The 72,089-nt window shown below is 38.0% G+C and overlaps 5 protein-coding genes across 7 annotated transcripts in view; all 5 read right to left on the reverse strand.

Moving 5' to 3' along the window:
* Positions 1-3,061, reverse strand: part of LOC109851500 (protein transport protein SEC23) — a 6,779-nt gene extending 3,718 nt beyond the window's left edge. The window contains exons 1-3 of one of the 2 annotated variants that reach the window (XM_020421664.1): positions 2,923-3,061; positions 1,941-2,407; positions 1-1,570 (exon numbers count right to left, since the gene is read on the reverse strand). The exon at positions 1-1,570 is cut by the window's left edge and continues 251 nt beyond it. In XM_020421664.1, the coding sequence (XP_020277253.1) occupies positions 1-1,570; positions 1,941-2,393 (2,023 nt within the window). In that variant the 5' untranslated portion in view covers positions 2,394-2,407; positions 2,923-3,061. Of the gene's footprint in view, positions 1,571-1,940; positions 2,452-2,922 lie in introns of both variants that reach the window. The other variant, XM_020421665.1, reaches the window with a different exon arrangement.
* On the reverse strand, positions 10,821-12,851 carry LOC109821766 (pentatricopeptide repeat-containing protein At3g22470, mitochondrial-like). The gene has a single exon (XM_020387926.1). It carries the CDS (start codon positions 12,849-12,851, stop codon positions 10,821-10,823), a length of 2,031 nt encoding a protein of 676 aa, XP_020243515.1.
* LOC109820569 lies at positions 13,471-15,805 on the reverse strand. Its single transcript, XM_020386726.1, has 2 exons — positions 15,449-15,805; positions 13,471-14,286 (listed from the first exon to the last, which is right to left on the reverse strand). Exons 1-2 carry the CDS (start codon positions 15,620-15,622, stop codon positions 13,666-13,668), a joined length of 795 nt encoding a protein of 264 aa, XP_020242315.1. The 5' UTR covers positions 15,623-15,805; the 3' UTR covers positions 13,471-13,665.
* LOC109821767 lies at positions 16,056-16,984 on the reverse strand. Its single transcript, XM_020387927.1, has 3 exons — positions 16,889-16,984; positions 16,582-16,807; positions 16,056-16,501 (listed from the first exon to the last, which is right to left on the reverse strand). The coding sequence occupies exons 1-3, from the start codon at positions 16,982-16,984 to the stop codon at positions 16,326-16,328; spliced, it is 498 nt and encodes a 165-aa protein (XP_020243516.1). The 3' UTR covers positions 16,056-16,325.
* LOC109822524 (glucan endo-1,3-beta-glucosidase 12-like) lies at positions 37,737-41,466 on the reverse strand. Of its 2 annotated transcripts, XM_020388743.1 has the most exons (5): positions 41,053-41,466; positions 39,088-40,530; positions 38,360-38,393; positions 38,105-38,262; positions 37,737-38,005 (listed from the first exon to the last, which is right to left on the reverse strand). In XM_020388743.1, the coding sequence occupies exons 1-5, from the start codon at positions 41,129-41,131 to the stop codon at positions 37,896-37,898; spliced, it is 1,824 nt and encodes a 607-aa protein (XP_020244332.1). In that variant the 5' UTR covers positions 41,132-41,466; the 3' UTR covers positions 37,737-37,895. The 2 variants fall into 2 exon arrangements, with proteins under 2 accessions (XP_020244332.1, XP_020244331.1); XM_020388742.1 differs by having other exon boundaries at positions 37,737-38,262; positions 41,053-41,465.

Below are 72,089 nucleotides of genomic sequence, written 5' to 3' on the forward strand. Positions count from 1 at the left end.
GCAAAGAAAGTTCCTTTGGGAACCGGAAAAGCTTTGACTTCGGCATCTGAGATCCAAATTTAGAAGCAATGTCCTTGACTCTCTCATCTACTGTAAGTCTCATGTCAATTGCATCAGTAGGGTTTTGGGCATAAAGTAGACTCCTTTTAGCAATAAGAACAGAAGAGACGTCTTCTTGAATGCTCCCAAGATATGCAGAAACACTGTCTACAGTAGGTAGCCTCACGGTGATAACTCTAGATATGTCAGCCCGGTACACATCTGAATATTGAACTGCAAATTGGAAATAAACATGGTCGTTCTTAATATCGCGTTTTGTTTCCATGGACAGGGCAAAGCTCTGTGTTTCTTCCACACTATGCATCTGAATAGGAAACGAATAGTCATTCTTGAACGTTTCATGAGCATCTGTAGGTGCCTCTTCACCTGGGCCAATGACTTGAGTCACAAGAATATCATCAGAACAACGTATCTCAAATAGACCATGAGAACCTGCTGCTCTCATCGACGCCCTTTGCAAGTTAACACCAAAAGCTTCCCCAAAATCATCATGAAGAACAAGCACACCACCAGAACTTTTTGCTAGCGGCAATAAGATAGGAACTCTCACTGGACAAGTTCCAGCACAAAGAATATCAACTACAGTGGCATGCCGATGTGCCTCTTGACCTAAATGCTCCATCCACTTTATAGCAGTTTTCTCCATGTACGGGTAATTAGGATGACTAAATGAGTGAGGAACTAATCCCGGGCCATAAGTATTTGGACCACCGGCACAAACCAAGATTCTGGAATTGCCTCCGGATCTTTTGATAATTCCATGAGACATCTCAACTGAGGGTCCTTGTATTATGGCTAAGGCTACCTCCACTGCAGCACCAAGGCATCGATCTCTAGATGCTTCTGGCAAGTTAAGTTTGTATGGCCGCAGAGACGAAAAAATAGTGTGTGCTACAGGAAGCGAAGCATGAACCGGTGATAAGTAAACACCAGTCCCGTAGATCAAGGCTTTCAAAGATTCTTGATCAGGTGATTTTTCGCCAGGAAGAACATCAGCAGATGCCATTGAACCCTCTGAAAAATCGTAAACTGAGACAGTCCGCCCATATGAAATTACCCCGATTCTTGTGGTCGGGGGAAGAGAATCAACGAAAGCATGCAAAGAACCCTGTAAATGCTGGAGATGAGCTTCATCTAAGCACTCATCAATGACAAGAAATATTGGGGCTGACATTCTTGAATCAGAAACAGGCATAAATCCTGGTCTTTTATTCCCAATCTGGACATAATCAATAGCTGAGCATGAGAGTTCAGGCCAGTTAAAGAGGACTTCCTTGCTGGGAGCAATATATTCACCATCACTACTGTTTAATTTCTTGCAAATCACACACTGCCATTGTCCAGAACCTAGTAAAATCTCACAATAAAGGTTAACATAAGCTCCACAGTTTTGGCATCGGTGAGGATCACGCTGTACTACTTGAGTACCGGATGCTATTTCTTTCCCAGGAGAGACTAATGCTCCAAATCCCAAGCTCGAGACATTTGCTAGTTTTTTATGTTTCAATACCTACGAAACAAAATAATTTGAGAGTTGAAATCGGATAAATATAAGGGTTACTTGCACTTAAATACCCCCAAGTTTGCACCATTTTTAACTCTAATACACCAGACTTTTCTGTTAACCAAAAAAATACCCCAAGTTAAAAATAGTTCAACTCTAATACCCTTAGATAAGTCATTTTAGGGTATAAAAATTAAATGAACTTTGGGGTATTTTTTGGGCAAAACCAACCATGGGGTATCAAAGTTAACAATTATGTAAACTTTGGGGTAATTTAAGTGCAACTAATCCTAATTACATAGTAATAAAGACAATTACAACTCTTAATTATAAGTTGAAAAAGGAACAAAAGCAAACTACAATTTTACCAATGTACCTTGTGTGAAGAAAAGAGCACATACGGAGATTCAAAAGACGACTCATCGATACCCCCTGAATGATGGAGTGGTAGGTCTGTAGATCCATTTGAATAAAGGGGAGGAGATGATGCGGGCAAAGAGGAGCCCGGTGAGAATGGAACTGGCTGGGGGGTTGCAGGGGACGTCCGAAAAGGAACAGGTGAAGGCCGAAGGGGCGAAGAGAAGACAGGTGGGCGAGGTGGAGTACTGAATTGAGGGGTCGGACTACCCAAGAGAACTCCATTGCCCGATGCTGAGGAGTCTGGTATTTGATTTTGGTCTTGTGGGGGTCTCTGGGGAGAAAATCTCGATGTCAAAGGAGAGGAGAACTGAGGAGGGTTTGGTCGCCTTTCAGGGCGAGGTGTGGGTGTTCCCGGTGAAGAAGCAGGAGGGTTGTATGCGAGCTGAGGTTGCTGCGGCGGAGTTTCCATTTATAACAAAATAGCTGCGAAGAAATTTTAAAGTCAAAACTCAACCAACAAGAATTCACTGCATTGCAAAGGAAAATGCAATTTTGCACAATAATCAGTGTAAACATTCTACATTCATAGTCGAATAAGTCAACCAAATGCATAATATTCTGCAAAATCTGTACAGCTAAAGTTACTATCTCATTAAAAAAACATAGCAATACATTAAATTTAAATCCCTACGTCTACTGAAACTTACTGATCAACATGATAGCATCAAATATGTACAGAATCCAATGAAACCAGGACGATGATGAGCTAAGTTGGACTAAAATCAAGCTGAATAAATCCTTACAAATCAAATAGCCAACTAAATTGGATCTAAAACTAATTGGATCGCGCAATCAAAAGGGTTTATAAATCGCCACTCGAATAGCAGATTTATCTAATGAAATCAAATTTTGATTAGAACCCAGATAAGAGAATCAAATTTAGGGTTCTGGGCAAGCTAGGGTTTTTAATTCACCACAAATGTAAGGAGATCGCGTACCTGACAGAAAATTTCGGAGGTCAGAGGAGGGGATTTTTACCAAATCCAGATCCCCCCTCTTTCTCTCTCTCTCTGGATTTGGACTTGGAAGCAAATTTCTTTCTGCTTTTTCAATAAATTTATTTATTTTTGTTTACTTTCTAAAATAAAAAAGATACTGTTATAAGGGCCAGAAAAAGATGGGGTTTGTCTCGGTGCAATCAATTCGCTTACGGTTTATGGGTTTAATTAAGAACAATTTTTCACTTCAGCCCCATTTTAATTTTTTTATTTAAATCGATCCTTTTTTTTTACCAAAACCGACGCGATTTTTTGATTAGCAGCTTAATCATCTTCCTAAACAATCGGGGTTGGCAACCCCGACTATTTAGGACATTAATTTTTAGGGTTTAAGAATTCTAATTAGGGTTTAACACCCTCCTAAATAGTCAGGGTTGGCAACCCTGACTGTTTAGGAAGGTGATTAAGCTGCTAATCAAAAAATCGGGTCGGTTTTGATAAATAAAAAAATAGGTCGATTTAATTTAATTTTTTTTGAAATGAGACTGTTTTGAAAATTTGTTCTTTAATTAACTAGGCTGGACGTTACTGGGCTGGGTTGGGTTCAGCCAATCCATATTAGTCCCTCACGTATTTGAAATTGCTCAGAAGTCCCTCAAATCTCAAGGGGTCATGCAAATTAATTTGGTTGTCAGTTTTCTCTGTTGGATAGCAGGTTCCTAATATGTTTCCTAATTTATTTTGGTAACAGGTTATTGGGATTCCTAATCTGTTTTGGTAGCATGATTCCAAATCTGTTTTGGTAACAAGTTATTAGGATTCCTAATATGTTTTGTTTTTTGTTTTAGAATTCCTAGTATGTTTATGATTTTAGGATTTATATATATATATAGAACAATTGGAAGAGAGAATTGAGAAGAAAATTGAAGATATCTGGAGCACAGAAAAGAGGTATTTTCTGAGTTATTGGTTAGGTTTTGTTTGGAGAGAATTAGAGATTTGTTGGCGAGATTAATTGGTGAGTTTGAGTGATTTGTAATATCAGTTTGTACTCTTCTTCTCTATTAGTGAAAAACTCTATCTCCTTCTTGTCCCGTAGACGTAGGCAACTTGCCGAACCACGTTAAAATTGGTTGTTTGTGTTTGTGGCATTGATTTGGTTCGTTTGTAGGCAACTTGCCGAACCACGTTAAAATTGGTTGTTTGTGTTTGTGGCATTGATTTGGTTCGTTTGGCTTTCTCTCAACGTTCGTTTGATTTGATTTCTCGAAATTCATCGGTTTGGTTTTGTGGCTTCCGTGCACACAACAAGTTGTATCAGAGCTCGAGTTACGCTTGGACTATTTGGAGGAGTAGGTCGTTTTGGAGGCTCGCCTAGGGCTTCGTTTGGTGATAAAGGTGAGATCTTTTTGGTAAAGACTCTATCTTTTTTAATTTTTGATCTATTCTTCATTTGTTCCGCATTTGTTTTGGTGTTTTGAGAAAGATGGTTAGGAAAGAAGGAGTTGTGGAGGATACTTTCGGCATGAAGACCGTCCAAAGTGTGAATATCCACTCTACGAAGATAGATGTGGAGAAGTTTAATGACACAAACAATTTTGGTCTTTGGAGATGTGAAGTCTTGGATGCGCTCAATTCGCAAAATTTGAAAGATACATTAGAGTTGGACGGGAAACTGGACGACATTGAGGAGAATGTTTGGAAAAAGATGAATAGAACGGCGTGTGGTGTGATTTGATCTTGTTTGACTCAAGATTTAAAATATGATGTGATCAATGAGACTTCGGCTAAGAAGATTTGGGAGAACCTAGAGGGCAAATATTTGACCAAGAGTGTAGAGAACTGCTTGCATTTAAAGAGGAGATTTTATCGCTTCCAATTGAAGAAGGGGACCTCCATTGGTGATCACATGAACCACTACATGAAGCTTCTTACGGATTTGACTGTAGATGAGGACAAGGCGTTGTTGTTGTTGAGTTTCTTGCCTGATGAGGAATATGAGACATTCGTTCTTACTCTTATTAATGAGAATGCATCTCTTTCTTATAGTGAGGTCACCGCTGTACTTGTGAATTATCAGCTTCGAAAGAAAGATAAGGAGACTTCAGTTGAGCCGGTAGCGAGGGTATTGGTCGAAAGAGCAAAGAGTTCAAATCATGGTAGGAGGTCGTAGTCTAGAGGGAAACATCTTGGAGTTCGTAGGAATCAGTGTTCCTTTTGTAAAGAGGATGGACATTGGAAAACCGAATGCCCAAAGGTTGATTGAGCCGGGAAGAATAAGGGGAAAGCTATTCAAACTTCAGAGGTGAATGTTGTCAAGGCTAGTGGCAATAATTTAGATTCGGATTCTTCGGGCTACTCATTATCTGCACTACCGTCAGTTTGTGTTACCGACTCTATAGAGTGGATGTTGGATTCGGGTGCTTCTTACCATATTTGCCCTAGGAGGGATTGGTTCTCCAGCTTTCAAGAGTTGGAAAGAGGGGAGGTCGTGCTCATAGGTAATGATCATGAATATCCTATTGGTGGTATCGGTACCGTTCGGATTAGGATGAGTGACAGAGTTATTCGGGAGTTGGTTAGAGTGAGGTTCGTTCCTCAGTTGAAGAAGAACATCATTTCACTTGGAGTTTTGGAGGTAGCAGGCTATATGGTGACCTTGGTCGATTCACATGTGAAGGTCGCATTGGGGTCCATGATTATGATGAAGAGTGTCAGGAGGAATAATTTGTATTATTTGATTGGGAGCACGGTGTTTGATAGAGAGCTGACGACTTCTTTAGGAATAATTTGTATTATTTGATTGGGAGCACGGTGTTTGATAGAGAGCTGACGACTTCTTTGGATTTGACTAGACTGTGGCATTTGTTGAGGCTGAGTTATTTGATTGGTTATGCCGTGCATGATTTGTTGAGGAGTGCTTTGACCTGCAGATTGAAGTCCTTTGAGCACATTGGTATGAGCAAGAAGATCGAGGTAGAGTTTGATACTTTTATCCATCGATTAAGGGGTCTTTTAGGTGGTGTTCAGTTAGGCATTTGGGGGCCTTCCAAGGAGGCATCATTAGGAGGTAATCAATATTTGGTTTTCGCGGTTAGGGATTGTTCTAGGCATTGATGGGTTGCAACCAGGTCCTGTTGGTGTGAAGTCCTAGAAGTCAACAACGATTGGAAGAAGTGTATTGGCAGAAAGGTAACCCGTCATTCTAGCTTTGGTAGGGGTTCTTTCTTGTATTTGTACCGAGCTCATGGCAATTTGAGACACTTCATTGATGTGGAGACATTGGAGCGACGAGATAAGATGACAGTTTTGATGGGTTGTTCCTTACTGGAGGGGGATTATTGTTGGTTGTCGAGCATTGGTTTTGATTTTGGAGCTTCAACATATTTGGGTCATATTGGTCATAGGTTGCCGACTGTTGTGTGTGGAGATTTTGGATCTGGTGGAGCTGCTTCAGATTTTGGGTTACGTTGGATATTTGGTTGCCTAGTATTTGGTCACATCGAGGATGTGAGATTTGATCCGATTGCACATTTGGGATTCAGAGGTTCGTTTGATTATCAGTTTGGAGCTTCTGATTTTGTTCTGAGCAGGTATGTTACATTTGACTCTCGGTTGGTGGAGAGTGTTGATCAGATCATTAGGATATCGCGACGGGTGAAGGGTGATGATACTTCATATTGGGTGGAGATTACTTCACATCCTCCAGATCATACTGCATCATTTGAGATTCTAGTTTAGGTGGCACAGTTTGGAGATCATTTGGATTTGGATGCAGATGATAAGTTGGTTTTGGATTCGAGTGCAGCTGGTGGACATGTTTTGGATATGAACATTGGTTCACCTCAGGTGGAGGTGTTTGATTTGTTTCAGTTTGGGGCCATTGGGAGCGCTATTAGTTGCAGATCTGTTGGTGGTATTGGTGCAGAGTTGCAGCTGGTGGACATGCCTTTGGAGGTCGTTTGGGTGAACTACATGAATGCTTGATTCCTTGGACAAGAGGATACGTATGCAGTCATTTATGATGCAGCCGGTTTGATGAGTTGATACCGACATTTGGAGTTTGTTCGCATTCTCATTTGGGTTCTCAACTTGTTGTGGATTGAGTCTGTTGTCTTGGATTTGTTCCACTTCGTACTGGACGCAACAAGTGAGACGTTTGGTTGGTATTGGTGTCGGCTCAGTTTTGGGAAAACTTCGCCGAGATGAAGAATTGTTGGATAGCAGGTTCCTAATATGTTTCCTAATTTATTTTGGTAACAGTTTATTGGGATTCCTAATCTGTTTTGGTAACATGATTGCAAATCTGTTTGGGTAACAGGTTATTAAGATTCCTAATATGTTTTGTTTTTTGTTTTAGAATTCCTAGTATGTTTATGATTTTAGGATTTCTATATATATGGAACAATTGGAGAGAGAATTGAGAAGAAAATTAAGGATATTTGGAGCACAGAAAAGAGGTATTTTCTGAGCTATTGGTTAGGGTTTTGTTTGGAGAGAATTAGAGATTTGTTGGTGAGATTAATTGATGAGTTTGAGTGATTTATAATCTCAGTTTGTACTCTTCTTCTCTATTAGTAAAAAACCCTATCTTCTTCTTGCCCTGTGGACGTAGGCAACTTGCCGAACCACGTTAAAAATTGGTTGTTTGTGTTTGTGGCATTGATTTGGTTCGTTTGGCCTTCTCTCGAGGTTCGTTTGATTTGATTTCTCGAAACACATCGGTTTGGTTTTGTGGCTTCCGTGCACACAACATTCTAGTTGCATCTTGAAACCATTATTGGGTTGACTTTTAACCCAAATCCTCAATTACCGAAACATCTCTCAGCAAGAGTTTAGAATGTTGGAGGCGGCGATGAGAAATAGGTTAGGCTTCTCCACAGCTTAAAATGTTAGAGGGGAAGATCGGAGATCAGTTGGTTGGAAATTTAGAGGATTATATAGATTTTAGAGGGGATATGATCATTGATAAATTCAAATATGAATTAGAGGGAATTTTGACCCTCTGAGAAGATGATATTTGTGGGTTTTTAGTTAGTGGGTTTTGGACATAAAGCTGTTATGAAACAGTTAGGTTAAGAAATATTATCCTTAAGCCTTGTTTGGCAAAGGCCTCGTTTAGCAAATGGTTAAAAAAGAGGGATTAAGGAGAAGAATTAACATGATTAACTCATTCAATAATTCAAAGGACTAAATTATTAACCCGTTATATAAGTTTTATTTTAGCCATTGTGATCATTCTTAATGTGAGAATAATAATGGTTTTGACTATTTTTTATAATTAGAGGGTTAACTCTCAATCATTCTAAATACAAGTATCAGTAAACCCCTCATTTTGAGGGGTTAACTCATTTTAATCCATCTAGAAATGTTAATTTAACCCTTCTGCATTTTTTTGCGTTTCACAAATTATGGAGGGTTACTCACTTTAAATCTTCTTAACCCCTCAGTTAATCCTTTTCCAAACGGCACCTTAGGATTTAGGGATGAATAAGCAATGTCATTGAGGGACTAATATCCACATATCCCAAAATTAAAATAGTTCATTTGGATCAAAGAAGATTTTCGAGGGGGAATATCTTCAAGAGAGGAAGGAAAAAGTATGCAAAGATTAATGATAAAAAAATGCAGGATCATTGCAATTTAGTTAACTTGATTTAATTTTGCAGTTTTCTGAATACAGATATACACACATTCCCCATGATACAGTTGTAAACAAACATGAAGAACCAGCAACTTAAAGAGCACAATGGATACAACAGTCCACATAACAGAGGTACATAAAAGAACACCGTTTCCATATTACACATTCTGCGTCAAAATTGAAACCAATAACCGAACAAACATACAGAGATTCCACATTCCAACAATTAAAAACGTTAAATTGCTAACAAGTTTTATTCGCTATTATAAGGGGTGGAAAACTCAGAAAACCCCTCCACGTCAGATTTTTAGCCCTCCACGTCAGCTTTTTTGTTTCCGTTCATTTCTTTGTGCCGCTTTGGTTCGATCGAATGGAAGAGGGAAAACTCTGCTGAAATCGCCGCCAACTAAGATTTTTTTTCCCTCTCCGGTTTCCTTCCCCAACCAAGTGAAATTGATGAAAACTCTACCACGTCAGATTTTTTTCCTTCTCTGCTTTGTTTACAAAAGTTTTCCTTTTTTTTCTATGCGAACCAAACACAAGAAAAATAAATACATTGGTTTCCCACCATTTTTTATGTGCGAACCAAAGCAAAACAATCCATTTCTTGGAAAAGTTTGGAAAACTCAAAACTTGTGTTTCTTTACATGGAATTGCATTTCTCTATATCAAGGAAACGAACCAAACAACCCGTGGAAAATGGAAGGAAAAAATAGGAAACCCCCTCCTAACCCTGTCCAGTTTTCAATACTAAAACCAGCATTCCACATTCCACAAGTTAATCCCACATATGGATACAAAAACCATGACAAGTTTTCTACACATTACTTTCAGAAACAAGAAAAAAAAATTCTTTTTCTCCTCGTTATGCGGTTCTTCTCTCTTCCAGATGCGGTTCCCTACCCACATGAACATTCAAATAGGGTTCCTCCATTGGAAGTTTCCCTCCTTGGAAACCCTTGATCATATTCTTTTTCTATTTTTCTTGTTTATTTATGTTCCTTAAAACCATATTTCTTTTCGTGATAATTATCTTCGAGGGACTTCAACCTCTTTAATAAAACTGTTAAAAAATAAGTGATGTGATAATAAGATTACAATACTGATCAAAGGAGATGATATAGCGTTTCACTGTCTTGAACTAATGGACTTTCTTCTCTTTCCTTCCCTTCTCTTCTCCTCACTCATATTCTAATTTGCAAGACAAGGCCAAAATTTTTATACGTGAGACACTAACCTTTCCACTAATAATGGTATTGCATAGGGTTAGTTGCGGATGGACAAACTGTACTGTGGCCAAATTGCACATAGACCCCAGTAGTTCTATCTGTTCGGATAGACCACCTGAGTATTCTTTGACTCTTAAAAGAGTTTAAAAAAAAACTCAGGGGTCTATCCGCACTTGAGCAAATACTGCACCTGTTCAGGGGGTCTACCCGCACCAATAGAACTATAAAGGGTCTATCTGCAGTTGGGCTTTAGTACAGAAGGTCTATCCACAATTACCTCTATTAAAATACATCACATATAATACATGCTTCAGACTTAAGATCCTACACACATGATTAATTAACTATAAAAATATACTATCACATATGCTTAATGGGTGGGATATTACATGTACAGTAAGAATATTCATTAAACAAGCAGATAAGGTTATTCAAAACGATAATTCTTTTTTAATTACAGTTAACCAATCAGTTCTGTTCATTCCTATTTAGGAAAATAGTTTTTAAAAACAAACAACCTCAAAAGAAAAGTTGGATCGTCAAGAGGCAGTAAAGATTTAGACAACCATCAACGAACACAAGTAAACTGCTGGACAGTAAGTTATACCTGAAGCTGTGATTCAGTAAACAAGAAGCTCCCCGACTTGTGCTATCAGAAGTCAGGCAGTTACTCTTGAAACAACAACCTCTGCAATCAAAGGACCCTGTCACTACACCAAAATTCCGAAGTTTGGTTGAAGGTTACATTTTTACACTCTAACATGGTCCCGCAAATTGAGCGCCCTTTTTGCTGCAGACCGAGTCTTGGACTCACGCAGTGCATCAACTTTTTTAGAATCTGCTTTAAATTTGTGCAGTGGGATTTGAACCGGGGTTACTCTGTATCATGTCAAAAGACCTTGCCACTTTATTTGTGGTGAGGGTTGAGGGTTAATATTTTTATACTCTAACAACTCCGTTGCAGATGAAACGGTTTTTGAAACAACAACATATCCACTTTCACATAACAGTTTATCAACAGTGAGTCAGCTAGAGTTACCTAGTCCCTCAGACAATATACTGCTTACTCCATCACCATCTTCATATGCTTCATTTTCCCCATCATTTCCATCTACATCAACATTTCCAACCAGCAATCCATGTGTATTAGAATCAGGGACCCAGCCCTTTTCTAACATCCAGTCCAAAAACCTACGAGCTTCATGCTTATTACCTTCTTTCAAGAGGCCATAGATGATTGCATTACACAGTGCAGGACTTGTCAATGCATCACTTTCAATAACTTTATTTAAGCTATGAACCACCAAATGCAACTGACGACATTTGGATGTAATGTTAACTAGCTTTTCAAGTGTTTCTGTGTCAGGAACTAAGCCGCTCTCTTGAACCATCTGATTGAATAAGATAGCAGCATTGTAGCTCGTGCTTTCAACACACAGACTACATATCAGAATTCGGTAGGTTCTGAAATTCAAATTACAGCCTCCCATCAGCATTTGTGAAAGGAGAGGCAAGGTATCCTTTCGTTTGTTTAAATCCAACAATCCTAGAATAATTATTTCATATGTAGATGCTGTGCAAGCAGTACCATAACATGATGCAACGGAGCGAAGGTTGATGGCTTCTTTCACCTTTCCATCAAGGCAAAGACCTTGAATTAGTACTTCAAGTGCATTTGTAGTCAGAGTGCAGCCTTTAGTACTAGCGCAGTAAAAGACGCCAACGGCCTCTTGAACCCTCTCCATAAGACAAAGACCATTAACTAGGTCGGAACAAGACTCAGAACCAAATGACATGTTCTTCACAATACCCTGCCTAAACCAATCCAAAGCACTATCATATGAGCATGTCTTACAAAATCCAGTTATGATAGAAGAATAAGTAGCTACGTCCGGTGAATTAGAGAATACGATCATTTTCCCGAAAACTTCAAATGCTTTTCTAACGAAACCCTTTTTGCATAAACAGTTGATGAGGATATTCCAAGAATGAACATCAGTTATGCCCATCTCTTGAATCATTTGCAGGTATTTTGCCGCCTCTTGAATCCTGGCCACATCGCAAAACCCTTCAAGCAATGCATTGTAAGGCTCCACATCAGATATATCATTTTCTTTTACAAAGCTCATTGCTTCATCAAACTCCCGTAGTTTGCAATATGCATTCACAATATCCACGAGAATACAAGTCATGGGAGTAACGCCCGATTCAGTCATTTCTTCAAACACTTCCAGTGCATCTTTCATCCTCAGATCTTCACATAAATGTTGAATCAAAACACTATACAAGAATAAATCGGGTGAAAAGCCATCAGCTTTCATCAAGTTAAACAGCTTAATAGCTTCGTCCAATCTATGAACCCTACAAAACAAGGGCACCAGACTCATATAAAAGTCTCGATCGCGATTACATCCAATCTCCAACATCTGGTCCCAAACCCTAACAGCTTCATCAACTCTTCCTTTAGAACAAAGCCCACAGATCAAAATCTCATATGTTCGACAATTCGGTTTGCAATTCTTCTTCTCCATCCTCCCAAACTGATCCAATGCCAACTCCATTCGACCACCCTCAATCAAAACACTAATCAAGCAATTTAGAGTGTCCACATTGGGCAAGATCCCAGCTTTCACCATCTCCTTATAAACAAATACAACCTCGTCAAGGTTCAATCTTTCTTCAACAACAGAGCTCAAAAGTGCATTACAGGTCGAAATCGGGAGCCGAAACTTGGCTGAGCTGGCGATCTCGAACACTTTGAGAGCCTCTCTTGGTCTCTGATTCCTGCAGAAGGACTCGACCAAGGACTGAAACGAGAATTCAACATCTGGGTAATGAAAATTTACCATTTCTTTCAAGGATTCTTCCATCTCCTGGGATTTTCCCGCCAAGCCGAGATTGAAGATGGAAATTTTGTTGCTTTTGTTGAAAGGGCGGGCGGCAGAGCTGTGAATTTGAGGAGCTGAGGTGGAGGACTGGAGGAGGGAGAGAGAGATGGGGGCTCGTTTGGAGAGGAGAAAAGATGAGAGCTTTGTTGCTGCTGCTGCAATCGCCATTGGAGATGACAGCAGCAGGCATGCTGATAATGAACAGAGTCCCCCTAATCACTGTGAAGTCAAGCTAAGAAAGAACCTGATTACTTTCATAATATAAGGTTTGAGGGGCCGTTTGGTTCATTATAAATGTAAATGTTGCATGCAGTAATGGTGTGTTTGGGAGTTTACTGGGGAATGGGAAGGGAAGGTAAACAAAGGGAGGGGAAGGGAAGGTAAACAAAGGGAGGGGAAGGGAATTGTAATATGTTGTTTGGAAGTTGATTAAGGTGAATAAAGGTGAAATTAATATAACTTGTTTGGGAGTAATAATGGATGGAAGGGAAGGGAAGGAAATATATGTAAATTTACACAAATGACCTTATACTAATAACACACAATCTTATCAAATCTTTATACACAACTCAAATTGACAAAACAAAAACAACAATTCTTCAAACCAATTTTACCACATGCAATTCTCCATAAATCGGCAACAAGTTTGTAATCGTCATACAATAACTTTATACACAAATCAAATTGACACGATGCATCTTATCAAAACAAAAACAACAATTCTTCAACCAATTTTACCACATGCAATTCTCCATAAATCGGCAACAAATTTATAATCGTCATACAATAACCAAAAAGTGACAAGAAATTACAATCGCCATCTACTATTCCAAGTTTGCCATAAGCATCCATAATTCGGCAACAAGTTTGTAATTGCCATATAATAACAAAAAAGTGACAAGAAGCCATAATTGCCACCAAATACCCAAAAGCATCTATCAAAAGTAGAAAACCAAAATATTAAAGCTGAGTAAGTAGAAAGCTAATAATGAGGCAGGGGTGGCATAGATGCCTTATGCATCATCCTCACGAGTATTTGCTTCGGCCTCTCTCTTGGACATCCAAGTACTCCCCTTAGATTCTCTGGAGAATTAAGTAAGAATATGTATGCATCATCAATGTGTTCGTCGTCGACTCCAATCTCAACCAAAAGACTCCAAAGATCATCCGCTTTAATTATAGTCTTTTCCTGAGCCTTGTTGAATATCTCAGCACTTGCAAGCATTGCTTCAGCCACTTTTTCTATGCCATTATAAATTTTTTCAGCACCAGCATCCTCCTTTGACTTTCTGCTCTTCTTCAGTGAATTTGCTGTTGACCTAGTCTCCATTGTAGCCCCACGAAAATCTTCTTTGTCAATTGCTTCTTGGTTACCATCAAAACTCTCCAAGATGATTTCCTCCCTGGAAACCATGTCATCAATGCCATCAATTGTAAGATCAACATCAACCTCGTTAGTATCAGTACAAGACCGCCTCCTCTCTCGTATCTCAGCCGCAGTTTCGACATGCTCTCCTGTTGCTCTATCAGCTGCAAAAAGCTTTAGTAGTTTATCGTAATTTTGAATAGGTTTGGTCCTCCATTTAGTAGCTTCTGGATGAGCCTGTAATTTTGTAAAAAATACTAATAAGGCAAACAATTTATACATTGTGCCAAGTATATGATTATAGCCAATCAGTCGCAACAATGTATACATTGTGCTTAAGTAATTTATACATTGTGCCTAGTATATGCTCTCCTGTAATTTTTTTTTTCACAAATTCCTACTATTAGGGAGTATATGATTATAGCCAATCAGTCGCAACAATCAGCACATAAAAAACACAACTGAATTCAACCAAATCTAACAATATTTCAGATTTATGCCTAACTATAATGAAAACTAATTTTATTTTTGGTGTTTAGAATGGAGAAGCTGGACATAAAGAAGGTGAGATGCCAAGCCAAGGTGATAGGGAGCATAGTGACAGTAATAGGAGCCATGTTGATGACTCTATACAAAGGACCCATCATCGAATTGTTTTGGGTAGCTTTGTTGCATACAGCATCAGAAACAGTGGCAGCTGAAGATATTGAATTAAAGCTAAGGAGCGAATGGGAACTCCCTGTGGGATTCATTTAGCTAAGGAGTTTTCTTAATAACAAGAAGAAAAAGATAGATTGTCAAGTTTTCATAAAAAAAATGGTTATCTATTGGTACAATTCAGTGAGTAATTTGTACCCATTTCACTTTCAAGTGTGTTTTGTATGACAAATGAAATGTATGCACCAGTACTATGTTTAACAGGGTTTTTGCTTTTTTCTTTCAAGTTAACAAAACTCATATTTATGCCTAACCATGCTCAAATGAGAATTCAATATTTATGCCTAACCATGTCTCAAACTACTGTTAGGCCAGCTAGTTCTGGAAGAGCCTGTCTCAATTTTTTTTCTCCATGCAATTACCCCCCCTGCACTTTTTTCTTTCCAGTTTACACATTTGGTATAATTTCCACTTTTAAGTTTCTTTTTTCTTGTCCATTTTAACATACAATAGATCATAATGACTCTAATAACTGTAATGCATAAGAATGAAACATTTGTTAGATTATGAAATAGAAGAGTGACACTAATAATTACCAAAAATTAGCTGAAGTGATGGAGCCATAGATATTCTGACAATATCCAACAAAATCCAACAAAATCCAAGTATGTAATTCAAATTTGGAACTGTAAACCGACAAATAATTCTTTCGTACAAAGAAAAGATAGTTATTTTTCATTACCTGAATTAGTTGATCCCACACTTCAGGTTCTGCACTCCACATGTTAGTGTTGCGATTCCAAGCAAAGCCGCTGCCCGCATTCTTAAACAAGTCATAGCAAGCTGCCCATTTTGACTTCATATACTTCATACGATTTTTCACCTTATCCTTATCAATTGGCTTATCGGGAAACATTTCTTGGAGTTCAGCCACTATTTGATTGTAAGCCGTTGGTGAAAAGACGGAATTGTGCCGGTTTCCAATCACATCTTAATGCAAAAGAGCTTCAATTAACTTCTCATCCATAGCACAATTCCACACCAAAGAGATGTGATTTCTTCCCTTAGAAGAATCACCATCCGTATACCTTCTTTTTGACATTACTAATTTACACAATAATGTTAGAAAATATAAAATTACATTCCTATTTTACATAATAATCTTAGCAAATACACAAGAAAATTAATTACAAGTCTATATATGAAGGACAATAGAAATAGAAAACATAAGTCTAGTCACCAAGTACAATAGAAATAGAAAACATAAGTCTTACAATCATCAAACACAACAAAAAATTAATGAAGGACAATAGAAATAGAAAACATAAGTCTAGTCTTACAAAAAAATTATTGCAACAATCATGCATTATAATCTTGCCACATAGAAGCTGCAATGAAATCTCTTAAACATTCCCCTCTTTGTTCATCTTCATCCTCGTTCACATTATCTTCGACCGATGGGTTTTCATTATCACCTTCTACCCCTTCAGGGAAATCATCTTCTGGGTCGGTACCTCTTAAAAAATTATGCAAAATACAACAAGCAAGGATGATTTGAATTTGTACTTTAACACCATAATTCGGTTCAGTTGAGCTCGCTATGATGAGAAATCTTTTTTTTAAACGCCAAATGCTCTTTCAATGGCATTGCGAAGTGACACATGTCTTAGGTTAAATAGCTCACGAGTCCTTGGTGGATTTCTTGAATACTCATTCAAATGGTAGCGTTCCCCTCTATAGGGTGGAATTATTCTACTTTTTAACATGTACCCACCATCAGCGAGATAATATTTTCCTAAAAAAATTCATTGTGATTAATAACTGATAAAAAAGGGTTTCATTGTCATTAGTAAATTATTCAGGATTAATGATTACCTTGAGGGATTTTAAGTGGAAATCGTCGTTGCAAAGCATTTTTTAAAATTCTGGAATCAGATGCAGTACCTTCCCACCCAGGTAACACATAAGTGAATTTTAAGTCAAATGTGCAGGCAGCCAACACATTTTGTGTTGGATGATCTTTCCTACCACGATATTTAGGAGCGTCAGTAGGAGAAACCTTTACTCGGATGTGTGTTCCATCTATTGCTCCAACACAATCCTGATAATATAAGGAGTAATTAGTTAAATTCTAATTTTAACAATCTATACAAAGATAAGAATTTGTGTAATTTATCATCACCTTGAAATATGGATCAAACTTTGGATTATTGCGTATCTCTGAAGGAATTTGTGATCCATTGGGTTGCACTAAAAATATCTCTTCCAATTCTATCATAGCTCTTAAAACATTATGAAAATGACGACTCACACTCTCTCCAGATCGTCCAAATATCTTACTAACCTCACGAGTAGTTACGTTGTGTCCCAACATATATAAAAATTTTGCAACTTGTTCCTCAATAGTAACTCTTTGAGTTCTTTTAAGCCCGCCATCTCTCTCCAATATTCCACATAATTGATGAAAAGCCGGTGGATTCATTCGGATCATTTCTCTACATACAACCCTTTGTGATAATATTTTTCGCACCATATTAGTTACTTATCTACGCTCGTAGGGTTCACTATTTAATCTCCTTCTATTTTCTCTTTGTTGAATGAACCAATAAGCAATCACACAAAGAACATATCCAATTGCACAATGGCATTCATGTTGAAATTTGACCCATGCTTCATCCATTATCTATATGTGAGGATATGGAAATAACACAATTAGAATAGAAAATTAAAAATCGTTAATTATACACAAACTAATGATAAATTTAGAAGCTCTTATTACTATACACAAATTAGTTTATTATGTAATTTCAATACTCTTTTATAACACTACTTGATCTAGAATAAAAATTTCAATACTCTTTTATAACATATGTAGTCATTTGCTCTTTATGGCAATGTTGCACTGAAGTCAATTGATATAAATTCAAAGTAAAATAACCAAAAACCCCTAAAAAATCCACAGAGCAAGAAGAAATCAGAGGGAAATTGAGCTCATCAATGGCGAATTCCTCTTCCATCTCTCTCCTAAAAAATCCACAAATTTTGACCAATTTTATTATATGCACAGAGAACACACTATAAATGCCAGGCAATCCCACATGGGGCTGTTAGCCCCATAGCTAGCCATTCACCTCCCCTTTCCCCTTCATCACACCAGCATCAATTACATATGGGAGATTTTGTTTAAAAAATCCACAGATAAAAAATACGTAGATAAAAAATGGGGAGAAAAAGAAACCCACTTGCTGTCCATGGCTTTGCCATTAGAATCCATGACCTCAAACCTTCAAATCATAAAAAAATTCACAGAGCAAGAAGAAATCAGAAACTGAGAAGAAAGAGAGAGACATGGCTGCTTACTTGAAGGAGGATGTCGGCGATAGGAATCGAGTAGAGAACTCCGACGAGGTGAAGAAGACAACGGCGCGGGGGTGAGACCGCCGGGGGCGCGTGGGGGAGAGCGCGGGAGGGAGAGCGTGTGACGGTGGCTGCAGAAATTGGAAAATAGATGGGAGAGTAGGGTTTACATCACAACCCTTGATTTATTTGTTGATGAAGGGCAATATAGACATTCCAGTATTGCTGTGAGTTTTCCCAGTTCTGTTCCCCTTCTCTACCGCCCAAATCGGGGGGGGGGGGGGGGGGGGGGGGGGGGGGGAACAATTTCCCCTCCATTTTTCCTTCCTCCCCCTTTCATTTCCCCTTCCTCACCCCTCTCTACCCCCTTAAGAAAACTCCCAAACAAGGTGAACAATAATTTTCTCTTCCCCTCCCCCTCTCTACCCTACAAAAGTGAACTCTCAAACAGGCTGTAAACGTCGCAAGCAGAATTTGTTGTAAGAAATCTCTTGGATAGCCGTATTTCTAATCTATTTTGATAACATGAGGTTATTAGGATTCCTAATTTATTTTGGTAATATGAGATTATTAGTATTCCTAATCTATTTTGGTAACATGAGGTTATTAGGATTCCTAATTTGTTTTGTTTTTGGTTTTACTAATCTATTTTGGTAACATGAGGTTATTAGGATTCCTAATTTGTTTTGTTTTTGGTTTTAGGATTCCTAATCTGTTTTGGTTTTAGTTTTAGGTTATTAGGATTCCTAATTTGTTTTGTTTTTGGTTTTAGGATTCCTAATCTGTTTTGGTTTTAGTTTCTCTATATATATGGAGATTATAATCAATCATCAAAATAGAGGAGAGTTGTAATCAGAGATTAGAGAGACTTTTGAGCATTGTGAGGGGGAGATATTGTGAGCAAGTTGAGAGCTTTGGTTAAGGGTTAGTTTATGAGTTTTGTGAGATTGTAACCATTTGTACTCTCCTTGATTTAGTGGAATCTCCCAATCCTCTCCCCGTGGACGTAGGTAATTTACCGAACCACGTAAAATTAGTTTGTCTCGCTTTTGAGATTTGTAATAGCTTATTTAGGTTCTCTCGACAAGTCAGCTAGAACTGATGAGAGGAAGAGCTGATATCCCACTTTGTTGAGATATTTTGCTTAAGGTTCTTGTTTCCTTTGTGAAACAGGAATTCCTATTGCAATCTGACTCTCTTGTTGTGCTGCCGAAGTGCTGCTAAAATTTCCGCTGCGCGCAACAAGTGGTATCAGAGCCCAGGTTTCATATCTAGGGTTTTGAAATTAGATGGAGGAAGATTCTTGTGTGAAGCTTGGTTCTTGGAGTTCTAGGCTTCGGTGGAGATAGCATTAGGAGTTGTCGTTGGAGATTTTGCTTTCCTCGTATGGACATGAGATCTATTTGGAATCCAATCTATGGTTCAGTTGGATAATTCTTAATTTCTATCGAAGTTTGTTTTTCTCTACAAATTGGAGTTAGTTTGCAATGGGAGGAGAAGGTGAAAGCAGCAAGTCGATGGCGAGTACGGTCAAGTTGGTTTTCAGAACACCAAAATTAGTATAGTGAAATATGATGGTAAAATCAACCTTGGTTTGTGGATGAGCGACATACAAGATGCGCTTAATGCTCAGAACTTAGAGGAGACTATTATGATCCACGAGAGACCACCAAAATATGAAGAGGCGATATGGGAAAAGATGAATAGGAATGCTTGTGGGGTGATCAGGTCCTGTTTGAAGCATGAGCTAAAGTATGATGTGATTGGGGTAACGTCTGCGATGAAGATATGAGAAATTCTCAACAATAAGTACCTTACGAAGAGTGTTGAGAACATGTTACATTTGCTGCATAGGTTATTCAAATTCCAGATGTCCAGAGGCACCTCGCTTGCGGCTCATGTGAACAACTATACGAAGTTATTGTCGGACTTGGAGAATGTTGATGAGAAGATATCGGATGAGTACAAGGCGATTATCTTATTGGGCTCCTTACCGGATGAGGAGTATGACACATTTGTGCTCACTTTGTTGAACGAAAAATCTTCTATCAGCTATAGTGAAGTTCCTAATGCATTGATGAATTATGATTTGAGAAGGAAGGACAAGGAGACTTCCTGTGCTAGTACTTCAGGAGAGGTCTTATCGACAAGAGGAAGAAGCCCATGTCCAAAAGGTGGTAATAGAGGAAGGTCAAAGTCAAGAGGTCGTCACCAGGTAAGAAAGAACCAATGTGCATTATGCAAGGAGCAGAGACATTGGAAAAGAGATTGTCCAAAGATCAAAGAGAAGGAGAATAGCAAGAAAAAGAGCCCGAAGGCCAATGAGGTGAATATTGCAACAGACGATGATTCCGATGATTCGAGCTTTTCTCTACTGATTACTCCGGAGGTGAACCACTTGGATGCATCAGATTGGATGCTTGATTCCGGTGCTACCTATCATGTGACCCCTAGACGAGATTGTTTGCATCTTTTGAGAAGCTCGATGGGAGAGTTGTAGTCATGGAAAATAATCAGTCCTGTGGCATTTGCGGGATAGGTACTGTGCGGATCCGGATGCACAATGGGGTAGTTCATAAATTGAAGGAGGTGAGATTTGTTCCTCAGCTGAAGAAGAATCTTATCTCAGTTGGAGCTTTGGAGGCGAAGGGATTCAAGGTGACCTTTGAGGATGTTGTAGCAAAGGTTACTAAGAGATCTTTACTGGTGATGAAGGAAGTCCGCAGTCAGAACTAGTATTATCTGAAGGGGAGCACCAAAATTGGCCAGGTTGCTTCAGCTATTTCAGAGGCGGACATGAGCAGGCTTTAGCATTACAGGTTAGGACACACAGGAGAAAAGTCACTGCAGGCTTTGTGCAAGCAGGGGCTATTGATGGGAGCCAAGAGTGGTAAGGTATAATTCTGTAAGCAATGTGTTCTTAGCAAGAAGAAGAAGATGAAATTTGGGATGACCATTCATAGGACGAGGGGTATCCTGGACTACGTGCACACAGACGGGTCCTACCAAGGCTGCATCACTTGGTGGTCGACATTGGTTCATCACGTTCGTTGATGACTATTCTAGGTGATGTTGGGTGTACACCATGGCAAAGAAGAGTGAAGTCCTAGATATATTCGTGGAGTGGAAGAAGAGGTTGGAACTGCAGACTGGGAGAAAGATCAAGACGTTGCGATCCGACAACGGTGGTGAATACACATCAGACCCCTTTCTGCAGCTATGTCGAGACGAGGGCATAGAGAGACACTTTATGATTAGTCATATACCGCAGCAGAATGGGATGGTAGAGAGGCTAAATCGATCTTTGCTGGAAAAAGTCCGATGTTTATTATCGCAAAATGGTTTGGAGAAGATCTTTTGGGCTGAGGCATTTACATTTGCGCCACCTCATTAATAGGCTGCCTTCATCTGTGATTGAGGGGAAAACCCCTATGAAGAAGTGGTCGGGAGAGCCAGCACACAATTATGACCAGCTCAAGGTATTTGGGTGCCCTGTATTTTATCATGTGAGAACAGATAAATTAGAACTTTGAGCTAGGAAGGCCATATTATAGGATTCAAGCGCGGTGTCAAGGGATACAAGCTTTGGGATTCGGTTGATAGGAAGATTGTGCTGAGTAGAGACGTCACGTTTGATGAGGCTTCTATCTTGAAGCTTCCCAGCTCTCATCAGGTGGAGAGCTACCCGACGGAGGAGATATCGCAGGTGGTGGAGATCGATGCAGCTCCACATTGTCCAGATAATACAGTATCCATTAGAGTGCTGACTGAGGTGACGCCAGACGAGCATGACGGTGACACGGAGGATACGAGTACTGATGTGCAGGATCAGGGACCGACGGCTCAGGTTCAGAATTCTATTACAATTTGGAGACAGAGGAGAGACATACAGATGCCAACACGGTATGCCGACACAGTTGTGTATGCACTTCTAGTGGAGAGTATCGATGAGATGGTACCTACTATATTCAGAGAGGCCGAGCAGAGTTCGGAGGCTGATTCGTAGCAGGTGGCTATGCAGGAGGAGATGAACTCTCTTCACAAGAACGATACGTGGGAGCTTGTTGAGCTTTCAAAGGGACGGAAGGCAATTGGTTGTAAGTGGGTATACACGAAGAAGGAGGGCATTGAGAGCACTCCAGTGAGGTTCAAAGCTAGGTTGGTGGTGAAGAGCTATGTACAGGAGGAATGTATTAACTATAATAAGGTTTTTTCTCTGGTGGTGAAACACTCTTCGATTCAGATTTTGCTAGCTTTGATGGCACAATATGGTTTGGAGTTAGATCAGTTGGATGTGAAGATGACATTTTTTCATGGTGATCTTAATGAAGAAATATATATGACTCAACCATTGGGATTCCGAACTGCAGGGAAAGAAAAATTAGTTTGCATATTGAAGAAATCGCTATACGGTTTGAAGCAGTCTCCTCGACAGTGGTATAGGCGATTCGATGGTTTTATGATTGGTCATTCGTACACTCGGAGCCAGTTTGATCCTTGCGTATATTTTGGTCATTCGTACACTCGGAGCCAGTTTGATCCTTGCGTATATTTTCGCAAGTTAAAAGGAGGTGTGTACATCTATTTGTTACTTTATGTTGATGACATGTTGGTTGCCTCTATTTCCAGATCTGCTATAGATGAGTTGAATGCACAATTTTCAAAGGAGTTTGAGATAAAGAATTTGGGTGAGGCGAAGCGCATTTTAAGGATGGAGATCGGCAGAGACAAGAAGAAGGGCAGAATTTATTTGACACAGGTGGCTTTTTTGAAGAAGGTACTACAACGATTTCATTAGCATTGATACAAAGCCAGTTAGTGTACCATTGGGAGCCCATTTGAAGCTTTCAGCTGATCTTTCACCGAAGATAGTTAAAGATCGAGAGTTGATGTTGAAGACTCCATATGCGAGCACCGTTGGGAGCTTAATGTATGCGATGGTATGTACGAGGCCGGATTTATCACAGGCGGTGAGCATGGTTTCGAGATACATGCACGATCCAGGAGTGGGTCATTGGGATACCGTGAGATGGATTTTGAGGTACATTTTAGGTACGCTCAATGTTGGTTTAGTTTATGAGCGGGACACTACAGGTGGGCAGTTATGCATTGGCTATGTTGATTTTGGATTATGCTGGAGTTTTGGATAAGCACCGGTTTACGACGGGGTATGTGTTCACTTTGACCCGTGCGTCGGTGTATTGGAGATGCACCTTACAGTCGACGGTGGATTTGTCTACGACGGAGGCAGAGTATATGGCGATTACAGAGGCTATGAAGGAGGCTATTTGGCTTAGAGGACTTTTGGAGGAACTTGGTATATCACAGCGGTCCGTCACTATTCATCGTGATAGCATGAGTGCTATCTATTTGGCGAAGAATCAGGTTTTTTATGCGAGGACGAAGCATATCGACGTTCGTTATCACTTCGTTCGAAATGTTCTTGAAGATGGCGATGTGGAGATTGTGAAAGTCCACACGAAGGATAATCCGACGGATATGCTCACTAAGATGGTTCCGAGCAACAAGATTAATCATTGTCAAAACTTATTGCACATTTGTGATTGTTAAGGCCGTTGATGGTCATTTGGATAAACTACGTGCAACTTGATCCCTTGGAAGAGGGGGTACGTAGGCAATCACATTGGTGCAGCCGAATTTGGTGACACGACGCATTTGTACTCATGTTGGTGTTGGCTCAGTTTTGGGAATACTTCGCCGAGGTGGAGAATTATTGGATAGCAATATTCCTAATCTATTTTGGTAACATGAGGTTATTAGGATTCCTAATCTATTTTGGTAACATAATGTTATTAGGATTCCTAATTTGTTTTTTTTGGTTTTAGGATTCTTAGTCTGTTTTTATTTTAGTTTCTCTATATATATGGAGATTAGAATAAATCATCAAAATAGAGGAGAGTTGTAATCAGAGATTAGTGAGACTTTTGAGCATTGTGAGAGGGAGATATTGTGAGCAAGTTGAGAGCTTTGGTTGATGGTTAGTTTGTGAGTTTTGTGAGAGTGTAACCCTTTGTACTCTCCTTGATTTAGTGGAATCTCCCCATCCTCTCCCCGTGGATGTAGACAATTTGCCGAACCATGTAAAATTAGTTTGTCTCGTTTTTATGATTTGTAATAGCTTATTTAGGTTCCCTCGACAAGTCAGTTCTAGAACTGATGATAGGAAGAGCTGATATCCTACTATATTGAGATATTTTGCTTAGGGTTCTTATTTTCTTTGTGAAACATGAATTCCTATTGCAACCTGACTCTCTTGTTGTGCTGCCCAAGTGCTGTCTAAATTTTCGCTGCGCGTAACAAAATCAACCTCGTATTAAATGGAAATGTGTTTTCAAATCCAAAGCTAGTGTTTGGTTAGTTACATTAGTTGTAAGACTTGAATATTTTGTTGCTTAAGTGCAATTCCGTTGCAAAGCAAGGGTTTGTTTTGCTTAAAATGCAAAATGATCTACACTTTTTAGTAAAAATCAACTAGTTTAATGACGTGACACTAATTTTTAGTTATTTTAGTTAATGCAATGATTTGCAACATCTGTTGCAATCAAATTGGCTGTAACAAATGTAGCAACTTTTTCTTTAAGACAACATGTAATTATATTTACATTTCTCAACTAACTTTTTTCTTAACAAACAATGGAAATTGCTGCATTATTTGCTAATATAGCTCTCCTATCAACTAAACAATCCATAAATTACACTTAAATACTGTGAACTCGTGGGATTAGTGGGGCCACGCCCACGTGAGTAGCTGCAAGCAGCACGGAGGAAAGTTGCGTGAAGAGACATCGTGGGGTCCACTTACCCACCGCATCCGCAAACAAGAGAGAAAAATTGTACGTGGGTAAGTGGACCCCACGATGTCTCTTCACGCAACTTTCCTCCGTGCTGCTTGCAGCTACTCACGTGGGCGTGGCCCCACTAATCCCACGAGTTCACAAATACTATATTGTTTACCCAAAGTTGGACATAAATTCTCTTAGTTGTAAATGATTTAATTTAAATATTCTAAACTTTCTAAAAATTACACTTTAATACATGTGGTTATGTAGAAGTGAGAATTTGTCCACCAAAATTCTCCTGCGACACTCATATTCTATTTTTAGAACATTTTAAAGCTTATTATTATTATTTATATGGGAAAACTTTGAGAAGGCATGATGATCTCAAAGGCCAAAGCCCAAGTTCGATCGTCGATCCCTACCAAGTAAACCTCATGTGTGGGTCTTACCTCTAATTTCTGTTGCGCACAGTGGAAATTTCGACAACACTTCGACAGCACAACAAGAGAGTCAGGTCGTAATAGGAAATTCTCGTCTCACCAAGGAAACAAGAATCTGAAGCAAAATATCTCAACCAAGTGAGATATCAGCTCTTCCTCTCATCAGTTCTAGGACTGACCTGTCGAGGGAACCTAAAAGCTATTACAAATCACACAAATAGCGAGACAACTAATTTTACGTGGTTCGGTAAATTGCTTACGTCCACGGGGTAAGGAGGGGGAGATCTACTATTAGAGGGAGAGATTACAACTAGGGTTTACAATCACTCATAACCTAAACCCTCAAACAAACTCTCAGATCCCTCACACAAACTCTCTAACAAAAGGATGCACAAACCCTCTCAAATCGGCTCCTGCACGTCACCCAAAGAGAGAACTAAAGCTGACTGCACAATTTTCTCCCGCAGCCAAAAGAAAACCCTTTGCACCTTCGTACTTGCACGCAGCCAGCCGCAAAAACCAAATCACAAACCTCCTTTGCACACAACCCTAGGGAAAACACGTTAGGTTTTATATGTTGTTGCGGTTCGTGGGCCGTATCGCATCCCCAAACAAGAGAGAAAAATTGTACGTGGGTAAGTGGACCCCACGATGTCTCTTCACACAACTTTCCTCCATGCTGCTTGCAGCTACTCACGTGGGCGTGGCCCCACTAATCACACGAGTTCACAATTCTCCACCTCGGTGAAGTTTTTCCAAAACTGAGCCGACACCAAAGCAACCAAATATCCCACTTGTTGTGTATAGTATGAACTCAACCCACAACAAGTCGAGAACCCGAACGAGAGTCCAAACAATCTCACCTCCCATCAAAATTAACTAATCCAAACCGGCTGAATCAAACATGACTACGTACGTATCCTCTTGCCCAAGGAATCAAGCCGAACGTAGTTCACCTAAATGGCCGCCAACGGCCTCAACAATCACGAATGTGCAGTAAGTTTCGACAATGATCAAATTTATTGCTCGGAACCACCTTAGTGAGCATATCTGCCGGATTATCCTTTGTGTGAACCTTCACAAGTTCCACATCACCATCTTCAAGAACATCCCGAACAAAGTGATAACGAACGTCAATGTGCTTCGTCCGTGCATAAAAAACCTGATTCTTTACCAAATAGATACACTCATGCTATCATAATGAATAGTGACGGACCTCTGCGATATACCAAGTTCCTCTAAAAGTCCTCGAAGCCAAATAGCATCCTTCACAGCCTCCGTAACTGCCATATACTCTGCCTCCATCGTAGACAAAGCCACCATCGACTGTAAGGTGCATCTCTAACACACCGACGCACGGGTCAAAGTAAACACATACCCTGTAGTAGACCGGCACTTATCCAAATCCCCGGCATAATCCGAATTAACATAGCCAATGCACAACTGCCCACCTATAGTGTCCCGCTCATAAACCAAACAAACATTGAGCGTACCTCGAATGTAATTCAAAATCCATCTCACGGCATTCCCATGGCCACTCCTGGATCATGCATGTATCTCGAAACCATGCTCACCGCCTATGACAAATCCGGCCTCGTACATACCATCACGTACATCAAGCTCCCAACCGCGCTCGCATATGGAGTCTTTGATATTAACCTTCGATCTTCAACCGACTTCGGTGAGAGGTCAGCTGAAAGTTTCAAATGGGCTCCCAAAGATACACCAACTGGCTTTGTATCCATGCTAATATGGAATCGCTATAGAACCTTCTTCAAATAAACCACTTGTGTCAAATAAATTCTGCCCTTCTTCTTGTCTCTACCAATCTTCATTCCCAAAATACGTTTGGCCTCACCCAAGTCCTTCATCTCAAACTCATTTAAAAGCCGAACTTTCAACTCATCTATAGCCGACCTGGAAGTAGAGGCAACCAACATGTCATCGACATAGAGCAACAAATAAATGTACGCACCTCCTTTTAATTTGTGAAAATATACACAAGGATCAAACTGGCTCCGAGTGTACGAATGACCAATCATAAAACCATCGAATCGCCTATACCACTGTCGAGGAGACTGCTTCAAACCGTATAGCGATTTCTTCAATCTACAAACCAATTTTTCCTTTCCTGCAGCTCGGAATCCCAATGGTTGAGTCATATATATTTCTTCATCAAGATCACCATGAAGAAATACTGTCTTCACATCCAACTAATCTAGCTCCAAGCCATACTATGCCACCAAAGCTAGCAAAATTCGAATCGAAGAGTGCTTCACCACCGGAGAGAAAACCTCATTATAGTCAATACCTTCCTCCTGTGCATAGCCATTCGCAACCAACCTAGCTTTGAACCTCAATGGAGTGCCCTCAATGCCCTCCTTTTTCGTGTATACCCACTTGCAACCAATTGCCTTCAGCCCCTTTGGAAGCTCAACAAGCTCCCACGTATCGTTCTTATGAAGAGATTCCATCTCCTCCTGCATATCCACCTACCACGAATCAGCCTCCGAACTCTGCTCGACCTCTCTGAATGTAATAGGCACCAACTCATCGATACACTCCACCGGAAGTGCATACGTAACTGTGTCGGCATACCGTGCTGGCATCTGTATGCTTCTCCCCTGTCTCCGAACTGCAATCGAATCCTGAACCTGAACCGTTGGTCCCTGATCCTGCACATCAGTACTCGTTTTCCCCTGTGTTATCGTCGTGCTTGCCTGGCTTCACCTTAGTCGGCACTCTAATGGATACTGTACCATCTGAACAATGTGGACCTGTATTAATCTCTACTACCCGTGATATCTCCTCCGTCGGGTCGTTCTCCACCTAATGAGAGCTGGGAAGCTTCAAGATAGAAGCCTCATCAAATGTGACGTCCCTACTCAGCACAATCTTCTTATCAACTGGATTCTAAAGCTTGTATCCCTTGACACCATGCTTGAATCCTACAAATATTGCCTTCCTAGCTCGAGGTTCCAACTTATCAGTTCTCACATGATAAAATGCAGGGCACCCGAATACCTTGAGCTGGTCATAGTCATGTGCTGGCTCTCCCGACCACTTCTCCATAGGGGTTTTCCCCTCAATCGTAGATGAAGACAGCCTATTAATGAGGTGGCTCGCATATGTAAGTGCCTCAACCCAAAAGATCTTCTTCAAACCACTCTGCGACAATAAGCATTGGATCTTCTCTAGTAAAGACCGATTTAATCTCCCTGCCACCCCATTCTGCTGCGGTGTATGACTAACCGTGAAGTGCCTCCTATGCCTTCGTCTCGACATAGCTGCAAAAAAAGGTCAGAAGTATACTCACCACCGTTGTCGGATCGCAACGTATTGATCTTTCTCCCAGTCTACAGTTCCAATCTCATTTTGTACTCTATAAATTTATCTAGGACTTCACTCTTCTTCGTCATGGTGTACACCAAACAATGCCTAGAGTAGTCATCAATGAACGTGATGAACCAATATCGACCACCAAGTGATGCGGTCTTGGTAGTACCCCAAACGTCTGTGTGCACGTAGTCCAGGATGCCCCTTGTCTGATGAATGGCAGTCCCGAACTCCACATTCGTCTTCTTGCCAAGAACACAGTGCTCACAGAATTCAATCTTCCCACTCTTGGTTCCCTTCAATAGCACCTGCTTGCACAATGTCTGCAGTGACTTTTCACCTGTGTGTCCCAACCTATAGTGCCAAAGTCTGCTCATGTCTGCTTCTGAAATAGCCGAAGCAACCTGGACAATCTCAGTGCTTCCTTTTAGATAATATAAATTCCGATTGCGGACTCCCTTCATCACCACCAATGATCCCTTAGTAACCTTCGCTACAGCGTTTTCGAAAGTCACCTTGAATCCCTTTACCTCCAAAGCTCCAACTGAGATAAGATTTTTCTTCAGTTGAGGAATAAATCTCACCTCCTTCAACTCACGGACTATTCCATCATGCATCCTAATCCGCATGGTACCTATCCCACAAACGCCACAGGATTGATCATTTCCCATGACAACAACACCCCCGTCGACTTTCTCAAAAGATACAAACCAGTCTTGCCTAGGAGTCACATAATAAGTAGCACCGGAATCAAGCATCTAATTTGATGTATCCACATGGTTCACCTCCAGAGTAATCAGTAGAGAAAAACATGAATCATCAGAATCATCGTCTTTCACAACGTTCACCTCATTGGCCTTCGGGCCCTTTTTCTTGCCATTCTCCTTCTCCTTGAGCTTCAGGCAGTCTCTCTTCTAATGTCCCTGCTCCTTGCAGAATACACATTGATTCTTTGCTAATTGGTGGTGGCTTCTTGACTTTGACCTTCCTCTATTACCACCTTTCGGATATGGGCTTCTACCTCTCGTCGATAAGGCCTCGCCTGAAGTGCTAGCATGGGAAGTCTCCTTGTCTTTCCTCCTCAAATCGTAATTGGTCAATGCGTTAGTCACTTCACTATAGCTAATAGAAGATACCCCGTTCAACAAAGTGAGCATGAAGGTATCATACTCCTCATCTGGTAAGGAGCCCAACAAAATAATCGCCTTGTACTCATCCGATATCTTCTCATCAACATTCGCCAAGTCCGACAATAACTTAGTGTAGTTGTTCACATGAGCCGCTAGCGAGGTGCCTCTGAACATCTGAAATCTGAAGAGTCTTCGCAGCAAGTGCAATCTGTTCTCAACACTCTTTGTGAGATACTTATTGTTGAGAATTTCCCACATCTTCATTGCAGACGTCACCCCAACCACATCATATTTCAGCTCCTGTTCCAAACAGGACCTGATCACCCCACAAGCGTTCCTATTCATCTTCTCCCATACCGCCTCTTCATAATTAGGTGGCCTTTCGTGGACCATGATGGCCTCTTCCAGATTCTGAGCATTGAGCGCATCCTGTACGTCGCTCATCCACAAACCAAAGTTGATTTTGCCGTCATACTTCACCACACTAATCTTAGTGTTCTGAAAACCAACTTGTATTGTACTTACCATCAACTTGCTGCTTTCACCTTCTTCTCCCATTGCAAACTAACTCCAAATTATAGAGAAAAAACAAATTTGATAGAAATTAGGAACCACCCAACTGAACCCTAGATCGGATTCTAAATAGATCTTCTATCCACACGAGGAAAGCGAAATCTCTAACGACAACTCCTAATGCTATCTCCACCGAAGCCTAGAACTCCAAGAACCAAGCTTCTAACTGAATCTTCCTCCACCTAATCCAAAACACCATAGATCTGAAATCTGGGCTCTGATACCACTTGTTACGCGCAGCGAAAATTTCGACAGCACTTCGGTAGCACAACAAGAGAGTCAGATCGTAATAGGAAATTCCCTTCTCACCAAGAAAATAAGAATCTGAAGCAAAATATCTCAACCAAGTGATATATCAGCTCTTCCTCTTATCAGTTCTAGAACTGACCCGTCGAGGGAACCTAAAAGTTATTACAAATCACACAAATAGCGAGGCAACCAATTTTACGTGGTTCGGCAAATTGCCTACGTCCACGGGGCAAGGAGGGAGAGATCTACTATTAGAGGGAGAGATTACAATTAGGGTTTATAATCACTCACAACCTAAACCCTCAAACAAACTCTCAGATCCCTCACACAAACTCTCTCACAAAAGGATGCACAAACCCTCTCAAATCGGCTCCTGCACGTCACCCAAAGAGAGAACTAAAGTTGACTGCACAATTTTCTCCCACAGCCAAAAGAAAACCCTTTGCACCTTCGTACTTGCACGTAGCCAGCCGCAAAAACCAAATCACAAACCTCCTTTGCACACAACCCTAGGGAAAACACGTTAGGTTTTATATGTTGTTGCGGTTCGTGGGCCGTACCGCATCCGCAAACAAGAGAGAAAAATTGTACGTGGGTAAGTGGACCCCATGATGTCTCTTCACGCAACTTTCCTCTGTCTGCTTGCAGCTACTCACGTGGGCGTGGCCCCACTAATCCCACGAGTTCATAATTTCTACACTACAGATGGGATCGAACTAGGAGCATGGAAAGCGTTGACATTATTACCACTGTGTCCCCAAGCCACTGCGCTATCCAAGGTGGGTTACTATTTGTTAAATTTACTGAAATTCTTCTAAGGGGATGTTTGGTTTGTTTTTTAACTCGGTGGAAAAGTTTTACACCGCCTCCACATCAGATTTTTCGTGGCCACGTAGGATATAAGTTTTCCGTCGGTTTTTTCCCATCTTTGGTTCGTTAAGGTTAAAGAAGGGAAACTCGGTGAAAATCACTGCCACATCAGATTTTTTTCTCTCCCCCAATTCCTTCCTCAACCTCGTGAAATCGACGAAAACTGCAGCCACGTAGGCTTTTTGCCATATAAACAAAAGTTTTTCTTTTTTTCCATGCGAACCAAACACAAGAAAAATAAATATATTAGTTTCCTATCATTTTTTGTGCGAACCAAAACGAAACAATCTATTTCTTGAAAAAGTTTGGAAAACTCAAAACTTGTGTTTTTGTACATAGAAATGCATTTCCATATATCTAGGAAACGAACCAAACAGCCCCTAAGATCAAAATCAGACTCTAGATATATAAAGTGGAGCTTTAGAAAACATTAAATGGATGAGGAGACAGATATATAAAGTGGAGCTTTAGATATCTAGCCCCAAATTCACCTCGCAAATGGAAGCAAGTCCACGAATAAAAACATGCTATGGAATCACTTATAATTTTAACCATAAGATCTAAATTGGGATATGCCATGGAGTCAAAAATCTTGTGCCAACTACAACAAAGAAACTTAATATATAGTGAAATTATGTCAGAGAGTTATTAATGATAATGGAAATATATCTTTACTTTCTATTGCTATATCAGAAATGTACCTACATTTTCAGAAAGTCTAAATGTTTTCCCTCCTAATAATTATGGACTTCTTAATTCAAGGAAACAGCTTGTTTATTTGATCCATATAACCAAATCCTATCTTTTAATGCAGTGTAGAGGGAAAGAAGGACATAAAGAATCACCTTTTGAGTCAATTATCTCTTTCAAGCGATTCAGTTCCTCAAGAGCTTCATCCCAGTTCTGTATTAAAATCTCAGCTGCAAGTTTTCCCCAATGTACACTAAGGCTCATTTCACTAAAAGTGAAACAATGCACGATATTAATACAAAAATTCATATGCAGCAGAGTAGCTCCCACACTCAAATTGGAACTTTGCATACTGATATAAAGCTTCTATCTGCACGACCAAATAAATGTTAGCTATTTGATCAAAGATTGGGAAAAACATTGCAAAAGTTAATTCACTATAGCAAAATAACAACTAATCTACAGATTTATGTTCAATTTTAAATTAAATAAATTCAGCAATACAACCATAGCAAATAAAAAAAGAACCTTAAACCGGTCATTGAGCATCTGGATGTTGTATTGCTTATCAGCCTTGTGCTCCTGAACATAAGATGAATTCTGAAGGAACGAAATCAAAGGAGCTGCAGACTCCTCTTTTGATTTCAGCCTCGAAACGACCTCCGCTCTCCTATTAAACATCTTTAAACAGCAAAAATGAACAAAACTCAAATAAAAAACCCTAAGCCTATAAAGAAGAATAAAAAACCTAGGGTTACAAATCTGGCCTTGAGGAACCTCTTCAGTGTGATAGAGGTTCTTGTGGATGGCCATGGCGTAATCAACCATGTTCGTTTTGCTCTTAAGGTCGATCTTGGCCTTCAAAATGTATTATCATTCTAGAAAAATTAAGATAAAAAATCAAATAGATTAAAAATGAATCAAGTTCACACAAAATGCATAACTTATTATAATAACCATCAAAATCTAACAAAATCAAATGTGTAATTTCTCAAATCATGCAATAAAATCTAATAATTGTGATCTTCGCTAACACCATATCTCCTTTCTGAATAGCACTCATTTCTATTCTTCACCCAATATAAATCATAATCATAAGTAAGCAATGAATTTACTTACCTAGAGGGAAGAGAATATGAATCCATTCAGAAAGAAGAATGTAAGATTCAGTTAAAAGTGATTATGATATCTTAAGCATGCTAAGGAAAAAAGATAAGTGCGCTGCAGCCATTACTGCCATTTTCAGCAAAACAAATATCAGATGTTAAACTCTAGCTAAATGAAACTGCAATCAACTGCAAATATCAGATGTTAAACTCTAGCTAAATGAAACTGCAATCAACTGCAAAAATGGAGCCAAACTCAAAAGAAATAAATGTTACTATGATTGCATTTGATGTAATCAACTGCAAAAATGGAGCCAAACTCAAAAGAAATAAATGTTACTATGATTGCATTTGATGCGGTAATAGGTTGCATGACACCCCCCTACAGATAACTCTTAACTCACCCTTCAGTATATCCCCATTATATAACTCAGAAATGGAACCCTTGTCATTTGTCAGAAAATTAGAGTTCAATCATAAAATACCGAAAATATCCTGCTCGTAATATTACATGGACCAAACGTAAATCAACCAAACATTTATTAAAAATCCATTATATGACTCAGATAAGGGATTTTTAACTCGCATCATGTTACAATTTCCCGCCTTTGAATTTCTTCTTTGCCTCAAGATTTAAAGAGGCAGCTTGAACTGTAGAATGACCACATGACAGAATCCTAACTTTTACTAAATCATACACTTTATGCTCAACATGTATACAGATTCCCAACAAAATATAAACTTTTTCCAAACCCAACTTATTTATTTAAAAAATCAAACTTTGAGCACCAAATTAATGTTGAATCTTAGTATTCAATCAAAGGTTAGCGCCAACATCGACTCAGATAACTTCAGGCAATCATACAACTAAAAGGGTTAAGTAATTATTGTCTTACCAAGCTCAATACCACTAATTTTCTTAATTAGTCAATATTTCGAAGAAAATATTATCTTTTAAAAAATTGCCTTGTAACATATAAAAATTCTAAAGTCACCAAATAGAAGGGTAACAATCTCATGACATTCTTAGAATAAGACAATAATACATGAAGAAACTTATCAAACAAATATAGAAATTAATGTAAGGAGTGTATAATTGGACCTGTATACAAAATTGTTACTACCAAAAGCAACAAAATCCATGAAAAATATCACCTTATGTCGTTGAGAAGTTGAAAGGAGATACTTCTAATTTACAAATGAAGCTTTGTGGAGAATTGCTCGTTTATAAGGGGATCACCGCTACTGGAGCTTAAATATCCATAAAATTTTCATCTACTTAACTACAAATTCAAGCAATCATACATTAACAAATCATAAAAAATCATGTATCCAAAAAGTAATTGCATCTAAAACTGAAGGTGGAAAATTTCTCTTCTGAGAGAGAAATTAAACACCATAAGACAGAGAAACTAATTTCAAAAAGATACAGAGCTCGACCCATGATTCAAAATTCGATCTTGGAAAGCAAATAACCAAAGAATTGGATGTTGCATACCTAAGAACTCTGGATTGGTGCTTTTAGGGCTCGAGGATTGGAGCTCGACGGTGCTATGAGAAGAGGTGAAGAATTAAAATTAGTTATAAAATTGTTTTAAAACTATAAATTGAAAAAAAAAATTAAAGAAACTTACTGCAGGGGGGTTGCCATGTGATGGCGGTCGGATGTCAGCGGGGGTTGTGGGCGGGCGCTGCGGGTGGATCTGTGGGGGTTGCTCGGAACAGGGATGAGAGAAGGGGGTCGTTTGCTGTTTGGGAAAGAGGGAAAGGAAGCGGCGGCTATAGGAGGAGGGATGTTGTCTAATCGGGGAAGGAAAAAGTAAAGGAGGCGGCGGCTTGTAGAGGAGGAGAAGAGCAAGGGGGTGCCGGCTTCTTTAAAGGTTGTATAGGGGGGTTTCGGTGGAGGTGGAGGAGGAGGTAGTGGGTCGTTGAAGGATGCAGGGGGGTTCGGTGGGCTGGTGGCTATTAGGAAGAGAAGGGGCGATGGGCTGGCGGTTTGCGAAGGTGAAGAAAGAGGGCGGGTGCTGCAGCGGGCGAGTGGCCGAGGGAGGGCTTCAGATCTAGATCTAGATCTGAAGAGAGGAAAAGAGAAATAGATATGTGGTTTTTCTTTTTTTTTTGGTATTTGTGCCATTATATGTTTTGTGATTGTGTATTTTTGTGTTTGGTTATATGTGAGGTACGGAATTGGCTTTGTTGATTATTATGTGTGTTATTTAGATTTGGAAGAAAGCAAAGCTTGGAATGAAGTGTGTATAGATATCGATGCTGGTTATAGTCTGATTTGCGTGTATGCTTGATTATTGTATTTCTCTGGGTATTTTTTTTGTTTGTATTTTGTATATTTTTTTTTTAGTTTATGGTTAGGTCTAGTTATTTTTGTTATGTTATTTTTTATTTTTTTTTTGATATATTCTTTTTTGTATATTGATATATATATATATCTGTGATATTACTTATGATCGTATCTACTGTGTATTGATTGTTGTATGTATATTAAGTTTTTTTATTATATTATTTATATATTTGTTGATTATATTACTTATTATTTTGTTTCTCTTTTATTTATTTTTTCTATTTGCTTTTTTTATTTTTTTGTTTGTTTTTTTATTTTTTAATTCTATTTTATTTTGTTTTATTTTATTTTAGCTTTTTTCTATTTATAATATTTCTTCTTTTTCTATATTTATTATTTGCTCTTTTCATCTGGGCATATATTGCTTCCTTGTCCGCTCGTGTTGTGCGCGGTTATACGATCAAGATCAGTGAATTTGTGAGTGTGTCTGGTACCTGTGATAAACTCAGTTTTTCTTCGCTCGGATCTTAGACCAATGCCGGCCGTCCAGAACTCATTGACCGAACATTTTGGCCGGGCGACAACACACCGATGGTCGAGTGGCCGGCCGGAGTGTGGCGGCCGACACGTCATCAGACGTCGACGGTGCTGAAGAAATGCGGCCAAGCCGGCACCAACGGTCACCTATAGTGACCGTTGGGCAGAAATGACCGGACCGGGCTTGGCCGGCCCAGTCAAAAATGTCCGTTTTGCCCCTAAAACGGTCAAAAACGGCTAGATTATGAGGGTTTTTTGGTCATTTGCCTAGGAGGATGCCTCTATAAATAGAGGTTTTTTTTTACTTTTTCTCCTCACACCAAAACTCATCTACTTCTCTCTTATACAATCTTATACTCTCTTATAATCTCTTATATTTTCTAATACTTCTATCAAATGGCTTCTGGATTTGATTATGAAGAGCAACACCTATCTCCTACTAATCCAGAAATGAGTCCTCCTACAACAACTACTCCTCATACCGGTGTTAATTCTGAATCTGGTGACGACGAATCTGCACCAAGAGCTCCTAAAAGGCCGAGATCCGATGTGTGGAATTTATTTGAGAATATAGACGTCACCAAGGATGAACACGGTAGGATCATCATCCAGAAGGCTAAATGTGCGTTGTGCGGCCAGACTTTCCAAGCTCATCATAAGAACGGCACCAACCACCTCAAACGTCATATAGAAAAACACAATAAATGCCAGAATCCTCAAGGTGATATCCGACAATCTATGATTTCTTAATCTTCCTCTTCTGGTAGTCTCGGTACTTGGAATTATGATGCTGTCCGAGCTAGAAAATGCGTAATCTGGTTTATCGTTCTTAAAAAAACATTTCTTTTAAATTAGTAGAAGATAATGAATTTGAAGATTTGTTTAGAGATGATTTTTATCCCGCATTTATAAAAATTTTTCGTCAAACATGTCAACGTGATATTTTAAAATATTATCAGGAGGAAAAAGAAAAAATAATTTCTTATTTTAAAAATTTAAACTATAAATTTTCTTTAACTTCTGATATTTGGACATCTAGAGTGCAAACTGGTTATTTATGTATCACAGCACACTGGATTGATAAAAATTGGCAAATGTTTAAAAGAGTTGTTTCTTTTATTATAATTGAAGAGTCACATACTGATATTAATATTGCACATTTAATAATTGAAGAACTTATAAAACTAGAAATTGATCAAAGAATATTTTCTCTTTCACTAGATAATGCAAGTAATAACAATGTAGTTGTTGATTTTATCAAAACAACTCTGTCATTGCCATGTCATGGTAAACTTTTTCATGTTAGATGTATCTGTCATATTTTAAATTTAATTGTTCAAAGTGCATTCTCTGAAATTAAACCCATGATTGAAAAGATTAGAACAGTTGCTAATATGCATAATGCTTCTGAAATTGTTCTCGGTGAGCAAAATTTTAACTATTTGGTTGATACTTTTACATTGCGGGTGCAAGATAGCCTATATAATTTGCATGATCGGGTCCTCATTTTAACTCCAGTATTTATACTTCCCTGCTCAATGAATAGTTAGATTATTGTCTCCATCTAAATTGTTCTCGCTGCAAATTAGTAGAAAAATATTTCAAACAAATGAAGAAGAAAGATTGGTAATGAGAACACCACTCTATACATATAATGAACACTCTTTAATTTATCTAAAAACCAAATCAGAAACTATCAATACAAACAGCAAGCTAGATTTCTACAACCAAATCCCTTAATTTACACATCTACACTAGTTTCACTGTAGCTGTTTCAAACTCTCTAGTACAAGTTCTATCAGATGTTATAGAATAAGCTTCAACACAGTGAACACGATTGCAAACAAAATCCAGACTCCAGGATGAACCGACGAGCTTCTGTTGAATGAGCCCGTGGGATTATCCGAACCAAAAACTGTATTGGAGCCATCAGAGTTAGTATTTAGAACCGATGAGCCTGAACCAGAACTTGAGCCAAAAGTAGGATTCACACCGCTGGGTGCAGTGCCGATACCTGTGGATCCCGTGCCTGAGCCATAAGTAGGATTCGAGACAGGATTCAGGCCCGGATTCATGCCAGGATTAATGCCTGGATTCAAGCCAGGACTCATGCCAGGATTCTGGCCAGGGTTAATGCCGGGATTCAGGCTGGGGTTCACGCTGGAACCAGAACTGCATAGAAAGTGGTATGTTTTGAGTATCTGTTGTATATTTGATGTTTTGTGCAAGTGTCACTTGAGTTCATGGTTCTGTTATGTAATGTTCTTACCTCGATGATGATGGGAAGTTGCAAGTTCCACTACCTGATATAATTTGAAAGAATATGAGTTATGATGAAATAATTTGGATGTTTTGAATTTAAAGGAATGGTTCATGTATTAAAATCTGATGCAATATAAATAGAGAAAAAAACAAAAATAGGGGCCGTCAGCACCTCTTCCTCAAATTGATGTTCAGAACTTTACCATGAAATACGTGGCAATCCTATAATGATCGTATATGGTAATCTCTAAACTATTTTTGATTACTAGAAAACATGCTAGGATATCTTTAGGTTCCGCTACGCGCGATTACATACTACATCAGCCTACATAGAGATTACCTATTGGCAACAGTGGTGAATAAGGAATCATGGGTGTATTGCACTCTGATTGTTTTTTTCTTGACAATTTCTATCAATATGGTAACTAGAAATCTTGAACTTTTCTACATTTTATCTGTTTTGTAATTTTATTTCATTATTGTCTACAGCGGCAGAACCTCATGAGTGGTTAATATATGAAGGAACACTATCAAAAGCATAAGGGACTACTTGAATAGGCCACTAAGTTTACATGAAAGAATCGACCATACATGAAGCTTCATGGTTTTTTTTGTATGCATGAATTCGGGAATGGGATACCTCAGCAAGAACTTATCTTTTATGCTTCATGTAAATCACATCACATTCACGATGATAGCGAGACTGAAGAAACACTAAAAGCGAAAAATTCTTACTCGGATTAGTAGTTACAAGCGTAGCCGTCCCTCCAAAATCACAACTACTTGGCACTGGATTCCTCTGATAGTAACTATTAAAAGCATACGAAGCATGAGCTTGTAAACTATTCGGATTATAGCAGCCCCCTGTCATCTGTATGGCGGAACAATCCACACCTCCAATCCCACAAGCATAATCAAGTGCATTCTGAAGCGCATTCTCTGGCACATCGCTCCTCGCCACGCACCAAGTCTGCCCTGATCCAACAACAGGCGTAACGGGCACTGTGCCCGTTGGTACCGCGGTTGCAGGTGTTACAGGCACTGTGCCCGTTGGCGGGGGAAATGGATATGTTGTTACCGGATTTGTCACCGGTTGGTTGACTGGGTTTGTTATTGGGGTCGTTACGGGGTTTGTAGGGTTTGTTACTGGATACGTGACGGGATTGGTGGTGGGATTTGTGAATTGAGGGGGGATTGTAGGATTTGTGGCGGGACTCGTGAATGGAGGGATTGTAGGATTTGTGTAAGGATATGTGATTGGAGGGGGGATTGTAGGATTTGGGTAAGGATATGGGACTGAGGTTGTTGTAGGATTTGTGGTTGGATTTGTGATCGGCGAATTGGTAGGAAAAGTAGCTGGATTGGTGGGTGGAATAGTAACGGTATTTGGCGGCGGTTCTGTGCTTGGAACGGTAATTGGAGGGAAAATGTCATGAATCATTGTGGTTTTCTCGTCAAGAAACTTAGCTTTGGATATAGAGGATATGTCGATGAATAGAGCAGAAATCCTATTTTTAACCTCAGGATGGTTGTCTATAGATTTTTCCAGTTTCTCAGTGAATTCAGCCATTTCTGCGCCACTAGGGACTATCGAACTCTTGACATTGAGGAATAAAGGGATTTCAGGATAGGGAAGAAGAAAAGAACAAATATAAAGAGCTCTTTCGAGAACGGAATGAACAAATCCATCTCCTAAGTTTCGATCTCTACCCACGAAAGTCTCAATAAATATCGATGAATTGGTTTTATTTACAAGCCTCATCATGCTTGGGAGGTTTTTCTCAAGGTCACTGAGAGAGAACCTAAAAGAAACTTCTATTTTTTCGTCAAGGTCGAATTTTTCCAACACTGAATGGATTGAGTTAAATATATGGAGGAGGGAAGTGAAGTCATGTTTTGTGGTATTAACTACAATGGTGTTTATGTTCAAGCGAGGGAGATGTTTTAGCGTGTGGGTTTCAAGCCATGAGATGAGACTTTTGGGTTCAATAGGATTCAGAAAGAAATTGATGGGGATTTGAGTGTTGGAGAATGAATCTAAATAGGCTTCTGCCTTGGAATGAAATACTCTAAATTGCGATGATATGTTGTTCTTTTGAACAAAGGCTAGTGTTTCTTCCGGCGACCATGCTTCAAAGTTATTTTGTGTTGCATCATAAGAGAAGCCTACCGAGGTTCCTGCAAGGAGTTTCAGCAAAAAATTAACCACAGTTATTCAATATCTTACCTAAACTAATACAGATATTCGAACAAGTAATTTGACAAATGTTATCATGCAAAACAGTAGAGAAAACTGATACAAAACCTGCAGATGAAAAATAACTAAAACTATCAGAATCTACTCAAACTTGGTAAAGACTAGACAATTGATAAGAAAAGATATATAGGAGACACTCATAAAGTTAATTAAGGAGCATAAATGTAAAGTTTCGTAATGTGCGTTTTGCCTCAAATTACAAGTTTTCAATATTCTTTTCCCCGTCACATTGCAAGGATGGGGGGAAAAAAAAGAGCGAAAAATACAGGTACTTTACTTCGACTATAAATTAACTGCTCATTAACAGAGAAATATATATAAGTACCTCACTTGGCTCATATATTCAAAGAAAAATCCTTCCGAGAAAAATGCAAGTATCAACCAATTAGCTAACAAGGAGAATCAAAACAGCCTTAAAATGACTAGAAGACGGTGAAACTGACCTGAACAGTTACAAACGTGACTAAAAATGAGAAGTAAGGCAACAAAGAAACTTTTTCCCTCAGTTTGTTCTCCAGCCATTATTAGAGTGATATACGGAGAATTTTGAAAAGACCAAAGTGAGCTCTCCAAGTGATCTCTCGAGTTGCAGGATTAGAGTAGTGCATTACGCATCCAGAGTTGGGAGTTAAGAGAGAAGAAAAAGGGAGGGAGTGGTATTAAGAAGGGTAAGAAAAAAGATGAAGGTGGACAAGAAAAGTGTGATAAAGCTAAAGTAGAGAAATCAAAAGTGTATGATGGAAGTACTGATGGAAAAAAGATGAAATAAACAAAACTAAACAAAAAAAGACAGTGTAACATGGATGAGAGTGGACACTCTGTATCCACAATACAAGGAATCTGTTAAACCTCTCTAATCTTTATGATCCTCTGTCTGTATCTCTGAGAGAAGTAAAATTGAGGTTATTTTTTAATCATCACACTGGTTCAAATTGTTAACTTTGCAAAATTATGAGACCTGGAAAGAGAAGTAGTAGTCTTTACTTTTAATAAAATTTCAAAAGAGAGAGAGTCATAAAGATGCATCCTAGTTAGTTTGTCTCGTGCTTGTTTTCATGAATTTTTGGTTAAAAATCATCCTCTATATTAACGGAGAAGGGATTCTCCGGCACATCGCTCCTCGCCACGCGCCAAGTCTGCCCTGATCCAGCAACGGGCGTAACGGGCACTGTGCCCGTCGGAGGTGGAAACGGATGGATATGTTGTTACCGGATTTGTCACCGGTTGGTTGACTGGGTTTGTTATTGGGGTCGTTATGGGGTTTGTAGGGTTTGTTACTGGATACGTGACGGGATTGGTGGTGGGATTTGTGAATTGAGGGGGGTTGTAGGATTTGTGGCGGGACTCGTGAATGGAGGGATTGTAGGATTTTTGGTTAAAAATCATCATTTATATTAGGACATGTTTGATTGATCGGAAATATTAGAAGTAAGAAATAAATCAAATCTATTACTTCTGAAATTATGAATTAGGAAGTAGCGGAAGTACTTTCTTTTCTGTTTGTTTCGTAAAATTTTAAAAGTAGAGGAAATAATGTTTCTTCCACTTCATTAGCTTTTTTTTTGGTTTGGTAGCAATAATAAATATTGTTAGGAAGAGAAAAAGATGATTTTTCGGGATTTTATTTAGAGTATGAAAATATTTATATAATAACAAAATTGATTTTATTCCTAAATTGACTCAATTTCATCTACTTAGGAGGTACTTCGGAGACTTGAGGGTAGGAAAAATATTCAAGAAGTAGAGATGTCTTGTAGATGTCACGTCAACTTCTAAGAAAATATTACATATTTTATTTACTACTTCCGTGTAAACAAATAGACACTTAATGGAGAACGGATTTGTTAGTGAACTATCGAGAACTAATTTAGTAGTTCCATTACCTATACTATATAGTAACTTAAACTTTATAAAGAAGTTAATTGTTGTTAGCCACCTAGATGTAAGTTAGTTACAAGCATGTTCACGTGTTGGGCGCCATTTGTACATATTTATTCTTTAGAATTTTGAGGGCAATAGTTAAAGAGGAGAGTGAAAATAAGATGAGGATAAGTGGGACTTTAAGTCCCCATTGTCTCCATTTTCTTCTTCCTTCTTATCTTCTTTTCAATCATTGCCCTTAAAAACAACGGTAGCATCAATGTAGGTCGAGCCATTCTTATATAGAATGGATTAAAATGGGTGTTTAGGAGGGCTAAATTTTTGGAGCTTATAAGTTATGCTTGTTTTCAGTAGTTTTTGTCTTTTATGATCGAAATACCATAAAATTTATTTCGGTAGGATAGGTTTTTTTTTGTTTTTGTCAAACCTAGCGTATTTAGGTGAGCTTGTAAGCTAGTTTTTAATTAGCTCGGGTAAGCTAGTTTTTAAAAAGTGTTACTGATTTTAGTCTCCTCGCCTATTACGATCTGTGTTAACCAACAATCAACAAGATAGAAAACGACCACAATCAAGAAGAAAGAATACCGAGATTTTATTTAGAGTATGAAAATATCCATATAATAACAAAAATGATTTTATTCCTAAATTGACTCAATTTCATCTACTTACGAGGTATGTCGAAATCTTGAGGGCAGGAAAAATATTCAAGAAGTAGAGATGTCATGTAGGTGCCACGTCAACTTCAAGGAAATATAGGAAATAGCGTTTTTAAAGAAACAAACATATATTTTTTCTCTCGAAAGTAACATAAATTACGCCTATTTCATTTACTACTTCTTTGTAAACAAACAAACACTTAGGGGGTGTTTGTTTCACCAAAATTTTTTGCATTTGGTATGGATTACAAGTTTTGAGATCAAAAAGTGAGTTTTTTTGTATTTTGGTATTCCATATATGATGTTTGTTTTAAGAAAATTTTTAGAATATTGAATCCCAAAAGTGCAAAAAGTGCCAAATTTTTAGAATTGCCAAATCCTATCAATTGGAGAGGATTTTGACAAATCTCATAAATGAGTGTGCTTACCTCTCAATTGGAGAGGATTTGACAAATCCTAATTGTCTTTTTGTGGGAGGTAACCTCACCAAGATAGCATATTTATCACATTGTAAAATTTTAACATTTGGTAATGCTATAATTTTAGCTTCAAATATTACAAATTGTAGTATCCCAAATCCCAAAATATTAATGAAACAAACAACATTTTAAAAATCCCAACCCATAACAAAACACCTATGGATTTCAAATCTCATGGTGAAATTCATATCCTAAAATTATATGATTTGAAACAAACACGCCCTTAACGGAGAACGGATTTGTTAGTTAACTCTCGAGAACTAATTTAGTAGTTCCATTACCTATACTATATAGTTAACTTAAACTTTATAAAGAAGTTAATTATTGTTAGCCACCTAGATGTAAGTTAGTTACAAGCATGATCACGTGTTGGGCGCCATTTGTACATATTTATTCTATAGAATTTTGAGGGCAATAGTTAGAGAGGAGAGTGAAAATAAGATGAGGATAAGTGGGGCTTTGTCCCCATTGTCTCCATTTTCTTCTTCCTTTCTCTCTTCTTATCTTCTTTTCAATCATTGCCCTTAAGGGTCTATTTGGTTATTTCCTAAAAAACCAAGAAATAGAAATGAAAACCAAAAAAACTCAAAAAGTACAATTTCATCCATTTCCATCCCTAAAACCCACCCACAACATCTAATAAAATATTATTTTTATCTAACAACTCATCCACCACATCTAATAAAATATTATTTTCATCCAACAACTCATCCACCACATCACCATATCTAATAAAATATTATTTTTATCCAACAACTCATCCACCAAATCTAATAAAATATTATTTTCATCCACAATATCACTCAACCCATCTCATCTCATCATTTCATATCACTCACATCATCCAATAAGATGGTGACAACTCATTTCATCTCATCAACATTTCATTTTCACCTATTTCCTCCCAAAAAACTAGGAAAACAATTTCCTTAAGTGTGGGTCACATCATCCAATAATATAATGATAACTTATCTCATCTCATCTATTTTCTTATTTTTAAGAATAAACCAAACAAAAGAAAACAACCTATTACAAGAAATATGTTTCTTATAATTCATTTCCTTATTTTTTCGCCAACCAAACAACATCAATACAAGTTTTCTTAAAAAATCACTCACATCATCCTATAATAAGGTGACAACTCATCTTATCTCATCTCCATTTCTTTGATTTCCTTTTTTTTTTTAGCAAACCAAACACTCCCAAAACAATTCTTCTTAGAAATACTTTTCCATTTCTTTGATTTCCCACTTTTTTTAAGCAAACAAACAGACCCTAAAAGCAACAGTAGCATCAATGTAAGTCGAGCCATTCTTATATAGAATGGATTAAAATGGATGTTTAGGAGGGCTAATTTTTTGGAGCTTATAAGTTATGCTTGTTTTTAGTAGTTTTTGTCTTTTATGATCAAAATACCATAAAATTTATTTCGGTGGAATAGGTTTTTTTGTTTTTATCAAACCTAGCGTATTTAGGCGAGCTTGTAAGCTAGTTTTTAATTAGCTCGGGTAAGCTAGTTTTTAAAAAGTGTTACGGATTTTAGTCTCTTCGCCTATTACGATCTGCGTAAACCCACAATCGACAAGATAGAAAACGACCACAATTAAGAAGAAAGAATACCGTGATTTACGTGGTTTGATTGATCAACTTCAACCTACATCCAATGGGCAACAATACGAGAAATCTACTATGTATCAGGGAGAACTACAAGAGAAACCACTCAACTTTCGTCTCACAATCTCTCAAGCTCACATATATAATCAACTCTCATATTCTCTCTAAACTTACTCATTACAATCTTAAAGACTATAGCGCGAAAGATTAGGCATCACTCCTAATCTTAACTTGGGCATCACCCCATGAGCTATATCTCATAATTAATTTCCTTGACACTAGTTAAAAGTTCGCTCTAAATACATTTCTTTTAACTGCTTTAGGTTTATTTATCTTTCACACTAACGCTATGTTAATGCCGGTCTCACCACTCTATAGTCAATAAACTTTTATTGCCACGTATCACAAAGTTTAAAATGAGTTTTTATAATAAAAAACTATTTCTCTAGTGAGATAGAGATATAAACTTTGTAGAATATAGCACCCAATTGTATTAACATCTACAATTGGGGCACAACCAACATATCAATATATGTAAAAGCAATATGAAATGGTAGTGGACAACTAAAGGAATAAAAATGCAACTATACTAATTATATTTTAGTAAAAAATTTGCATCCCCTTGCAATGCTAGCTCCCTTGCAAATCCTGTATTATTATAATCACATGTACATAGGACGTGCAAGCCTTATTTATAATGGAAAAAACCATCTCCTAGGATGGGTAATAATATTACATTGAATATAAAATAAAAGCTATAAATAAAATAACTAAACTAAATAACCATAACCCCCCGCACCCGAACAAGGGCCTATACCCGTAGGCGTAGCCCATGATCGGTGAGCAAGTGCCTAAACCTAGCTCATACTCGGGGAGGGAAGAGGCCGAAAATAATATTACATTTCTAGCTATATTACATCAATACAATAAATGCAAGAGAATCGTTGTCCACTATCATCCATAAACATAACTTCCACGCAAGATGATATAAAGTATATAACTTAATCAACATTAAGAAATATGCATCTATCTAGTTATGTAACAAATTAGAAAACTAGATAACATAGGGATTATCCTAACTCAAATAGGACTATCATGCTTCTAACATACAACAACACTAGTTGTAAAGTAAGTGTTTTGCAATTTATACAAGTGTTTTTACTCTTAAAAACTTATGAACCAAAAATAACATTTTTGAATCAATAACTAGTATAACTAATTACAAAACAACTTGTATTAATTAACTAGTTTCATCTACACTAGTAATTAGAAGCAAGAATAAAGTCCTCCATGAGTTAGATGTGCTTGTTAAGATTTAATTAGATGGAATCATGGCTCTGATACCATGTTGGAAATTTGTGCTAATTACATACAAAATACGTAATGGAAGACTGTATGTATAATAATACTAAGCATGTAGAGAGCATAAAATACAAACTAGAACCATCCTAATTAAATCCAACATGATCCCATAATAAAGAGAGCAACCAAGAGCTTTGAAAGCTTACTTTCGTAGTGTGATTCAATGGTAGATCGAACAACCTCTAGCTCGTTCTCCTTGTTGTTGTAAACCTCATTGTAGTGGATCTCCAAGTCTTCAAGTGAGCTTGATAAAATCAGAGTCTTCTTGAGACACAAGGCAAAATATCCACCCCGGGGTACTATAAAATCCTACTACTTCATCTTACTTAAAGATTGCTAGAGTTTAGTAAGAGGTTGAGCTCTCTTTTGCTCTCTTTTACTCTCTTATGGAAAAAACCACTTAACCAATTTTTTATTAACCTTTTCATAAGATAGAGAGCTCATATATATAGAGTGAGATATGTCATGACTCATCTCATGAGTCATTCCATGAGTCATCTAAATGTAATAATTCCTTTCATGAGTCATGTAATGACTCATCTCACGAGTCATGTAAAAAGTCATGAAGAATCAAAACTATGTGCTTAAACCATGTTTCCAAACCATACCACCTTATGACTCATCTCATGACTCATTAATCAAGATATAAAGAAGTGTGTATTTCATAAATAAAAATACCACATCAATACGGTGTTTCATAAATATGGTATTGCGTAATTTTCCAATCATTAACTAATAAGTCATCATATGACCAAAAAATCAATGAGTTGACCAATAATAAGTCATCATATGACCAAAAAATCAATGAGTTGACCAAAAGTCAACTGTTGACCAAAAAGTCAACTAGTTGACTAAAAGTTACAAAAGTCAACTGTTGACCAAAAAGTCAACTAGTTGACTAAAAGTTAACTTTATGGAAAAAATACTGGATTCATTTCTTAAGCACATAGCATTCTGATTTTACCGATACATATAATCATTTATGTGTATCCGGTGAAAATCATATATACGTATCAATCATACACATTTAACTCTATAAATTATATTTCATAGGATTCAAGTACGCGCTTGGTGTGACTCTAGAGCCCAACTTAAGACTCGGCAGTAGATTTTATCCACAAGTATAACAGAGGTGCTAGCTACACATGAAGACTACCTGGGTATAAGTTGTGATAAATATCTCCAAGATGCTTACATAATTTTATCAGGACCACTCAGTGATAACATTGTATAGTTCGGTCTCTTCGTCAAATAATGTCAAACTATCGAGCCTAGGGTATGGTAAACTATCAAACCCTAATAGCTTGATTAGTGTTTGTTGATATCAAACTCATAACCTTTAAGATCAAACTGACACTCAATTTATCTTATTTACCTTGGCCAAGGATTTTCAGGCTATTGTTATACAAACAATCTTATGATACCAACCCCCTATACTGGGAGAGACGAATCCCATCTTGGCATCTCAATATCTACTTATGTCTCGGGATGCACCAACAAGAACCGTTATGCACAACTCAATGAGAACTGTGGTTAGGTAAAAGTCTAAGTACACATATACTGACATGTAAGATATTGCACTCATGCCTCAGGTCAAAAGACTACTTTGTACTATATCACTTTAGAACTTCTATTTGACAATTAAGTAACTAGATATTCTCAGTGAGTCGTTCAATCAACTCATTCACTAATGAGTCACCTGTATACACTATCTTGATGTCTCAGCATCAATGATCGAAGAGATGGATCATCGTCCTTCTAAAGGACAAATAGAGTATACACTAGTCTTTACCAAAGTGATGATGTCAGAGATGGATCATCGTCCTTCTAAAGGACAAATAGAGTATACACTAGTCTTTACCAAAGTGATGATGTCATATCTCAACACTTCATCACTAGTCTTTACCAAAGTGATGATGTCATATCTCAACACTTCATCGATTAGGAACATTTTAGAATATACGTTAGCGACTAATCAGATCTTTTCTTCATTACGATCACTATCGAAATTTTGATAGTCTAGTATCATTCTAAGAATTTTATCTGTATTTAGAAAATACCAGATAAATACTGACCAAAATAGCATATTATTATTTTGAACAAGGATGTTATATTCATATAGCTCCTGTTACAATATGCAATTATTACATGCAGGGCACCTATATCTAACAGGGGGTATGTGCTCACCCATTGTCTTTTCTTCTAAAAAGAGAAAAAATAACCTTAAAAGCTAGCTTGACTAAAAAAATGAGATCCCAAACACCCTCAGAGTCCTCTAATTGGCAAATTGTTTTGACATGCGATCTTTGCAAATACTAATATTTCAATATCTCTCCAGGAAATTTTATTACGTCATGTTGGGTTTGAGAAAAAAGTTTTGGACCAAAAGCTTGCCTCTCCGACTTGTGCATGGCCAAAAATGCGGCCGACAACAGATCACTCAAGTTGGGCATCAGAAGATTCATTAGTGATCAACTAATTATTTAAACCTTTTCTTATAAAGCCTTTCCAGTACGTGATCCTTAGCTAAAAAGAGCAATGCGTGTTACCTGCAAACACCTAGTTGATGATGACTAGGACATCTTTTTAATTGATGTTTGCCTCTTCATTATCTTCACTCTTCAAAACACGTCACCAAGATAAACTCACAGATGAGAGCTATATATTTTTATTTGTGCGAATAGACTCTCTAAGTGTACTTTTTTTTGCTCTTAAAAAAGTAAAGAAGTGTTTTAAGGAGGTGAATAGACCTCCCTATAATTCTATTTTTTGAGAATTAGATTCCAAATTGCTAATTTTTTGGACTTTTAACATGGATCAGTATTATAGCAGTCTATTCTCACAAATAGAAAAAGGTGTCTATTCACTACATAGATCTAATCGCAATTAGTCCCGGGAAAAAAAATATTAGAGACGGAGATGGGCATGTGGGCTGTTGGCCATGTTGACAAGGAATAAACCGAAGCCCAATCGAATGTAGAATATGTGGCCTTGGAAACATACTTTGATACTTAACTTTAGAAAGTCTGCCAAAAACGCTGTAAAATCTAGATACAGGTTCACATTTTATGCAACCCACGTGCGCGCAAGTCATTAATAAAAGCTGGATAGGTGTTGTGTCATTTCTCAGCAGCATAAGTGTGGCAATCTTAGAAAGGGGTTTTGCCTAGAAACCTCCATAAAAATAGAGTAATTATAAGAAATCATTATTTGAATGTTAGTTTATACATAAATTACATTTAAAGTAGAGTTTTATCGCAATCAACATCTTTCAAGTAAAATTTTCACTAAAAAATAAGCTTAAAAATCAACTTCAAGGGTGTGAATTGTATCCTAACAAGTAGGATGCATTCAATTTGGATATAACATTTATCATATTTATATCCGTTTTATAAAAACGAATATGGATACAGATACGAGAATATGGATAATCTTATATATGTTAGGAAAAGTCATATTTATATCCTCATTAAAAGGAAACGGGTACGGTTCAGATATCAGAGATCAGATATGGATATGATCACAGATACAAATTGGACATTTAGGAAATATATATGACATGGATATGACAAAAATACATATAATCACATAGATAAGATAATATATACAAATAGAATCACTTATCTACTCCTCTATACAAATACTATATTTGTAGTCCAACGACAACGGTTAGGATGCGCTTTTTAGTAATTTTCTTGAAAAAGAAAGCATCCCGATATCAGGATCATATACGCATGTGCAACCCAGTAATCGTATCTAAACCATACCCAACTAAAAAATCGGATCTGAAAACCAGAACAGTATCCGGCTGGTTTCATATTTTGACTACCGCATCCACGTCCTTATCGGATACAATTGTCGGAATTCAAAACTATATCTGATCGGTTTCATATTTTAGCGATCGCATATGTATCCTTATGAGATACAGTCATGATTGGTTCGGATACATCCGAACTGTTTAGTACCCCTACTAACAAGACTTAATCAGTAAAAAAATGAATCATGTGCCTTTAATGTGAGTTTTAAAGGGTAATTTTAATTTTTTAGAGAAAAATTGATTGAGAGGTGGTTGATTGCAGTAAAAATCTACTTTAAATGAAAGATATTTTTCATATAATTACCTAATTTTTAAGGTGGTTTCTAGGAAAAACAAACCTCGCAGAAACAACATTACATGTTGGCTACCATCGTTCTTGTCTGAAATGCGAGAATTGGATGAGAATATAGAATGAAGTAAGGAATGAAATGAATAAACATGGAAACAGAACTAAATGTTCATTTTCATTCTCATGCTTGAGTGTGATTACATAATGAAACAGAAATGACAATCCTTTTGTTTTTGTTATAGATAGTTAATAACCATGCAGAACATGATTGGTATGTATTTTTATTTTAATTCCCGCTTAATGAAATTTTCGTACTTTACCAACTTATTGGGAATGTTCATCGCCATAAAATATGAAAATAAAAGAAAAAGTGAAAATAAACATTCTAGCTGACTTTGAAAAATATAGCGTATTTGGTATGCATGAATGAGTAATGGAAACGAGCTTTCGTTCACATCTATTCTCTAATACAAAAAAAAAGGCATAAGATCTTTCGTTATATAGGGTCTGTTGGGCTGACCTAATCTCAGCCATCATTCAAACATATTAAGACTTTAAACTGGATTTTGTTTTCTCTTGCGTCATAGCATTGATTCTAATTCCATTTGTTGGGGAGTACTCAACCCCAATCTAGATACCGGTGTGCAAGAATCTACGAAAGGGTTAGATAAAGATTGATCCCAGTACCATGTTTGAATTTACTATATCCATCTAATTTTATTATTACATATAGACCCCCTGCGTGAATTTTTTTTTTTTTTGACAAATTCATTATAATATACGCTAATTATGATGATTTTTTAGATTAGGGGTAATTGATTCAAAATGGATGCTCTTTATGTAGCACGCCCGTTAAATAAAAATAATTTAACAAGGGTCTCTGCAATCAATACCAATCTAAAAGGTAATTCTATATACGAATGGTGGAGGGGACCATTTGAGTCCTCTGCTTTTATTAAAAGCTGGCATTAGGCCCCCTTTAGGATCAAGTAAATAAAGGATTCAGATCCTCTTCACTATCTAAAAGGTAGTGGAGCGATCACTACATAATCATAATTATTGATTATCTAGTTGGTGGTAGGGGTGGAAATGAACCAAATAATTAATAAATGGTTCGATAATTGTTTGAATAACTATTCGGTCATATTCGATTCGATAGTTCATTTATCACTAAACAAATATTTTTTAGTATTCAAGTTTATTAACGAATAGAATTTAACCAGATGTATATTCGATTCGTTTGTCTATTAAATATTCGTTTAAAATTTGATCACAGTTTATTATTTGTATTATTGCACATATGATGTCATATTTTTAACCCACTTACCATTTCTACTTAAGTTTTATATATAGATTTTAAGACTTAAATAATCTTAAATCTGTTTTCTAATTAAAATTTTGATTTAAATATATATACATCATATATTATAAAGAAATAATTTTAATTTATAAATTTTAATACTATTTGAAAATTAAACTCTTTAGCGAAATAAATATACTTTGATATTCGATAAGTATTCGTGAATATTCATGAATATTTATCAAATACCAAGTATTCGAGTTCAAATTCGAAAAACTAGATATATGAATAATAGAGTCCGCATTCGAATTCGATAATTTTAAACAAATACAAATATGAACAACTTAGTATTCGATTCGATTCGATCATTTACCACCCCTAGTTGGTGGTTGTGATTTTTTTCTTTGAGTGCAAATTAGGAATGAGCGCAATACACGGGGGTATGATGAGTATTAGATTTAGATTGTAACATGACCGTCTATTAAGTAATCAACGATTGAGATTAAAAGTAGTGGTCTCTCCACTACTTTTTTTTAGTGGAGAAGATCCAAATCCGTAAATAAATAGCTTGATAAAGTAGTATGTTTAATTGCACATTGCTAAATTGATACTTTATGATTCTTTAGTTACGTGTAATATTGACAAAGACGCTCTCTGAGTTTGGCTCTTTTATCCTTATAGAAAATGCAGGCTTTTTCTAGCAAATAGATTCGCGGCTTTAAAATAGTCAAAATTTTAGCTCAGGTTTTCACTTTTGTTGAAGTCAAATTACAAGATAATTAGTGGCGAAACGCAACGCAATATAAGACGGAGTGAATGTTCAATTAACTCTGATAAAAAAAAAAGATAACAAGTAATAATCGATGATAATTATCAGCAGCAATAAGATCGAGATACAGTACTTACTTGTCCTAAATTCAAAATCCAATCAAACAAAATTTTGTGGGTCCCATTTCTGAAATTAAGCTTGTACCCTGATCTTTGGATGTGATAATTGAGTTAGATCGTCAAGTCTAAGTTGGTCCACTTATTAGCTGTGAACCATGTACATATATCCTTAATGGTCAAATATGTTAGTCTAAGGTGTAGACCCAAAGTTCGAGATGAAAGCTGGAATCAAAAGACAAGAAAAAAATCGAGCTGACAGATCTGCGGTCGACCGGGTCGGTCGACCGCGAACGTGCACAGGGGGCTGGGAGAGCCTGGATCAGGTCGCGGTCGACCGACCCGGTCGACCGCCAAAACCCTGTAGGAAAATCTGGTCTCGGGTTTTGATTGCGGTCGACCGCGCCGGTCGACCGCCAAACTCTCTGGAATCTGATCGGTCGCCCGGGCCGGTCGACCGCGAATAGTTTTGGCAGTTTCCTGTTCTATTTAGGAATCTGTTTCAACCAGGATTCTATATATACCCCAAACGATTTTAGGGTTTGTACTACATCAAAAGGAGAGCTTTTGACTGCAAAAGAGAGAGAGAATCTCAGAGAGATTAATCCCTTGTTTGAGAGCTTGTATTTTCTTCTTTAATTAATAAAGAGATTGTGTGGTGTGGCTCTTGAGGACGTAGGCACGTTGCCGAACCTCGTTAAATCTGTGTGTTCATCTCATTTACTGTTTTTTGCAAGTTAGATCTTTATTTGTGGTTTTATTCCTACTTTCCTACTTTCAACACAAGGTCCGGAAGGGCAAGGGTTCGATTGATTGTTTCGAATCCCCAACAACTGGTATCAGAGCTTCGTTCAGCAATTTGTGTGAAAGCCATGGCAGAGAAAAGCAAATCAAAGATTGAGAAGTTCGATGGATCGGATTTAGCCTACTGGAAGTCGCAGATGGAGGACTATCTGTACCAGAAGGACTTGTATCGCCCGCTGATGGGCAAGGAAAAGGGAAAGAAGAAAGAGGAGTCAGATGGTGGTTGGGAGGTACTGGATAGGAAGGATCTAGGGCAAATCCGGTTGTCGCTCGCCAAATCAGTAGCCCACAATATTCTGAAGGAGAAGACGATGGTGGGGCTTATGGAAGCACTCGCGAAGATGTACGAGAAACCGTCGGCAGCAAACAAGGTGCATCTAGTCAAAACTCTTTTCAACCTCAAGATGGCAGAAGGACGGTCCTTCACGATGCACCTCAGCGAGTTCAACACGATTGTTGATCAACTTATCTCCGTGGACATCACGTTCAATAACGAAGTGCAGGCCCTTCTACTACTATCGTAGTTGCCGGATAGTTGGACAGGTTGTGTGACAGCAATCAGCAATTCGGCGGGGAAAGAGAAGTTGAAGCTGAATGAGGTTGTTAGCATGATTCTATCCGAGGAGGTTAGAAGGAAATCGTCCGAATCAGAAGGTTCAGGTTCAGCCCTAAGTTTCGAGCAGAGAGGCAGAAGCCAGAAGAAAGGGAACCAGAATAGGAATTGGTCGAAATCAGCGAAGAAGAGGCCGAACTCGAAGGTTAGGTCTATCAAAGAGAAATGTTGGAACTGCGGCCAGGAGGGCCATATGTCTTCGGTCTGTAAAGCACCAAAGAAGGATGCGAGTGAGCAGGAGGCTCATATCGTGCAGGATGCCTTGATCCTTGCTATGGATAGCGATTCTGATTCTTGGGTCATCGACTCAGGAGCTTCTTTCCACGCCACTGCTAATAGGAAACTACTTCAGAACTATATAGCGGGGGACTTTGGTAAAGTATATTTGGGGATAATGAACCTTGCAATATTGTTGGAAATGGCAACGTTCAGATACAGATAAAGGGCTCTAAGTGGAATTTCAAGAACGTGAGACACGTGCCGAAGCTGAAGAGGAATCTTGTTTCGGTGGGACAGCTTGGAGCAGAAGGCTACGTTTCGACATTCACCAGGGATTCGTGGAGAATCTCCAACGGTACGATGATTGTTGCCCGAGGCAATAAAACAGGAACTCTCTACCTCACTTCACATGCGAGTGACACCCTCGCAATTGCAGCTGGCAAGGAGAGTACAGATCTGTGGCACAATAGGCTGGGGCACATGAGCGAGAAAGGGATGAAAATCCTACATTCACAAGGAAAGCTAACCGGGATCGACACCGTGAAAGTCGGGGTTTGTGAAGACTACATCTTTGGGAAGCAGAAGAGGGTTAGTTTCCAGAAGGGTGGAAGGCCACCTAAGGCTCAGAAGCTAGAGTTGATTCATACAGATGTATGGGGCCTAGCCAGTGTGTCTTCTTTTGGCGGTTCGAGATACTACGTCACCTTTATCGACGATCACTCGAGGAAGATGTGGGTTTACTTCATGAAGCACAAGTCAGAGGTGTTCGGAATCTTCAAGAAGTGGAAGGCCATGGTCGAGAACGAGACAGATCTGAAAGTGAAGTGCTTGAGATCAGATAATGGTGGAGAATATGAGCTGGAGGAGTTCAAGAGGTTCTGTGCTACGAATGGGATTCGCTTAGAGAGGACTCCTCCCGGGACGCCGCAGCAGAACGGCATTGCAGAGAGGATGAACAGGACCTTGACAGAGCATGCGCGGAGCATGCGATTACATGCAGGTCTACCTAAGACATTTTGGGCGGATACGGTGCATACTGCAGCTTACCTGATTAATCACGGGCCATCAGTTCCATTAGATTTTGGGATTCCAGAGGAGGTTTGGAGTGGAAAGAAGATAAATCTCTCACACTTGCGGATATTTGGTTGCGTGGCTTATGTTCATATCAGTGACCATGTCAGGGACAAGCTAGAAGCTAAGTCACAGAAGTGCACATTCATTAGATACGGCATTGATGGGTTCGGGTATCGCCTTTGGGATGAGAAGAACAGGAAGATCATCAGGAGCCGGGATGTGATATTCAATAAGGAGGTGATGTATAAGGACAGGGACAATGCCAAGGATAGCCAAAGCAGTGGGAGCAGTACTACGGATACAGGTGGATCCGAGTACATGGATTTGGAGGAACTTCCAGATGGGGGCGACGATGTCAGTTCTAACCGTAGAACGGAGGTGACTACAGGTGCAGAAGCTACTACCCAGGGCGTGGAGCTTAGGTGGTCATCCAGGGCACCCAAACCAAATCCCAAATACCTCTCGTCACTTGATTATCTACTCTTAACAGATAGCGGAGAGCCGGAGTGTTATGAAGAGGCAGTGCAAGTGAGTGAATCTCAGCAGTGGGAGCATGCGATGCAGGAGGAGATGGATTCTCTACTCACTAATGAGACATGGGAGTTAGCCCAGCTACCTGCGCAGAAGAAAGCCTTACACAATAAATGTGTCTACCGGGTCAAGCAGGAGAGTGATGGAAGCAAGAGATTCAAGGCCAGATTAGTAGTGAAAGGATTTCAACAGCGGGAAGGAGTGGACTACACGGAGATATTTTCCCCTGTTGTGAAACTCACAACCATCAGAGTGGTGTTGAGTTTGGTAGCTGCAGAAGACCTCTTCCTTGAGCCGTTAGATGTGAAGACTGCCTTTCTTCATGGTGACTTGGATGAAGAAATCTACATGAAGCAGCCTGTTGGCTTCATTGAAGAAGGAAAGGAAGAGATGGTGTGCAAGCTCAAGAAGAGCTTATATGGTTTGAAACAGGCTCCGAGACAGTGGTATAAGAAGTTTGATAACTTCATGCAGAACAATGGCTACAGAAGATGCAATTCGGATCATTGCTGTTATTTCAAAAGGTTCGAGTCCAGCTTCATTATTTTGTTATTATATGTTGATGACATGTTGGTAGCAGGACCGTGTTTAGAAGAGATAAACAGTTTGAAGATACAGCTAGCAAAGGAATTTGCAATGAAGGATCTGGGAGCAGCGAAGCAGATTCTAGGGATGCGAATCAGTAGGGATGAAGCTGAAGGGACATTGAGATTGAGCCAAGCTGAATACATTGAGAAGATACTTCAGAGGTTCAACATGCAGAATGCTAAAGTTGTTAGCACACCCCTTGGAAGTCAGTTCAAGCTATCTGAGGAGCAATCGCCTAAGACAGATGCAGATAGAGAGCATATGAGCAGGGTGCCATATTCTTCAGCCATTGGGAGTCTCATGTACCATGCAGTGGGAGTTATGAGCAGATTTGCAAGCAATCCAGGGAAGCAGCATTGGGAGGCCGTGAAGTGAATAATACGGTACTTGAGAGGGACAACAAACAAACCACTATGTTTCAGGAGGAAGGAGTTGGTGCTGCAGGGATACGTGGATGCGGACTTTGCCGGTGATCATGATACGAGGCGAAGCACCACGGGGTATGTTTATACCTTAGCGTCGACAACAGTGAGCTGGGTCTCACGTCTGCAGAAGATTGTGACTTTGTCTACAACCGAGGCTGAGTATGTTGTGGTGACTGAAGCAAGCAAGGAGATGATCTGGTTGAACGGGTGCTTGGAAGAGTTGGATCTTAAACAAGGGAGAGGAGTTCTTTATTGTGATAGCCAGAGCGCTATACATCTTGCCAAGAATCCAGTATATCATGCCAGAACGAAGCACATCGACGTCAAATACCATTTTATACGCTCGCTAGTTGAAGACGGAAAGTTGCATTTAATGAAGATTTTGGGGAGTCAAAATCCGGTGGACATGTTGATGAAGGCAGTCACCATTGAGAAACTGGAGTTGTGCGCAACTTCAGTTGGCCTTCACGAGTAGAAGACGAAGGCGGAGCCACACTACGAGGATAGGCGAGATCGCCGGGATATTATTGATTGAAGGAAGAATTTTTCGGGGAAAAGATACATGCGAAGAAGAGGAGAGTTCGGGGGAACTCATTGCAGGCACTTTGGTCTCCAAGTGGGAGATTGTTAGTCTAAGGTGTAGACCCAAAGTTCGAGATGAAAGCTGGAATCAAAAGGACGAGAAAACACGAAGACAGATCTGCGGTCGACCGGGTCGGTCGACCGCGAACGTGCACAGGAGACTGGGAGGGCCTGGATCAGGTCGCGGTCGACCGCCAAAACCCTGTAAGTATTTTGGTCTCGGGTTTTGATTGTGGTCGACCGTGCCGGTCGACCGCCAAACTCTCTGGAATCTGATCGGTCGACCGGGCCGGTCGACCACGAATAGTTTTGGCTGTTTCCTGTTCTGTTTAGGAATATGTTTCAACCAGGATTCTATATATACCCCAAACGATTTTAGGGTTTGTACTACATCAAAAAGAGAGCTTTTGACTGCAAAAGAGAGAGAGAATCTCAGAGAGATTAACCCTTGTTTGAGAGCTTGTATTTTTCTTCTTCAATTAATAAAGAGATTGTGTGGTGTGGCTCCCGAGGACGTAGGCACGTTGCCGAACCTCGTTAAATCTGTGTGTTCATCTCCTTTACTGTTTTTTGCAAGTTAGATCTTTATTTGTGGTTTTATTCCTACTTTCCTACTTTCAACACAAGGCCCGGAAGGGTAAGGGTTCGATTGATTGTTTCGAATCCCTAACAAAATATGCACCCTAAATTTGGACAAACATAAAATTGGCGGTGCCGACGGTCAATGGATCTTCTGTATTTAATATTTTATTATGATTCCTTGTGGAATTTCTCCATTTTATTTACCATTTCCTTTTTCTAGCTTAATAATAACTCCCTAATTAAATTGTTTGTTTACTCACAAGATTATTCCATTTGGAAAATCTATTAATGACAATCAATTTGGATCATCTCCACTATAAAAAAATAGTGAAGACCACAGCTTTTAATTCTAGCTTTTAATTATCTAATGGGTGGGTGTGATATATTCTAAACCTAACACTTATCGTACCCCATGTGTACTGTACTCATTCTTAATTTATACTCAAAGAAAAAATCATAACCAACTGTTAGATAACCAATGATATAATTAAGAAGCAGTATCTTCACTAATTTTTTTTGATAGTAGAGAGAATCCGAAACCATTGACAACTGAACTGAATTATTTCTGAAACGTGAACTCATCACACCTTAGTACATAAGTAATCTAATGGATGAAAATTTCGGATCACATATACACTTACAAAATGCTAAAAACTAGAGATTAATATGTAAGGTGGTATCTCTTAATCTTTCATTTTCAGTCTGGATTCAATTATCTCCTTCTTCATTTTCTTTTCCCTTTCCCTTTTAATCAAGGCAGCTTCAATTTAATGGAGCCATTCCAATCCTTGCACGCAAAAAGACATATTTTCCAGCGTTCCCATCACCATCTAAACGTGCATAGGATCTTTTTAACGTGGAAATTAAATGAAAAGATTGATAGTTACATTTTAAAAATATATATATTTAGAAGAAAAGGAGAGACTTTCTCTTTCATGCTATTGATAATTATGTTTTTTGAGGAAATAATGTTCATTATGTCCTGCATCAAATTAACTTTGTACAAGATGCACAGAAAAGGCTTTTTTATTACTAGTGTTGCACGTGGCATACTTGGTTTGAGAAATTATTAGTAAATAATATATTTTATATTATTTATTCTTAGATATGTATTTATGATATAATATTTGCTTATGGTATATTGATTCTCAATATATCACTCATGAAAGTTACAAAGGCCACTAAAATAAAAAATTAATATTAAATGCTTAGTATCTTGTTGGAGTAGCAAAATTTGTTATTAGATGCAAAATTAGATGCAAAATTACAAAAGCTATAATAGCAAGATGGAATCATAACTGATATAAAAATATTATTTGAATAGCTCAGTTCATGGGAATTGTATAAGTCAATTTTTTAATCCAATAGAGAGTCCTAATCAAGAGACAAATTAATCTGAATTTCATATAAGAAGTCTTTTTTTTGCAATTCAATCAAATATATCATATAGGTTTGAGTATTCTGATTTACTCAATTAATAGAAGATAGTTAACCAATATATTTTTGTTAGTTAATATTTGTTGACTAAAGTTGATAGGAACAAAAAAACTCATTGGTGATTAAATAAAAGAAGACAAACAAAGTTTGTTGATTCAACATAATTATTAAAGAAAGAACATAAAAGAGCTTAATAGAGGTAAGAAAATCAAAAGAGCAAGAAACATTAAAAAGCATTGGACAAGTCGATAGCACTTCTGAACTTCAAGTGCATAACAACCGTAATTAGTAAAGAATTAAACCATGAATATATCTAATGAACAAGAAAGCATAACTTATGACCTATATTCAAAAGAAAAAGCACAACCTATGATGAATAACACAAAATGCTCTTTACAACATTGTGTGAGGGGGGAAATCTTTAAATAGCATGGCATAAACTCCAAAAATAAGATCATACATTCTTTCTCAGTATTTAAAGATTAATAAGAATCCTACTCAATCCATAGTTAAAAAAAGGTACACACTAAAAACAACATTTTGTTCCTAAATTAAATTTACACGTACTCTTAAATATCAAGACTTTCAAATAATAATATTCTTATAATCTATTATCTTTCTCTTTTTCAAAGATTCAAGACACTAAACACAAATCAAGAGCTATGAATTAAATATGAGACATAGTCTTCAATTCCATAAAAAATAGATCTTTAAGTCTACAAGCCATTTAACAAATATTATTCATTGTATGCACGTGCACACGCATATACAAGTCATGTATACTATAAACCATTTGACAAATTTTCCATATAACATATTTCATAAATTATTGTGTTGTCTAGGATTTTTCCTTAGTGGGTGATGTGGTGGGTTGAAGAGATTGGATGACCATAATTTATAGTGTGGAGATGAAAAAGAGGTTATATAAAGGTAAAATAAAAGAGTAGTTAGTTAATTGGATCCATAACATATACATTTAATTAAATAAGTTATGGAATCTTTAAAAGCCTAGGAACTAATTAAATCTTATTATTATTGTGATTTCTAATTAATTTAAAATTTAACTTAAGACTCATTGAATAAGACTTTGAGATAAATTAAATAAATAAAATAATTAAAGTAAAATTAGAATGATCAAATTTTAGAAACATATTTATGTCTTGACTATAATTTGTTTGTGAAATAGTTCATGGTTATCACATAATTTACTTCACAAAATAAGATCATATTAAGCCTCTGCTTGATGATGATAATATGAAGATAACACTTTGCAGACTAATATCAAACTTGATACTGCATTGAATTTAGCTATGACTTATAACTTTTAGAACTTTGATCTAACAGATATATCTAAATTTTAAATTTTAATTTAGAACTTAGATCTAACAAACATATATCAAAGAACTTTTATGATATATAACAAATGCATAATGGCTAATGTGACCAGAAATCCATAATGACTAATAAAGAGATGAGTTACACCCAAAACATAAATTTAACAATAATAAAAATTATATATCAATATATTGCTAAATACTAATGACAAAACTAATATGATTTTCAATATGGGTAAAACACTTCTAATCGAAAACTAAATTCCCACAAAACTGCTATATCACTTTATGCTAAATGACAACAACAATGTTATGAGAAAATGACATCTACCCAAAATAAAATAATGTATCAAAGCCTTGACCTCTCTAGGAAAGATTTCATACTTTAAAAGAAACTATTATCTTGCAGCAAAAATCATGCATGTTAAATACAGAGTAGTGCCCAAAGAAAAAAAAAAGTGCATACACAGTTTATGCAATGAGAGTGATCCCATAAGAATATATGATCTTTTGGACATACAACTCACCAAAAAAAACCTCCGGTTTAAATCTTTGTCACCCTTTGTTCAAAGAGAATGATATTTGGAGGGGTCTTGTTCAAAATTCTTTAAATGTTATGTTTTTTTTTAATTACACTAAGTTTATGTTTGATTCAAGAAATTGTTAGAATTTAAAGTTTTGTAATTAATTCCAATATATTTTTTAATTTTAATTATAGAATTTTCAAATCCAAAGTCATTTTGGTGCTTGCGGATTTTAAGGTGATTGTTTGATTTTTTCTAAGAGTTTGTTTGTAATTTTTTATTTTTAGGGACATGTTTGTAATTTTTTATTTTTTATAAGGCCATTTGTAACTTTTAATATTTTTGTAAATGTTTTCCTAATTATAGAACTTTTTGGGGGCTTTGTAATTTCAGATTGTGTAGGGTGCTAATTGAAAATTTTAGATTTTCAGAGTGCTTATTATAATTTTCAAATTTTGGAATGTTCTTTTTTTTTTGTATTTTTAAGGACTTTTCAGATGTTGTTTCATAATTTTTAAATATTCAATGGTTGTTTATAGTTTTAGATTGTTCAGAGCGCTAATTAAAGAATTTAGATTTTTAGGCTGCTTTTTATTTTTATTTTTTTCAAGGTTTTTTTTACAACTTATGGTTTTTAGAAGTCTATTTGTAATTTTTAAATTTGTAGGAGGTTGTTTATAAGTACATATTGTTCATAGACCTATTCAAAAAAAAAATTTAATTTTCAAGATGTTTGATTGTAATTTTTGGATTTTGAGGTGTTTTTTATTATTTTTAGATTTTTCAAGGAGATTGTTTGTAATTTTTAAACTTTTAGGGTATTGTCTATGATTTCAAGTTGTTTAAGGGACTCAAATTCTCATGTTTGAGGGTGCTTTTTGTAATCTCTAAATTTATGATGAGGAGGTTGTTATTAGTTTTTAAATTTCATGGTTCTATCTATAAAGGAGGTTGTTCAAAATTTTCATATTTTCAGAGTTTTTTGTGTAAATATGCATGTAAACTCTTATTAACAAATTTATTAGCTTTATAAAGCACACATCTTTTATTCTCCTACTTGTACTTAAAGCCAATCCAATGCAAATTCCAAACCCATCTTGTCAATGAGTTTGCCATATTATCGGTAAAAGTAAACTTGGTGATGTCTACCTCCTCTCTTGGCAATTTCTCTTACCAAGTGATACTTTCTTTTCGATATGTTTTGATCTATGATGAGACATAGGCTCTCTAGCTTGTACTCCACTATTATCATAATGCAAAGTGATGTGAGATTAGATAAGAGGAACAACAACCAACTCTTACACGAACTTGTAATACAAACTGCTTCTTGTGCTGCTTCACAAGCTGCAATATATTCTTTTTCAGTAGTAGAACCGGTTGTAATTCCTTATTTACAACTCCTTCAACTAATAGATCCATTATTTAAGGTAAAGACAAACCCTCATACTGATGTTCTATCGTTCAGATTCGACTGAAAATAAAATCAGTGTATCCTTCAACTTTTAAAGGATCATCACCAAATACTAAAACAATAACGTTTTATTCAGTTAAGATATTTAAGAATATGCTTAGCTGTAGTCCAATGTTTCTTTTTAGGGTCAAACTGATATTTACAAACTACACATATTTCTTGAGCAATATCTAGCTTAGTACACAACATTGCATGCATAAGACTACCATAGTATAAGCATATGGACATTGGTTCATTCTTTCGAACTCCTTATATGCATGAGAGATTTCTTTTCATATTGGATCCTTATTTTTTCGGCTTCTATAAGTTTTTTGGCTTGATCCCGGCCTTTAATAAAATGTTTAAAAAATAAGGATTTTGAATTCTTTTTGATCTATTATTCATTAATTCTTCAATTCCCATAGATTAAGATAAAAACATATTATTAGCGGCATATTTATTTAAATAAAATAGACCCTCACACATAAACTTTTACTAGTCTTCTAGCAAAGAAAGAAAAAAAAATTCTAACTCACTTTCTCAGCAATCACAGTTATATTTAGCGCATAAAATAAGCATTTAATCCCCTAGGTTATCCTAGAGGGCGGGTTATAGTCTCGTGAGAGTTTGTAGTGAATGTACCCACAAAATTCAATCAACATGCCAATTTAAAGAAGTCAGTGAATAATTAATTTACTTAATGCCTTTAAACAATCTAATTATAGCTAGTTTTTACTTAAAAAAATTATGTATAACTCTAAAGTAAATCTCTTAGAAAATATTTTTATTATAGTTATAGAAAACCAAGTCCTGTTTAGAAATTTAATTAAAAGTTTTGAAAAGAACATGCTAACTCTTCGTTTTAAACAATTTTTAAGTCTCTTAATCAATTTATTTTCAAAAACATGTATATATTTTACTAATATATACTATATATATATAGTATATATATATATAATATTATATTATAATATATAATGAGTTAATGGACGGTCATTGACATAGAGAGGTTTCCTCCTATGGAGCTGACTATGCCTAATTTCAGCCGCAAATCAATTGAATGGCTGTAATGGGTTTGAGGCAATTTTGCCAGAAACCCTCGTGTTGAAAGAGTGTAGATAAGCTCTCACTCTCTTCTCTCTCTTAAACCCCCCCCCCCCCCCCCCTCCCCGACTCCCAAATTCCCATTCTCCCTTTCCCCGTGTCGAAGACCCTCCCTCCTCCCTCTCTCGACACCAACGTCGACACCGAGCTCCCCCGTCAAAGACCCTCCCTCACTTTCAGGTTATCCATGGCAAGAAAGGGTTTCTATATTATGAAGAGAGGTCGACGATATGACATTTTTGATAATTAGGAGGAATGCAAATCTCAAGTTGATAAATTCACAAATGCCTCCTACAAAGGGTATGCAACGTACGAAGAGGCTTTGCTTGAATGGGAGAAGCACACCATCGTTCATGATTCAGCATCCAGCTCAAGGTATGTCCAGACACCAGTTCAATTTCAACAGCAAATGCTTCCGTCGGGGCATAATCTGGATGAGGACAAGGAAAAACTTTGGAAAATTGATATTTCCTCCATTTATGCTTTTGTATTAGGTTTAGTGTTTACAATATTAGTGTTTCTAGTATGTATCTTTGCGGTATTTGTTGGTTTCTCCATTGCAAAAAGCTTGTGATGTGATTTGTGGATTAGTTTGCAATGTGAGGAAGAGCTTGCATAATTTGGGTCATTGAGCTTGTTTGTGGACAATTTGTATTATGATTTGTGCTCAGTTTGAGCTTATTTTCATTCTAAGGAAAATGTATGCCCGGTTAATTTGTTGGTTCTCTCTGCTTGTTCGTTGTTGTTATTGTTTTTATTCTATCTACTTGTTCGTTGTTGTTTTTGGTGGTGTTGTTATTATTAGTATGTTTTGACATTATCAGAAGCTAGAAGGTCAATGAACAACAAAAGAGAGGCTATCAAATTAGAGATCAACCCCTGTAGATGCCCGAGGGATCAGCGTTTTGAACTATCCACGGATGCTCGAGCAACTTGTGGAGCAAGAGACGCTGCGAGGCTTCTTTTACGAGCATTTGTGCAACGATAGATTTTTGTTTTACAAACGTTGCTATTTTGTATTTGTTTGTGTGACATTAAACACCAGAAAAAAGGTCAATAGTCTATATAATGAACCAACATAGGCAAAAGAACCAACATTTGCACTAGAACTTGCGTTAGCTGGAGATAGAACTGACACGAGAATGTTTGGTGGGAAAATTGCAGAAGAAAATTAAGAATTAATTTTTTATTATTCTCTCTGATAAACTCAAAAAAAGAATTAATTATAATTCTCTCGATACAATTTCTCTCTAACAAACTTTAGAAAAAGAAATTACAATCTCCTCAATCAGAATTTCGATTTACAAAAGAGAGAAGGAATCGACGGAGATGCTTCCCTTTGTTTAACATGGGTTCTTCACGGTAGCGATGAGATGTCTCTCTCAAAACTCGTATCGAGTTTGCTTCTCGTTGAGATCTGAATACCTCACTGGATTGAAGTTGATGAAACTTGTGTGGCAAGTTTTAAGAATAACTCTTAACGAGTTTTTTGAACTCAAACGAGTTTTAAACTCTGTCATAGAGTTGATTTGAACATAAAATCGATTTGCAAGCCAAGGATAAAATCCCCAAAGATGTTCTGTTGCTGAAGAAAGCCCCAAGATCTCTAAAAGATTGATCTTCAGATCCAAAGAGAAGATCCGAACGCCCAGAGCTAAAAAAATCAGCCCCGAACTCAGTTAAGTTTACTCATATTTATAGAGGAATAAGGGGTGTAACTACCCTCTTAATCCGCTCCTAAGTGGGGTGGAAATCCCTCCAATCGTGGGGGAAAATGGTTTCTGTAATCGTTCAACTCGTGTTTGAATGAGTCAAATACTGAAACTAGCGTTCTGGGCCCGAACTCTGTATTTTAGACCTGAAATGCAAAGTTTGGCATGTTTAAGGCTAAAAACGCCGTGTTCGCACAGCGTTGTGAACTTGAAATGCAGAATTGAACTCTGTGTTTTGGGAATTTAAAGCGATTGTTGACTTTGAATCTTTTTCATTAGGGCATTCGTAGAGATCATCATTTTGTAATCTCCACCATAGCTCCTTAAAATGTGAGAGTCGTCAGCTTGTAACTCCTACCGTTGTCTGTGAAGACTGTTGAATTAGAGTTTCCATCGATTGTCGTGAAGGTCGTTAAATTGTAACTTTCTCGATCTACGTGAAAATCATCTAATTGTAGCCTTCATTCGTTGATGTGAAAAAGTCATTTATCTGTAACTTTCATTGTTGAATTGTTCATATAAAAGTCATCAAATTATAACTTCTATTGTCAGTGCTTAATGGGGATCAACTATCTGCAGTAATTTTTAAACAACCTACAGAATCCCCTCCAAAGTTTTTAAAAGTTCGCGGTTGACTAGAACGAATTTTCAGAATACTTTGGATCCCCAAATTGATTTGAGATCTGTTGTCGAATGACGGTTCACCATGTCTGTTTTGAAGATATCATAAATTCGATTGTAGAAATTTGATGTATGTTGCAGTTCTGCAACTTCTTTGCTAACTTCCTTGAGATCTCCTTTGGTAATGATTGAACTCATACTTCGAACAAACATGTAGAAGTAGTTAAGGTAGTTCTGATCACCTTAAACCAAATAAGATAACTTTTGTGTCTTGATGACAATGAACTTAGTCAAACAAGCTAAAGCCCAAGTCATCTCAACCGATGTAACATGAGCAATAGTAACATCAAATTTGCTTGGATCTTTGAGATACTCCTTCAACTTATATGAAGGTGTATTCAGTGTCAACAACACCAGCCAAAAGATTCTTGTAGGTATTGATGAACACCTCACGTATAGCTACAAGAGTTGGGTAATAGAGAGCCAATGATAGCGAAGCAACCATAGAAACACTAGCTACGACCTTGTCAATAAGGTCATCTTCAGTGAGGTTGAGAACCTTCGGGCTAAAAACAGATCAATCATCCTAATCAGAGAAAATCACAAGCCCGTATGAGAAGGACCTTATTCCAAATTTAGCCAGGAGAACAACCTCAGAGGGATCCACTTTGTCTTTTTTCTTGATCAATTCAACTGGGGTGATGATTTCAACAATACCCTTGTTAATCTTGGTTGGAATATTAAGTCATTTGGAAGGATGAGTTGCGTGACGGATCGAGCTTAATAGTGTTAGCATTATCAATTACAACATGTCTGTAATCATCCAAGAGGATGCATAGTTTCTTTTCAGCTTTCGTCACCTTGATGGCCATTAGTAGCTTCTTCTGAGTATCTAAGGATGATTGTTGAAATGCATGTGTTGAGAAGCCAAAAACACAAACGAACCCTGCATCTGTGATTCGAAGTGCAGGGTGAACTTTGCGTTTTAGAAGTTCAACCAACACGAACGCCAAGTTCATGTTTTGGACGGGATTTTTGACGGGATTTTTGCCTAAAATCTCGTCCCGATTTGACAGTTCACAGCTATCTATAATAGACCGTCGGGGTTAAATCAAGAGTCATTCGACTCTCTGTAACTGTTCATCTTCCCTAGCGATTTAACAAAATTTTTTTGTTTAATTTCTCATCCGAGCACCGTTTATCTTCTCTAGTAGTCGACTTTCATGGCGCCCAAGAAGAAGACCACCTCGAAATCCAAAATAGCCGCCGTCACGGCTCAAAAACCATCGTCGGCTTCGACTGTCGGCATCGCCGTAGCACGGGCGAGTGCACCACCACCGCAAGTTCCCCTCGTCGGTGGTGAGTGCCGACTTTCATGATTGTAAAACTTACTTCGACAAGTTCTGATCTCGGAACGACAAGGAAACTCATTCTGATGTTGTAACGCAGAGTTCAAATTATGCGTTTGATTTTTCAAACGTAGGTTTGAACTCTGCGTTCGATTTTTTAAAACGCAGGGTTGAACTCTGCGTTTGATTTTTTGAAACACAGGGTTGAACTCTGCGCTTAAATTTTTTTTGAAACGCGGGGTTGAACCCTGCGTTTGATTTTTTGAAATGCAGGGTTGAACTCTGTGTTTGACTTTGAAATGCTAGTTTGAACTCTGCGTTTGACTTTTTGAAACGCCGGTTTGAAGTCTGCATTTGACTTAAGGGGTGTTTGACAATCTGAAAGTGAATTTAAAATATGTAAGTTACTTTTTTTTGCAAATGACTTTTACATTCATGACAACACGCAAGTGAAATACAGTGTTTGTTTGAAAAATTAAATTATTATCGAAAGTGTAATATGAAGATGACGTGGCAAAATAAGATTAATTAGAAAATATAATTAAAATCATTTAATTAAATTAGTTACCTTTTTGTCACTTTCATGTGACTTCACCACTTTTTTAGGGGAAGTCAAAATTACATTAAATCTTATGTGGCAACTTTCTTACATCTCACTTTCATAACCACTTACATGAAAACAAACACCTTAATTGTTAAATGAAAGTAACTTTCTCACTTTTATCTTTCACTTGCATGCAAACAAACACCCCCTTAATGAAACACATATTTGAACTCTACATTTGACTTAAGTCTTTTCAGATCTTCTTTGGTTCTGCGCTAACTAATCATCTCTTCTATTTGCAGTGTGATATACCGATGAGCCTCTTTCATTTCGCAACCATTTTAGGCATGAGGGTGGTGTGGACTATAACATAACATTCAACCTCCGTCGGAAGTTTACCCTCTTTAAGGATACCGATAAGGAGCATGCAGATACCATTACTCAAGTCTCTCCAGCAACTCTCAGGATTCTGGTTACAGATACCAGATTTGAAAATGCAGACCGCAAAAAGATTAACAAACCGACATTTCTGTTTGGAGACTCCTTTGAAATTGAGAGAGACATCTTGTATGATGAGGACTATAAATAGTTAAGGAATGTGGAAAATCGTCATCTCTTTCTACCCAACATGGAGAGGATGTTCCCTCTATCATACTATCAATGTGCTTTTGTTCCAAGGTACATGCATTGGGATCTTGTCAAGGAGCAAGATGGAGTTGCAGTCGGTGCACTAATTTTTAAGGAGTCTGCACTGTAGTTTACAACCGACAGGTGTCAGCTATGGTCCTATGCCTGTTTTCTAGAAAATACCCCATTGGTGAAGTAGTTAGTCCGACTAACACCTTTATTCAAAGATTTTTAGTAGTGAATGGTGAATTCCCTTCACAAGTATTCAGGTCCCCTGGTTGGGTACATTCTACAAGAGTGGGGTAGTGGACCCGGATGACAAAGTTTGTCTTAAATGAGTTGGAAGCGTCGCTGACCAGATCTGGACTTGATTGTCCTGTAACGGCTACTAGATATGGAATTGCTCAGAACCACTACAACTTCTTCGCAATATTGGAATGGTATAATCTGGAGACCTGTACTTTCTTCACTTCGATTGGAGAGTTAGGATTTACTATTCACAAGATGCATGACATCTCTTGTCTTCCTTTTGGGGATCTACTATACGAGGAGTTTGTTCTAGGGGATTAATCTCTTGAGAAAGACCAGTCCTAAGATCTATGACACCCTCTGGGAAGTGATGTGTCACTTTCAAATCTGCACCCAACTGATAGGAACAAGAGCAAGTGGTGTAAAGCAATTGTCGTGGGTAGAATATCTGTTTCAAAATCTAACTCACAAGGTTGCTTCTGTTTCTCATCTGGCTGTGAGCACTCTGGAAGATATCCAAGACCGGATCAATAATGCTACTACTCATTATGTTAATGAGGGAAGAGAGGATATTTTCCAGGTTCAGACCGAGTTTGAGAGTTTCCATCACCAAGCGTCAATCCCCATATCGGATATGGCCTTATTGGCAGGGTTCCTCATGTTATGGTTGAAACGCTGTGTAGTCCCCTCCAGGGCCGTAGATGTTCTTACTGTCGAGGTAGTATACCCGATAGTCCTTTTAGCTTATGGAGTACCTTTAAACCTGCTCTCTGCAATGATATGTTATTTGTAACATGGTTTGCGTGAATTGGCCCTAGATTTCATCTAGGTTAAAGAGATAGATAGTGGAGAAAAGAAGCAATTCACAACTCTCAAGCCTCGCATACCAATGTCGTACACTTATCTTATGGCATGGTACATCTCTCATTGTCCTTGCTAATGAGTGCTCTCTCTTCCCAGGGCAACGTATTCATCACGTTTGTACAATGGCTAGAAGCGGGCACTTGGGAGGGGAACTACATGGTTAAGGTTCGTCAGATTTTATCGAAGGATGTTAACTTCCACATTGCTCGCTACTTCCCTGACTTTGAAGGCGGAGGATATGGTAGAGTATTTTAAGATGTGAAGGGTCCTAACAACTTCACCTTGTTAAAGAGTGGTGTCTTCCGTTGGCTGCTCAACATTAGGCCGAGCTACCTTCTCTATCGTTAGGGAGAGAGGTGTATAATTGAGTCGTACCAATCATATAGGTTTACCCGCTAATTCGGGTATGACTAATTATATGTTGGGAATCCCCAAGCTCTACTCACTGCTATCGGTAATCTGTACGAAGGAGCTAAAGCTTGGTACTACTCCATAGCAGGTTGTACTGAGGAAACATTCAGATTGCCATACGAGATGCCTAATTCCCTTACTTCTGTGAGCTTCTGTAATTGGTATCACGTCGCCTTCCAGATGCTTGAGTATAAGATGAACTTATTTGGTCTATGAGAGATTAGAAAGATGTATGCTTCCAAGAGGGATCGAGGATGTCTCGTCTAAGAGCCATAGGTGAGTACTTAGATTATGAAGAAGAGACCACTGAGGGAGAAGAGGGTCAAACAGCTGAAGAAGTTCAAGCTGAGGAATCTCGAGCAGCTGAAACACCTAGAACAAGAGCTGTCGGAAAAAGGGCTCTCACCTCAGATGGAGCTGGTAGGTATGACAGACGGACTCGTCAAAGGTTGATAGTAGGGCCTTCTCCTCAACGGGGGGAGAGATTGATGGCGGATGCTTTCAAGTCTGCTGAGAGAGAGGCAAGGCAAAAACCTGCCACTGTAAGCCTTCCCCATCGCACTGGATTCCGTTCTATAGGCCCTATTTTATCAAGTGGAACTTCTTCCTTTCACCCCTTGGATGAGGAAGAGGGTGAAACAGAGTCACTTGTTGGAGATGAATAATGGACCCAGTTGCTTCAACAGTTCTAGGTCAGGCTTCAGGTATCCTTCCTCCGATCACAGAGGCGATGCCTACAACAATGCAGTCTGAAGGGTTTAGGCCTTCTGTAGATGAACCTGTAGTGGCTAAAGTTGCCACCTATAAGGGATACAATTCCTAGCCCTACAACAGGTATCATGCCTAAGCTGGCTGCGGTCGTGAGTTCCCCTGGAACTTTAGCTGCAGATGATGAGGAGGAAGTGGACTATGATAACTCTTCACACGACGGTGGTGATGATGATAGGGATGATGACAATGACCGTGATGATGATGATCTTGGTGATTGGGATATCCCACCACCGCTCTCTTCTGACAAGGCATCGACCTACATCCTTTCTTCTCTCATCGGTAAGTGTTGTCCACTCTGAACTTTCTGGTATTTTCTTTTTATATGCTAATTACTTTCATATACAGGATCCCCAGCTCAGGAGGCCACTAACATGACTCCGCCTCCTGAACAACAAGCAATAACAACTTCTCTCTCGGAGCAAGTACCGATATTGGCCACCCCTTTACCGGAGTAGCAGGCGATGATAACTCCTCCACCAGTGAAATCTCCTATGTTGATGATTTCTCTCAAACCTACGAAGACTGAGAGTATTCTAAGCTCAGCTCAAGCGGGGGTGCTCATGGCTCTCCCTTTAAGTCCTTCATAATTAGATGTTGTGGTGCCTTCTTCGGTTTCTTCACCATCATCACCAACCGTTCTCATGTCGAGTTCTATAACTTTGGGAGCCTCGGTGACATCTTCTGCCGCTTCTCTAAGTCTGGTGGTCATTCTCTCTGTGCTTAAAGTTCTTATGGGGCAGTTGGGGGATATGACGAAGATGACAATTGAGGAAGTCAGTGCT

Source organism: Asparagus officinalis, chromosome 8 (assembly GCF_001876935.1).
Source record: "Asparagus officinalis chromosome 8, Aspof.V1, whole genome shotgun sequence".
NCBI classification, from domain to species: Eukaryota; Viridiplantae; Streptophyta; class Magnoliopsida; order Asparagales; family Asparagaceae; genus Asparagus; species Asparagus officinalis.

Bases quoted from the DNA above. Each gene is read 5' to 3' on its own strand.
- LOC109820569 (XM_020386726.1), bottom strand. From the start codon at position 15,622: ATGTTTCCCGATAAGCCAATTGATAAGGATAAGGTGAAAAATCGTATG. The intron at 14,287-15,448 runs GTAATGAAAAAT...ACAAAATTACAG, and splicing joins TGTGGGATCAACTAATTCAG to GCTCATCCAGAAGCTACTAA.
- LOC109821767 (XM_020387927.1), bottom strand. From the start codon at position 16,984: ATGATAGAATTGGAAGAGATATTTTTAGTGCAACCCAATGGATCACAA. The intron at 16,808-16,888 runs GTGATGATAAAT...TTATATTATCAG, and splicing joins AGTTTGATCCATATTTCAAG to GATTGTGTTGGAGCAATAGA. The intron at 16,502-16,581 runs GTAATCATTAAT...GAATTTTTTTAG, and splicing joins TCCACTTAAAATCCCTCAAG to GAAAATATTATCTCGCTGAT.
- LOC109821766 (XM_020387926.1), bottom strand. From the start codon at position 12,851: ATGGCGATTGCAGCAGCAGCAACAAAGCTCTCATCTTTTCTCCTCTCC.
- LOC109822524 (XM_020388742.1), bottom strand. From the start codon at position 41,131: ATGGCTGGAGAACAAACTGAGGGAAAAAGTTTCTTTGTTGCCTTACTT. The intron at 38,394-39,087 runs GTAAGAATTTTT...AAATTATATCAG, and splicing joins GCTTGTAACTACTAATCCGA to GTAGTGGAACTTGCAACTTC. The intron at 38,263-38,359 runs GTAAGAACATTA...CTTTCTATGCAG, and splicing joins AACTTCCCATCATCATCGAG to TTCTGGTTCCAGCGTGAACC.